Source organism: Anopheles marshallii, chromosome 2, assembly GCF_943734725.1.
Source record: "Anopheles marshallii chromosome 2, idAnoMarsDA_429_01, whole genome shotgun sequence".
NCBI lineage: Eukaryota > Metazoa > Arthropoda > Insecta > Diptera > Culicidae > Anopheles > Anopheles marshallii.
In genome coordinates this window covers 21,619,555-21,690,567 of record NC_071326.1, presented here as the reverse complement: position 1 = coordinate 21,690,567, position 71,013 = coordinate 21,619,555, and the positions used below count along the sequence as shown (strand labels likewise).

The following is a 71,013-nucleotide window of genomic DNA, read 5'->3' as shown; positions in this document are numbered from 1 at the left end:
ACGCACGCCAGCGGCACCGCCGGTCCCTTGAAACCCACGTGAAAAATTCATTCCCCCACGCTGGTTCGGAAAACCGTGGCCAAACAACAGCTGTTGTTGCTGTTGTTGTTTTTAGCCGGGAGGTCCCACAAACCCCCAACTTGCATGGTACTACCAAAAGGGAGGGATTGGGGCATTGTTTTAGACGTGTTTTGCCCGAAAGCTGGAATCCCTTTCTCGCGGTGGCTTTTTGAGGGAATGGGCTGCGAGAACCACCAAACAATTTGGAGCCCGAACCGCCACGAACCCTCAAAGTGGTCGGTTACACAGTAGCCATTTGGCATTAAATTTTAAGGCTCTTCTTTTTTTAACACGAGCCCCGATGGTTACAGTTACGGTGGTGAGCACGAACGAGTGTAAGTTTTTGTTTCTCTCTCTCTCTCTCTCTCTATCTCTCTCCCTTTTTTGTTATTTCTGACCCATAAACGTATATTTCTTTTCGACGTCGCCCTTCGCATCGCGTGGTCTGTAATTTTGACGCTTTTTTTTGGTGTTGGTTTATGTTGCCCACCATTGCCCACCATTGCCGTACGGTGAAAGTTTCAACCCGACAATCACAAGCTTCCTCCCGGTTCGTTTATACGCACGCCTTGCAGCGTTGTGGCCCTGTCCGTTTGCCGTTCTCCAAGCGCAACTCTCCAATACTCAACGTCGGAGATCCAAATCTGAAATGGTTCGATCCCTCACGTACACTGTCGGTGCGCCTGCGGCTATTCGCTTCACCGTCCGGACCACCGGGCCCCTCCGTTGGTGGCAAAAAGTTTACCGAACTCAGCCACCGATGGGAAGGATCAAGGCACGACGTTCTGATCCGTTCGCTAGCGAAACACACTACGTGTAGATAACATTTGAGCCATTCCGGGAAGCTTGTAATCCAACGAGGCTCAAACTGATTCCGCCACCATTCGTCGGCTCAAAACCGAGGGGCCACAAACCTACCCCAAGTGTATCCGTCGGATGAAAGTAAGGGGAACAATAAATTTGGCAACAGCTTCGCCTTTTATTTTTCACCCCGAGCTTTGGCTTCTTCACGGCAAACCAGATGGGGCTTGCATGGGACTGCTGTTAAAAAGATACTCCACCCATCGCTATGAAGAAGCAGATCGAAACTCGTTGGCGGAATGGAACGGTTGCCAAGGAAATGCACACCCGTTCACTAGCACAGGACTTCCCAACACACAGCGAGCGTGCGAGCGACACATTCTTCTTGTCATACAATTTGAGCCGAGTACTTAGTTGCCACCGACCTCCAAAAAGTTTCGAATAATCAATTTAATCCCACGCGATGGGGACTGCTTCCGTTCGCCCCCGTGGTGGAAAGCTTCGTGGAACAGCTTCCTGGACATGGAAGTTTCGAACGCGCGAGGAGCGAAAGGAACACAGGCTTCCACATCCAATACGGGAGTACGGCGGGTAATGGTGACGGGATACCGTAAGCATCCAAACATCAGCAAGTCACAATCGAGCGGAAAATCAGCTTACAAGCGCTGGCCGTGAGGCGCTCATGAAGTTCGCTCAGGCGTTACGGTGGGGATCAACGGTTGAAGGATCGCGCTAAAAGCAAAACCGTTTCAGTTTCTCAAGGCCTAACCAAGATGTCGTGCAAAGTTTGAGACGGGGTGGATTGCTTTAAGTGACGGTGGACGAAGTAGGCGATGCATGCAAAAGAATGTTGACCTAAAAGCTTTAACGATGGACGGTACCACGGTCACTGATTGTGTTTGAAGAGCATTTGTTGGGTAGCTTTAAAAATTTTTAGATAAGATTAAACATTAATCGCCGCTTAATTGAGTTGTCTCAGTTTGAAATATTATATGATGTGATAATACCTTTACACAATGGCAACATTTGATTAAAGCTGTCTGAACTATTTAAAAAATAAAATATTATCTTGTTTATCCAAGAGAATGGTTACCGATAGTTGGTATTCTCAGACTCAACCTACGATCACTTACCTTATAAGTTTAGCAGCTTAAACCAGTTTTGTTGCAGATTCAAACCATTAAAGTGGTGAACTTTACTTCTTTAGTGCACGATTGCTGCAACGAAATAACAAGATTTATGTTGTTTATTTATAAAAATATTCGTGTGCACATTGTTGCAAGTACTTCAAATTTAATATCTTCCATTTGTTCTCATCACAATCGACTAACATCAGCTCGTAGATAACAATGGGCCCTCTATTGAATAATTGAACGATACTTCCGACGGTCATAGCTTTCCCAAACCACAACATCGTCAATCACGAAACCTTTGGTTTCAAAAATGATGTGCACTCACACTTGACCCACATTGAATCAATCCATTCGTCAAGGCACGCTGTCCATTTGCCGTGTCCCATCCCATTGGGTCAAATCATCCATCATCCCGGGACGTATGAGAGTGGTTGGGAGTTGTGCGTGTAGGAAAAGCGCGGCTATTGTTGAAGCTTGATTAAAATTATTTACTCAACGCCGATCTCCCGTTCCGCTTCAAATCCGCATCCATGGCTGCGTGCCAGTATCGTCGTATCGTTCATCCGCTCCGAATTGGGGCGAAGCAGCTCGAATCGAATCGATATCGCATACCGCCACGTTCGGTCGCAACGCGACTGCCGACGCTCTCGAGCAATATGATGAATGTCGGCAAATCCTCCAGTCGGCAATTCGTTATCAATTGCACAAACAAGCTGTCTTAAGTCACCGCCCGGTATTGCTGGTATGCGTAGCGAGTGCCTCGACTTCTTTCCCACAGCCTAAGCCACAGGCGACTGGTGCAGCACCTTCAATATACACCGAGTATACCGACCGAGCAGCGAACGACTCATAATTTATGATGTCCTTTCATCGCATCGAACGCTGGATCCGGTTTGGAAACCGGAAACCAAGGCAGCCATTCACCGTCGTTGTCGTCATGGACGTCGTCTTCATCAGCGACCCAGGCTTAACGCAACGATCCGATGGGAAGTACTACCGATGGAGAAGGTAGAAAAAAAGCTCGTCAATCGTACGGAATGTCCGTTGGTCAGTGGTGAGCCGGCGGGAAATGAACATTAGCACTGAAGCAAGCGACGCAGTACAATCCTTCGAAGGTGGTGTGTGATAACTGCAAAGTATTTGACTGATGATTTATGAGCATACTTTTTCCCCCATGCCGTACTATGCCGATTGAAAGAGTGAGGCAGAAATGAGAGGACAAACAAAAACTAAATTGCAATCATCCAGCATCCAGATGCACCACGCCGTAATGAGCACAGTGGGTAAGCAATTCAGCCCAGCTGAACAAACTGCTAAGCGAAAAATAAACGTTAGTATTAAGCAGCAATTTGAAAAAAATATTTCTCTTTTACTATACGAAAAACTCATTGCGATGTGAGTAGCAAGCAAGAAAAATAATTTTGAAATTACAATTACTCGCAGCACTCAATTTTAATAATTTTGCATACTGCAAAATCGATAACGCTCTATTGGTTTGGAATGTTATTGGAATACGATCATTAAATACAAAGCATACATGAGGTGTTGAATGATTTTTTGACTGCGTTCTAATGCAAGTTTCGTAAATTGCTCTGAAATGCATTAATCAATCTAGATTTGATTGCGAGTGTTAAGATTCATGAAGAATAAACTAGTCGTATTTCTTAAGTATGTCTTATTGGAAATTACGGAACTACCTAATGAGAAAATACCTTCTAGGTTTGGAAACAATGAACAATGGTCGACAAGCTTCCCGGAACAATGATCTCAATATTATAAAAATTCACAAGAAATGGGTTTCATAGAGCCAAGATAGGAATGAAAACGGAAGCGTTATTCTGATGCTGGTAATAAGCTAAAGATGCGTAGGAATGGTCAGATTTGGCTAAAAATGTAATTCTTAAACGTCGATTATACGAAATACTTTACATTTGGGCAAAAGTTGCTGACGAATCAATCTCACCCCCTCTAACAGTAGAGGATTATTGATTCTACAAGAAATTGTTTACCTTCAGGCAGATACAGGCTCCTTGCTGGAATACGAAGAAAGCTTCTCAAATATAAAAAGCTAACCCAAACGAGTTTCTAATCATTCTCTTCGTGATGGTCGTCGTAACTGGCGTATACAGTGCAATAGATAAGCCATTCCTGTATGTCTGCAGTGTGAAAGAAACCTTCAGAAACTATCTCTAAAATTTTTGTTTCGAGTAGTTTATCGTACAGTAGGCATACTGATCATTAAATCATTCTGTGTCCATCATTTCAAACACTATCAGCAGCTTCAATTCTATTGAAATCTTTAATCAGTCTATCACTTTAAGAATATATCAAGTTGGGTTTTTACTCCTACGGTTATTATTGATTTAGTTTCATATTGTTTAGTACGTGGAATTGTTGAAAAAATTTTCATCATTGCTTCAAGCATAACTTGTGCAACTATCTTGAAATTTAATAAATAAAAAAAGCTCCAAAAGACTTCTATGTACCTGGAAAGCATAAGCATGAACCGAACTCAAAATAGAACGTTTTCGGTGCAACACTTGTTACTTTAAAACTTGGCCGCACGATTGGCCTCACTTAATACGCACTCGATATCTTTCTGCGCCATCATTATGGGGCTTGGCTTCCACTGCGCTTTGGGCGCGATCGCTCTCGATACTACAATGAAAATACCGATTAAAACGAAAAACCATACTCTACGACTTCATCGACCCGTACCCAAATAGCTTGTTGCATTTTTATTGCCAATTATGTTCCATCCCACCGCCCGATATTAATTCGAACGTGCCACGTACGAGCGTATTACACGTCCCCGGGCGTGTAGACTTTTGCTTCCATGTTCATAATAATGTCACCAAGTTCATCACCGAACGGGCAGCATCACCAAACGAAGCGCACGTTCTGTGTGTACTGCTATAAATACACCGTTGTCCCGGTAAGCACGATAGAGCGTAGTTGAACAATTCTGATCCAACCTCATTATCAGTCGCCGGCTGGCCATTATGAGGGCATGCTTTATTACTACGATTGGTAATGTTATTGTTATTGCGAGAACTTAACTATAGCCGCCTCCGAACAAACGATAGTCGATGGCGAAGCAATTAATTAGCTTGCGTGTCTGTTCGTGCCCAACTTTCACCCGCGGTAGTGCCCGCACCCAAGGGAACACAAACGTCACACTGACAGCCAGCCTGTCAGGTGGACCCGGCAAATCACGGGTTGAAACAGAAACGATCCAAAACCCACAATTGTCCGCATTTGGTCGCAACGAATCCTCAAACGTGGGCTGAAGTAGCTAGCACAGCCTGGCGGTCCTCAGCAGGTGGTAATGATTAATCAATGTCAGCGTGACAATAACCCGCAAGCGCCCGGAAGGTGACAGTGGAGCAAGGGGCCCAAGAAACTTGACGGATAGAAATTAAAATGGAAAAAGCAGGGAACAATCTTACCGTGCACCGTACAAACAAATCAGAGTTCTTCTGAGCTGCCATTCAAATAAGTCACCCATCCCGGCATGTCAACGTGACGAATGATTTTCAACGCGATGACGCCCGGTTCCGTTGCCGGCTATTGCCGGTGATCTGAAACTGACCAGCTGGCCGGGTATACACGGCCCCGGTGGGCTTTTCAAATCATTTGGCGTCATGATCTACATCCGCCAACGAATGGTTCTCGTCCAGTCGTTCGAAACGGTGCTCAGTAATAGTCTTGCTTTCGGTTTTTTTTTTTGCTCTCTTCATAGTCTCGGCCCCTGTTTCGCTTATAGTCGTACCTTCCGTTCAACAAGCTAATGTATCCCACACTGACAAGCCACACAGAAGGGATCAATCAACATTAGCACCTCAACCACAGCAATAGTACGACCGAGGGGCTTGGAACGATGAAGCCAGACGGGCATCCTTTTCTACGCGTTCGGGAACACGGCCAACACTCCATCAACGGACAGTGCTAGGTAGCGCCCGACAACATCATTAAGATAAACGTTGTAAAGCTATCGAGCTTTGGTTTATGTCGTGCCCGATTCTCGTCCCATGTTCCCCAAAAACCTAGAGCCTGTCTGGAGCGTTTGCCAATGAGCTGGCCACTGATTGAGCGTAAAAGTTTTGCTGCGGAAGATCAGCACGCACCGACAAAAGCGGACCGTAGCTGCTGCAAAATTTTCCAACCATCCTCAACTCTGAGTGGATTTCTTTGCCCTGATGGGCTGATGCTGATGGCCGACCAGGATAAGGCGGTACGTCCTATTCGTGTTCCCCACAGTCAAACACGGTTGATAAAACGGAACCAAATAAAAAGCGGAACCAGTAATCTTCTCGTCTTGCTGGACGAGTCTGGTTGCGGCAATGGAACGGCTAGGAACGGTGACGCTCCGTCTGACACACGGAAGATATTTCTTTTGTCCTATTTATCCTATCGATCCGCATCCGGTGTACGTGTCCTTCGGACGGACGTTCCAGTTTTCCGCACCCGCCGTGGGCCGTTGAGGTAGCGACGGAATAAAATCGATCCGCTCCAATGTCCTTAAAAAGATTATGGCCACTTGAGTCACTGTTGTTCCTGGTATATTTCCATTTCCAACCGTACATACACAAACACATCGAGGCACTACGCTGTGTTTCAACCGTCGGTCACCGGATCCGTTTTCTATTCACTCTTCTTCGCGTCGGAGTGGATGGACGATGCGTACCATGTGGTGCCGAGCACATGATAGCACCGAACGAGTTCGAGCTACTTGTGGATGGTTGTCGGGCCGGACGCCGAGTGTATCAATACCAGGCGGTGTACAACATTCGTCTCACAAACACACATTTGCAAGGCGGTCATACCCATCAGTTTCTCGAGGCATTCTCTGTTTGTCCTTTAATCAAGTGCAAATCGAATCGATCTACTGCGGCACTACCGTTAGTGGGTGACGAATTTCCGGCTGTGAATGCTGATTCAGCAATGCTGCCTCGGCACAAATTCGATTGATATGATTCAATATATCTTCAAATTTGAAACAACAATATTCGGATGGATGGCATTACAACTAAGTTGATAATGTGCCTCAATATAAACAACCGTAGACGGGCGCATTTCGTTGAGCAAAGTTATGAAAATACCGAGCGTAAAAATGGCACAACGAACCCATTTTTGCTCCATTGAGCTGTTTGAGCCAATAAATCTAAGTCATGACGTGCAGGAAAATTTATATGTATCCCTGAATTAGGTGACTAATTTTTTACAACTTTTGGTACGTTTCACCCCACGTTTCTTGCCTTCCCGACGGTCCCAAGCTGTCCCTACCCAGGCAGAATGGATAGTTTGATTTATGCAACCAAAGGTCTCGGTCAGATCCGTCTGTATATTGAGCGACTCCATTTACCGGACCAGAGGTCTCTCCGGACCATGCGCACCCCGAGTGATCTTCGTTTGCTTTGCCAGCAAAAAACATTCCTTTTTCTTTTTTTCTTTTTTTTTGTTGCAAAACATAACCCCCAACAACCGGCATCGCTCAGACAGACACAGAACACAAAAAACCCATCACAAATCATCAGCGCAGGGTGAAAGTAAAAGGTTGAGTACGTTTTGCGACAAACAGACCCGAAGTCGATAAAACATCCCCGCCACGGCCAAAAGCCAACGGAAAGCACAAAAAAGTGCACAAAACACAAACAAAATCCTAAATTTCTCCTTATCGCTACTCGTAACTCATAAATAACAGACGCCAGCAAAAGTGGAGGAAAAACAGAAGAATGTTGGTTTCAAACCGAAGAGAGGAGAAAAAAAACCGAAGAACCCTCAGTAGAGTCCTTCAGGATAAGCTGCTTCGCATCGTACTATCATTAACTCATTCCCGCCCGCGTCCCGCTGCGGTGTGCTTGCCCCGGGGTTGCTCACCATTTTCAGTTAGTATAATTTCACAACAAAAGCTTCGCACTTCGTGTGCCTTTATTTTAGCCATCGCTGCTCCGTAAGAGTTTGCTCATTGGAAGACGACAAGATTAACTGACAAGATTGCGTATCGTTGTTTCTATCGTTGCGCGGTAACTTCTTCGGACGCACCGAAAGGAAAGACACTCTCGCCTTTCTCTCTCTCTCTCTCTCTCTCTCTCTCTCTCTCTCTCTTTGGACTTGTTGGACTGTTTTTGTAAAGCAGCTTCCATAGCTTAACACTCTTTAATAGCACAACATACGAAACAGAACAATGGAAGCTGCAGGAGCCGTCGGTAACAATAACAAGCACCACACCGCGCTACTGCGAGGGGCTGTGTGTCGGACGCGCGGCAAAGAAGGAAGGCAAAGTCTTGATATCTTGAGTAATAAATTTCCGTTTACAGCGGGAAGCTCTAACTGTGTGGAGCGACCCCCTCTGTTCGATACTTCACCAAACCGGCCTGTGTCACCCTGCTGGGAATGAAGTCGTGAGAAATGGTTAAAGGTTTCGCCCATGGTTGATGAGCTCACACGGCGGTAGTACATCGCCATTAGAGGTGTTAGCAGAAGGATGCCACTGGGGGAACGGGGGACCGATTTCTTTGCAACATCTTCAAACCATCCATTGCTTTCACTCGAACACGCACCGACTGTTTAGAGAAGTGTGAGCTATTTGCTGTGCTCTGTTTCCATCCTGTTTTGTTGTTTCGGGAACAAAAGGTTGTAACAGTGAGCGATAGGAGGGAAGAAAACAGAGGGGGTGTGCCTCCGACAGGCAATGGCACTTTGTGCCTTTGGATGCCGTGCACTAGTTTCGCCTCGCCAAGCGAACATACTATCGGCGACAACGAACGAAGTGGACGTCGATTAGATTCGAGAGGATGTGTATGTGCCTCCATTCCAGTCCTTCCGCTGGCAGGGGCCACATCCGTACGGTGCTACTTGTCGCAGGCTACCAGTTTTTCACTGCAACCCCGTTTAGCGAGAAGGGCTGCTTCGAAAGATGGATCAGCTTAGTAGCACCGGACCGGAATGCTCATCCGCACGACGTCCTTCCCATTTCTACACAGCACCCACTCGGCTGTCGGTCTGTCGTCGTATCGCCAGTAACACTTTGTCACCCCGGTGATAATAGTCGGATATGACAAATATGCGAACGCGACGGCGTATGACAGTGGTGGTAGCAGCCCGAGCCAGAACGGACGCTGCACGGGAAGGAAGTGAACATCAACAACAGAGCGTCGCATGTTAAGCTCTTCCGAAATCCCAATCGACCTTCGTCCTTGAGTGAGCTACGCACTCACATACCGAGACATACTCGCTCCCAGTCGCCGATCAACTGGCTAGATACACATCACACACAAACACGTGGTGATACACACACAGCCAAATGGCAGCACCATCCATGTGAAAAGTGAATGTTAGGACTCGAGTGAAGTGGCTCCCGCGGGGGGGTGAGTTTCTTCGAAACGAAGCGCCAACCGAACGCCATAGACAAAGCCATTATGAGAGCCCACTTCCTTTTGGCTAAGGGCCGCGCGTTACAACAAAGGCAGCACCGTTGGGGAAGGAGTGGATAATTTTCCAATTCCCGTGAACTGTCGGGACGAAAAACGGTGCCCTCGGACCGTCATTTTACGCGACAAAACGAGGAAGCGTTTTGGCAAACAATCGCCTCTGCGGAGGCGATCCGGCGCATCCGTTGCTCTCTTTGCGGTCAGATCTTCGGTGGTTTTGAAGTGCGGGAACTACTATCGATACAGCGCTACGGTGGGCGCTACAAGTACTCCGTGGGCTTTTGTTTTCGTTTGATACATTCTGCTGAGTGGTTCGAAGATGGGAAGATGCTTTGTATTGGAAGTTAAAGATACGAAGCCATTGATGGACGCAGATCGTGTACGAAATAGCGACGGAAGACTCGGATGTGTTCTCACGGACCAAAACCGTCCGCTTCACGTATTGAGACGGGACACCAGGCGTCTCCATGTCTAGGATAGGTTTGTGTGTGTGTGTGTGGGGGGGGGGGAAGGGAAAATGTTTTTGCCGAGAATGTATTGTTCATCAATTTAGCGCTGATAAACCGGACCAGATTACACCGAAACCCATCATAATTCCATATCTCGTCCATTCAACTGAACATTGCTTGGCATTGCACTTGCTTGGTCGCCGAGCGAACAAAGCGTACACAGCGTACATTATGCACACATTGGCCGGAACGCTGGACCACTGTTTTGGGGGGGTTGAAGCGATCGAACGAATGTTGAAAAGTAAACAGCTCCCGGAGGTTGAACTCCAGCGCCCAGTTTATCAGTACTGGCCATCGGGATTTATCTGTGGTTTGCGAAAACTTGCGACGCTAACTCTATTAGCTGTTATGGTGTAGCGTTTCAGCAGCGTACGAAACGTACCGGATCGCTCTCGAGGGATTGGGAAAAATTGGTCAAACAACAAGACAATTCCATTGGCAGGCAAGCGACACCAATCCACCGCTGCTGGGTGGTTGATGTACAAGGCGCACCAACGTAATAACCGTCACCCACTGTGTCAAAGTGTGTCTCATCCGCCTGGGGGAGGTTTCCCTCTGTCTTCTTGTTCCCGTCACCCTCCCCGCGTGGAGAAAATCCTCACACCATGCCGCTGTTTTTTTTTGGTCAACAATTTTCCAATCGGAAAGAGGAAAAATTTATGGTTTCATAAAATATTATTGGTTCAGAGGATTTCCTCCGTTTTGGCTAAAGGCGTTCGGTTCCCGGGGCGCTATCGTCACGGATTCTATCATTTGATGTTGATGTTTTCTTTATTTTGCACTCATAAAAATACAATCCAATGATGAAGAAAATGTTCAAAATTGGATACACACAGCGAGTAGCGAGTCGGTGCGACCAGCTCGCGTATCAGTTACTGGTCGGGGTTCTCTTCTTCCTCTTGTGTTTATGCTTCCTCCTCTTCACTGCTATCAACCATCGGGATCGTACGTACTACAGCTGACAGTGTAGTGTGCCATAATTTCAAGCAAAATACGATTACGATTCGCCCTGCTTGCCGTTTGGCGCGACAGCAAACTGGCACAAATGCGGGGTGTTTTCTTCTCAAGACGCTGATAACATTACTGTCTATCAAGCGCTGGCCAAGCCCGGGCACGGTAGTTGATATTTTATTTTAACCATTACTTTAAACAACAACGCGGTTTGGGTTTGCCGTAAATTCAGCAAACGAATGGTTGCATCTCAACCAACGGCAAACAGTTGGTGTCTTGCTTTTGACAAAACGCTTCGTATATCTTTCAACGTTTGCCGCTTGGTTATCAAACTATTAGGGTGAAATCGTTCATCTGTCGCTATAAGGAACGAATTCGCCTTGATTTGGGTTTTATTTTCAGTAATACTTATGTAAGATTTGGAAAGTGGCAAAACTATCAAAGTTTTCACACAATTTTGTACCATTAAAGCGAAAGAAGTTATGACTTCAATTATACCAACATATAATTATTTACCAAGCATGACAGCACTCCAATAGACAACAAACTACAATAAAATCCATGATTTTTCATTTCACTCTTCTTTCGCGGTTGTTTCTTACCATGAAAATGAAGAAAAATCATACGTCCTGGTGTCTATTAGGATTTTAAGACTAAAGCACTTAGAGGCAACGGTCCATTGATGTGATTACTATTTTTTCACAATGAATTGGAATATATTTAAATTTATTCAATAATATAGTAAAACTGGGCAATTTGTGTAAAGTTAAGTCTCTTATAATCCCAATTTTGATGACTATGCCAAGTAAACTATGCCTGTTGAGATAGGCATCGAACGTAACTACAAACAAGGAGGAGATAATATGAGATTTAGATGGCCCCGAGATTCTTCAAATTCCCAGAAAACCAGTTGTCATTATGAAGCCTTACGATAGCTTAGTTGACTTACTTTTATTAATGATAATCAGAATCTTGCCTGTGTTTAATCTTAAAGTCACTAAACATTATTAATCAATTTAATTGCATAAAGTTACTGACAATGTAAAGGTTAGAATTGTATCACAAAAATAGCGTCAAATTATAAGGTCGTCAGCATTTTTAAAAGCTTTAGTCTATTTTATTCGTACGTTACATGTTTCCGTCCAAGTTAACCTGAAATATTATTTATCCACATGTGTTTTGTTCACAAACTCATGCAAAGTTAATGATGTGTGTCACATACAACCATGAATCCCCACTAACGAAGACTCCTTTTGCGACAGAGACGAGACAGAACTACAGTACCGGTACCTTTTGCCACCGTTTCAACCGCGGTAATGACACCCAACGCCGTAATCATTCATCCAGCGCTGGTGATGAGACCCGGGAGGGCAAAAACGAGGCACCACCCTAACACGGCCCCGGTAGGCATAAACACACACAAAACAACTACGAAAAAAAGAAACTGGCTCGCTTACGGAATAAAAGAAAATTGTCACAATAAAGAAACTACTCGAGCGGAGTCATCGTCATCGTCGGTCGCGAAATAAACGCATCCCACACCGAGGGCTCGTAAGACTCTGCTTTCAATTCCGGTGCTGAGCGTTTCGAGTACCACTTGTAACAAGTCCCTTGCGTGTCATTATCCAAACGCCACCATTGGCCGACCATCGGTACCGGGTCGGCACTGGCGTGTGACGATAGAAACCCATCGTCTTTTGAACAACCCCAATCAAATCTGGCGAATCGGAAACCTTACACTCGGTAAGGGAAGGCTCGCAAATATCCACTACATTCCGCGCTTCGCATGCCATGCTCAATAAACAACATGGTGCGGGTATTGAAGCATCCCGCACATCGACGGTTCCTAGCATCCTTACCGAGTTCCACCGCAGGGACGTACAGTCGTCCATCGTCGCGATAGTATAATATTAAAAACACGAGAAGTAAAAAAAACAATCATAATACAGGGGTGCACCAAGCAACTTAAGGATCAACTGGGAGTTGGTGGGTGGAAATTATTCTACCAAACCTCCCTCTCATCACCCGCACTTTTCAATTCGCATGTTGTCGTTGTGTTGTTTTTTTTTTTATTCACCCATGTGCATAAGAGAATTTCATCTTTTTATTACACAGAAACAAACTAGCGGAAACACCATTGTGACGATATGGAAATAACAGAACCAACGCAACATTAACGAAATGAATGGAAAAAGAACACGAATCGCTCAACGACAATTTTGACAGTCTGACGCCCTGGGAAGGGCCTCATGGAACTTGCGACTTGTTCTCAAGATGGAACACCGGTTGTCCTTTGTTGCGGGAGCCTCCTCACACTTGTGAGTCGTCGTTGCTCAAGCACACCGACAATCATTCGGTTTGCGATGACGTTGCTTTGATGACAGCAAAGCGCGCTAATGATGGTTGCCAAACGCACGAAAATCCATGACCATCACAAGGAGCTAAGCTACCGTTAGCATGATTATTATGGGACATTCGAATTGAGGCTGATTATACACTGATTTTAATATTACAAGAAGGTCATCACACTGTAATTACTTGGGAAAACCCAGTTTGACGAACTTTACACTTCACTTTGTATAATTGTTGAAGATTGAGCTGTTCTTTATTAAGATTTATTAAGATTGAATTTTTTACCAAATTGATCAAAATCTCTTACGAAAATAGGCAACTATTAATTGGTTTAATATATTTAAATTTTAAGTATATATTGTTGGGAAAATTTTCTTCCTCCAGAATCGCGCATGAAGCAATTCATATTTTGCCCATTACCACAATCCAAATTTCCCATAGTACCGTGTATCATTGTTGCTTTCCCACTTATGGGGATGATTTCACACACAACTTTGCTCTTTACCAACCGACGAAATTATGTCGGTTTCTCACTCCCCACGGCCCCTCATCATTCTTCTGCTAGAATCTAGCCCTTAATGGTGGGGCGGAAAAACCGTAGGGTGGAAAATTTTATATATGATCACCTTGTCAGTCTTTCCAGCCGCGCATACCATTATCCAGCGCAGTGCGGCTCGCGTACAGAGGGAGCGAGAATTCTGAATCCTTTTGGAGTCACTTGTTTACCAGTCGGTTCATTGGAATCCCACCGGTCGTTTCTGCTGACGCCGACGGGCACAGACAGGCATTATGCTTGCGCATAATTCCTTACAATCTTCATTACCCCAGGAGACAGCTTGCCAACAGTTTCTTTCCACCTCGCTGCTGGGATGCGGTATGAAAGCAGGGCGCGAAAAGGATGAGATATTCTTCACACCTTCACACCTGCCCACACACACCCACTCCAGGGTAGGGTTCCACTCTGTAGGCAAAATACACACAAACGAACTCGCAGCTCAAGACACAACGTCAGCCAGCCTAAGTGGCGCTACGGGACGGAGAATAAAATGTGCACAAACAAACAAAGCAGCAAAAAAATACACAACATCACTTACACCTACACATCACCCACAAGGCTACAAACAACAAAACCATGTCTTTCTTTGGAACTGATGCGGGATGTAATGACAAAAAAATGATGATGCCATTAAAAAAAGGAGGAAACTCCACTGGAAGTCCACGCACAATAGAGCAGTATAGAGGGAAGCGGAGAAAAAACACCGAGACAAATGAGGTTGTAGGGTTTTAAAATTTTGGTCCGTTTGGAAGGAGGAGGACGAATAATTATGCTCGCTATTATACCGCTATAGTCGATGACGTTCCCGTAGAGGGTTACTCCAGAAAATGATGGAATCAGTACGTTGTTAATACACGACGCAACGAAACAGACACGATAGAATCAGTCTACGGCCACCAGAAGGCCACGAAACACGGTGGAAAAATAAACACTCGTAACAGGAGCTTGTAAACACACTATCTGGGTGATGTTATCGTCCCGAAGTTACCGAATGGCCACCGAATGTCCGACAAACCGAGCCGAGATTCCCTCCATTAAAGACTATGGCGTCCCCGAACACTCAAAGCCGTTGGTCAACGCGAATGATAAACCGACGTGCTGCTGCGTGGGACGGGCGCACCGGGAACGGTGGAGTTCTCTAATTATGTCATGATTATTTTACCACATTTCCGAGCGTTATTTGTCGGTTTAGGTCCGGTTGTGGGTTTGCGCCTACGTGACAAACGTCCCAGCCCAGCGCGGTGTGTGTTTCCCGAGGGAGGACGGAATAAAAGAGAAAATACACGCACACAACCACACCGGCCGTAAAGTGGCCACTCGAGCTCGCAACATACACAAAGTGAGAGAGAGAGAGACAGACAGAGAAAGGAGCACACATTCCGGAAGTGGAAGTGGAGCATGTCATCCCCTGGAACGCTGGGCCAGCAATCGACCGGCACCGGGCTCTGATACGTTCGAATGATAACGAGCGTCGCGTTCAATGGTGGTGCAAAAATAAATGATGCGATAAAGTTGAATTAGATTCCGTTGTTCCGCCATGGGGTTGGGCCACAAACAGCAATGGGTGTCGGGACAAAATGAGTCCCTCGCAGAACGCGAACTACCTGTGCCATCCGCACCGTCCCACGGGAGCAAACAAATTTCGGACTCCGGCATTCCGTTCCTTCCGGTTCCACTTGAAGTGAGTTTGGTGCAGTGTAAAGCTTCCAGCTTGGGGGTGTGCGCCGATGCGGGAGGGGTTCAATTTTATAAATAATGCTGCTATCAACCATTTGAATTTTTGGTTTCCTGGCCCGAAAAGGTTCGCAACCGAAAACACGGACACCGTGCCGAGTGTGTTTGCTGTGTAATTGAATTCCGCTAATGCGGAGGAAAATTGGCATTGCGGTTAAGTGGATTGATAGCGCCGCGGGTTTTTGCACGTCGTGATGGAAAGTAATTTATTCGCTGGTTGTTTGTGGGAAAAGGCAAGCTACGGGAGTGGTTAGTTTGAAGAATGATTAAAATGATCACCAATATCCGATGCAATAAGTTTGCCAAGTGGGTTTAAAGCTATGGCAATTTGTTCACTATATGCAAAGAGATACCCATTAAGCTTGTGCCTGGAGCTGGGTATTAGTTTCTTAACTTGTTCATACAAAGCTTTGAGACAGTTGAACTCTGGAGTTTAGTTGAATTGCTCACGAATTGCTCAAGAAGAGATGCACCGCCTGCTTGTTTCCTTGAGTCTTAAAATATCACGAACACATATTAAAATTAAATAAAACACAAAGATCAGATTAATTCATCATTCATCGAAGATATTCATCTCACATCTTTCACGAATCAGTGTGTTGAAAACCAGTATTCTAGTTAAGTTCTATTCAGCCTAACAAAGCTTTGCTTGAAGATTGCAATATTGATTCAGCAGTTCTTAACATAGTTATGCTATTACTGTACGAGGAAACGTTTACTCCATTAATTTACATTAATTAATTTATTTTTAATTTAAAACACGAATAATTACATTTTATGGGTAAAAAACTATGAATCTCCGCCATGATAAAATGTCCGAAAATGTCCCCGAGGTTTTAATGTTTTTGATGTTCAACTATTCTCGAGGCTAGAAAGGACTTTGGGCAAATTTGGTTTTTCACAGCTTACCAAAGAAAAGAGTATTGACATTAAGTTTTGATATTTAATCCATAAATATAGTTTTCATAACCTGTGGTCAGAAAAGAAGCAAAAATGTGTTTTGTACAAAAATCTCAATTAAACGCTATTTTGAAGCTGCAAAGTGTATAGCTCGGCTTAAAACAATCAAGTTTAACAGAGAGTTCGCTTCCGTTCTCATTATCAGCTCAAAGAATATAATACAATTTCGTTAGCTGTTAGCTTTAATCTATTTGCAAAACGGCACAGTTCCAACTATTCAGACCAATAAGTTGGTATTTCAAAGTAAGGAATCTTCCTTCACGCTCCATTCGACATCAAACGAACGATTCACCGCTATTTAGCACCTTCGACGACAAACTGTGCCCAAATACAATCGAAGGAGTTAGATCACGCCGGGGAACTATCATTTTCCATGATACCTGAGGCGTTAACAAGATCGTGCTTAACACTGTGAGGCTCTGGCCCGGCGCTCGCCCATTCGGCTGATACGAGCGTAGTGAAAATGTTGCGCAATACCCCACGGATTGCTTCTTTCATGACACATTAATTAAATTCCGAATTCAATTTCATCGTAATTTGCAATGCCTGCAGGTGCCTAGGATAGCGAGTCCCTTTACGTATGAATCCGACATGAAGTTACCAAAATGTGCGAAAACCGTCACGTGCTTCAATAAATATTTAAAAGAAAACGGAAAGGAATATTGTGTTATAATTATTTAATCTGCATACATACAAATCAAGAGTCCAAATAATTAAGGATTAACGTTCCAAACATTGAAAGCCTTTGTGGCGCAACCTATCGAGGCATTCAATTGTGGTTTGCATCATGGATTGCAATGGAATATCATCGTGGTTTAAATAGGGAAAATCCCATCTATGGCCAATATTCCCACGTTAAGCTGCTCCGGCACATTGTGCAACGGTCTACAGTAGAGTTCCATCGATCAATTTACAGATCATTAGTGAGAGAGGTATTTTTATTTAATAAATTTAGCATGACCTACAAAACGGGCGCTTGGAGCCGATATACCTCATCGCGCTGCTTATAGTTCAAGGGGTGCGAGACCCGAACATAACCTCTCGAGCACACGACGAACGAACCGTATCGACCGGAAGCCCCTTCTGTCCTGGCCAGCATCGGAGCATAAAAACGGGGGGAGTAAAAATAATAAACCACCCAGAGAAACAAACAACCGTTGCTAAAGCTCTAGGAGGGCCGCTCAACCAACAGCGGGCTCCTAGTTCGAAGGCTAACGCGGCTGCCCGGCCAGTGGTGGGACGGGTTTGGGTTTCTTTTCATCCCGCCAAGCAATTTGAGGCGTTTTCGAGCACATTCGTCGACGACGACGACAACAACATCGACAACACAAGGGTGGCGAAGCGAACGTTCGCGCTAGAGCCCTTCTTACTTGGGTCGTACTGCCGAGGCGAGGAAATTAATTAACGATTCAATTTTCTTCTTACCCGCCCTGTATAAAACAACCGCCAGTCGATGAGGGTGGCCCTAGCGTTGCATGTGTACCGAGAACGCTATGCGCCCCACGATCGACGTGGGGGAACAATCCGAACGACGACAGGTTGATCAAGGATTACTGCAGCATTTTGCCAGAATTTCGCAAAAGCTTAGGCAAAGCGAGGTTTTGCAGCCACACACGCTCGCCTTTCTGTGGCGGCCTTAGCTAACTGGCAGTTATATGGAGTTATTCATTCGCTTTTTGTAATGCTTGTTGTCGTTGATTTCCTAACAACATCAATCAAGCGGTATTGTTCCTAACAACATGAAAAGGTGGGAAAAATACTTCTGAACCAGAAATACGGCATTTATTAATCTTACGGAACAATTATTGAATCACTCCATTTAACGGTGGGAATTTTGCACTCGAAATATACGCGTTACTAAACACGAATGCTCTTATAAATGGATGAAATTTAAATGGCGATAAAAAATCTCATTTGGGTAATTTAATTAATAGAATTCACTTCTAGTCCTATGAACAATAATTCTTCAAGACAATCAAATGCATTGGCTGGCTACTGCGCCACTTATCGCCAGTTAACCCGTATTTTAGCTGAAGCCCAAGAAATAATAAAGTTCAGTTTTTAGTGCTAAGTCTATGATAAATAAGTTCCGTTTTCTAGTATCTAAGTATTTCCTGAATATCTTCTATTTTCTTAGGGCTTTTGAGAGTCTCGTCAGAGCACATTTTGACGTCAATCATCAATATTAGTTTCTATTGCAGTTTGAGGACACATTTTCTCTACGGCGACTAGCATTAGTTTTCTTTTGAACACTCCGACCTTTTTTCGAAAGTGATAAGGAAATTATTAATGTAGGCGCAATGTGGAGCAAAAGTTTAATTTCAATACGAAAAAGCTTTAGGTTAGCTATGAAAGACAATGCACTCGTACGTAAATTCTCTAATATCATTCCATTAGTGTATGCATTTGGCATGTGTAAATCCAAATTTCAAAATTAAAATTCTTTATTGAAGCCTTTTTTTCTAATTTACCCAACAAAGAACCAAACACACTCCCATTGGTTTCACATCAATCGAACGCTCGAAAATGGCTGCGGACCGGACAGCGCCGGTTTTAAATTGCAAATGAACTAATTGCCATCGAACGACGCACATTCGTCCAGGTATCGTTTTTCTCCGCTTCGTAAATCGAGATTGAGTCAGCTTTCAGCGAGACAAAACGGCACCACGTCTACTGCAAAATTAAATTTTGTTGTAATGGCAGACAAATGGGCTGCGTAGCGTGAAACACAGCGCACAGCAGGCTCGCAAATAGACTCTCGAATTACACGCATTTTGCATTACGTTTTTTTTTTACTTGTATACTTAATGATTTTATCTCTGCACTGTTTATCCATACGATCGGGAGCAATTCAATTAAATGATCAAATTTCTTCCAAGGGTGGAATATTCAATTGGCTGGAAATCTTTATGTTTAATTAACACAAGTCTCATTACTTCGCCGCACCGGTCGACGGTAAATGAAACGATCTCGAAAGCTGTCCCGGATTCTGGGAAATATGAAAAACCTCCCTCGGAAAGGTGTGGAGATGAGCATCAAGCTTTCATTTAAATATTTTCTTTTGCATTAGAAAACCGTAATAATCAAACAGGAAATAAAGGTGAGATTATATGCAGATTTTACATTTTACATGCCACAATAATGAGGCCAACTTATCGCAGTGCATTTATTAATTACTAATTCTCCTTTTAGAACAACTGAACTTGATACTTAATGTTACACTACCGCGCATTACTTTATCTGCTTGTTAAACGATCAATTCTAATACCGTGCATGAAGCAACGATGGAGCAGCCTGGTACTTCACTTCCATCGGTCAGTTTGGTTGAACCATTTTTCCTTGTTCAAAATTCATGAAGTCCATCCACGTGCAATGGTGGAAATGGTAGTGGCCCTTCATTCGATAGCAAAATGCACACCGAACGGCTCAGCACGGCTAAAGCGAAGGTACCAAAACAGCTACCGGGCAGTCTCCCGAGCATCGCAAAGCCATTAATGGTGAAGTTTGTTGCCTCGACTAGCAGGAGTAGCGACTGCGGTAATGACCATCCTCGTCACCCTGTCACCCACCCTCGCACACCCCATGGAACCATTATGTACCGCGGTTTGCCGTCGGTGAAACGCAATCTCGCAAATGCGTATGCTTTATGCGGACTGGTTAATGGGCGGAATGTGTTTCTTATGTTTACATCCTCAAACGCGTGGGCGCTGGTTTTCGCTTGCGGTGCGGCTGGCAAGCGCTGAGATGCGTAACAAAATGCAATAAAAAAAAATAGTGGAAAAGTAAAGCACAACACGGGATCGAAAGCTTACCAAAGCTGGCAGGGGCTAGCGATGCTTCTGCACATGCGAAAGGCGTCGGCTAGAGGATACTGTCGCCGCCCTTTTGGGCCGGGTACACACACTTAGATCCGAGCGGAGGGCGTTTTTTTCCGTCGAAATTAGAAGGTTATTTCTTGCCCTCGCTCTCGCACACGGTTCACAGTTTGTGGCCCACTGTAGAAATTACCTTTTACAGCCACTTTTACACTGTTTGTTCAACATTTGTGTGTGTTTTTTTTTTGCTGCGCGATCAAAGCAAGGCTCGGCTGTAAAGTTGGGGAAGTAGATCTTTTTTTCTTCCCACCCAAAAGCCGACGCGACTAGGGCAGGAGCAAATTCCAGGAAGAATTTTTATTTCACACTCTCACCAAATCCCACCAGGTCTCGTGCAAACCTGCCGATTCGATATGTTTTGCACACACACGCACACACTGATAATCTGCTCTCTGTGTCACCTCCTTCACAAGTACTGCACACGCGGGCCAATCTTCACACGCGTCACACGATCACGGCCCCGGTATTTTACGCAAACACTCATACGCACACGAACAATTTCACTTTTGATTACCTTTGATGTCTTCATCTACACGGCAAACTTTCATCCAAGCTGAAGGATGACAAATCTTGCTCAACGCTTCACTGCTTCAGCCCTGGTTGCTGGTTTGGTGCCATTTTTGGCCACCCAAATTTGCCTGCGTAATGGAAGAGGAAAATCGGAAAACTTAAAGCTAGCACGAACAGATCACACTGCACAGCCGTCAGGCGTTTGGGTTGGGTACCGTATGTCATCGACCATGGCACACAACGATAGAATTCATGCCAACGCACATACACACGCACATGCACAAGGCTAGCAGTACCCGTGGCTGCCAAAGTAATTGCCATCAACGGAGGATTAAATCTTCCATCTGATCCATCACATCGGGCCCACGGTGCGATGAATCGTTCCGGTTGCACGTGTGCTTCCGCACATGTATGGGTGTGTGTGTGTTTATGCACGATGTTGACTTAAGCCCATCAACAAATTCATCAACCAGCACCATCGCTAAAAGGGATCAACCATTCTGCCGTAGTTCACTGTGCACGCTGTTTCGCTGCTGTTGATGTGCGTAAATTTCTTCCCATTTTGTTTTGTTTGTTTTTTTTCTGGTGCCGCTTTATCAATGTACTAAATAACCCAATCCATGGCAAAGGCCGTGGGAAAAAAGCGCTCTCGTTTCGTACACAGAATCCAGCAAATATCCTAGCGCGCATTCGTCTCGCAAATGGTATCCATTTGTAGTTATTTTTTTTGTGTGTCACCCGCCAAAGAAGCCTTTGGAGCTAACCCGTCCGATAAAATGTAACGCAGAGAGAGATATAGAGAGCGCGCGTTAAAAGAAACTCTTTTTTCTATCTGAACGTGCAGCTTTATAAGCCAAGTTTTATCCGGACAGCGGTACACCGACAGCGTTACAAACCCGGTGGGCCTTCGTCAGCAGGCCTCGTCAACGTGGATTAATTTTTCATTCCATCCATCACATCAAGCCGACGCGCGCCCGCGCACACGATTCGCCTTAACGCGTGTGACAATATAAAACCGCACAAACGATCCCGCACGGGCACACGATGAACAAACTGGGTGTTTTGGTTTTGTTTGGGTGCATTTTCACTGCAAACAACAAACAAAAAACCCCAACATCTGCAAAAACAAATCTGCTGCACAAAGTGATTTTGGTTAAGCCCAATGGATCTTCCCTCCGCACGGTGCGTGAACACCTTTTCGGCATCCAGATCCTTTTGCTGCTAAACTGTTTATTTATGAGTGAGGCTTAATCTTCTCCAGCAAAGTTATGCGAATAATTGAGAAAAACTTAATGCAGTACGCCGTTTTTGGGGCGAAAAGCAGGCCGGTGTGAAGATAATATCATTGCAAAGTTCTTCGGTGGTTCTGTGCCGTTTTTTTATTTTTTTGTTGCTGCCGTTGACGTGCCAAAGGGATCAGTTGTGGGAAAAAGGGCAGTAGAAGAACAACGGCAACAAAAAAAGTATTGCGCTAACCTCATTGTTGCCAATTATGGCCATGGTTTTTTTTTCTGCTTCTTCTACTTGCTTTGTTTTGTTTGGGTGTTATATTTCACCCATTGTTTTCTTTTCTACGTGACTGAATTGTTTTTAGATTTGCCGGTTTTTTTTCTACTCGCTCCATGTAATGCTGTCTGTTAAGGCCAGTTTTCCCACGCATCGACCCAGGCAGAGGATCAACAAAATTTCGACAAGAACACAATTAAGCCACGCACCATGCTGGCCAGGTTGATCTGTTTTGGATGTAGCGGGAATTAATGGATTCTTTTTGCTTCGCCAATTTTGCTGCTCTTCATTTGTTTCCGTTTGTCGTTCGCACCCTTCCCTTTTCGCTGTCGAACCATGTTTTTTTCTTCTTTTTTCATTTGCCTTATCTCTGGTGGCGGATGAAGAAAGTGTGTCCTAGCTTTTTCACAACCATGTCACAAACATGTCAAAGGCACCAGAGCCGTAATCTCTTGCCCGTGTTTATCAAGAAGCGGGAAAAAGAATTTGCTGACATGCAGAAGGAAAAAAAAACCCCGATACTTTCGGATGTCCCTTTTCTCCGGCGGGGAAAAAACCAGCCCAAAACAGATGAATTGAGTCTCCACGTTAAGGTGGCTTATGTTTGAGCATGAGTGGCCAAGAAAAAAAAGTTGCCCAAGTTGATGCTGATGATATCCTTTGCTTTGGCAGAGGGACACCGTAACGAAACACAGACTGTTGGGTTTGGTGTTTTTTTTATTCGTCACTTCTATCTTGTTTCCCCGTGAGTCGTTAGCGTTAACCCTGTTCCAACACCTGTTTTATGTTTTTTTTCCACCCGTAACTGTACACGTGGAGGATTATGAGCCACCCATCGTTATTCGGATCGATTATTCAATCAGTAAGTGTTTCGTATAATGGGAACATGGGAAAAAGCGTTGCTCATGTCCGGTGAGAGCAACGGAAAAACTTCCCACACGCTCAAACACAAACACACCAAAAAGGCATCAGACAGATTAAGAAAACTCATGTTTCAACAGCTAAACAAAACACTGTTTTTCATCTTTCACCCCGTGGCACACTGTCTCGAACGTTCGAGGTGCGCGTGCTGTGAGGGCTCCCTTCACCTTTGCAGTTCTAAATCTGCAAATTGAAATCAAACCCATTGGTGCCGTAGGCGTTTGCGAATGAAAATTGATGCACAAACAAGAGGAGAAGATATTTCAATTTCCACATCCAAGCCCCAACGGCTCACCGTTGTCGATAGAGAACTGCTTATCCGTTGGTCGTCCGTATGAAAATGGGTACGCAAGAAACAAAACTCACCAAAATGGGTCGACCAACTTTGACGCATCTCACTTACGCACGTGGACGTGCGCCCGCAAACCCACAACCAATCTTGACGGTGGGAAGGAAACATAACAACATCCTAACCGATGTCCTCAAAAAAAAGCCCACCCGACAGAACAGCGACACAAACACACACCGTGGATGCGTTTTGCATGGTTTTGTCGTTGTGTTTTGTTTTATACCCTGCCTAGGCCCTCGCTAGTCGCTAGTGGCATCTAGAATGTGGCTTGTGTCGGTTGTGGAAAGATGGTGACGAAATTTATTGTAATCTATTCAAAAGCATTTCCAGCATAATTGAATCACTTTTCGGGATCGCAGCTTCCATCGCCACGGTAGCTGTCTGTCGGTGTGGCGTGTTGGCGTCTTGCTGTTTCGTCCATGATCATTCTTGGGTTCTTTTTTCTTCACATTCTGCCTGCATCTTCAAACTGGGAAACCATCGAACCGAACCGGCTTGTTAAAAAATGGTTCAAGTGGCACGATTGTGAACTGTGCGTAGAAACGCATGCTGGCAAGTGGCAATAGTAACCTCATATTGGTACGGTTCACAGGCCAATTAAAAAAGGCTTTTCGGAAGATTTCCCTCATCAATAACGCTGCCCCATCCCAGCTATTGTGACGCCTCTCCAACAATCCATCCCCAGTGACATCCGATTTCCGAGTGGGCGAATTTCTGCATCGCATCACCTCATCCATTTCCACACATCAAAAAAAAAACCTGAAGGCCACCGGGACGAAATCAATGCACAGTTTGCTATTACGCGCTCGCAACCGACTCGCAACCCCAACATGCAACTCGAATTTTCAGTTGCACGCGCCCTGGCCCGCGCATAGGTTGGTGGCGAGTAAAATTCGCTTCGCTTTTGGGTCAACTCTCTGCACACCGCGGGTTTTGGCTGCTTCGCATCCTTTCGTACAGCGCGTATCGCTTTACCATCGCTCTGGCTCGGAACCGTTTCACCGTGCCACATGGTGGGCTTTGCTCGCCCGGACCCCATTTCTCAAGCTCTCACTAAGCCGCTCTCAAGCGGAGGTTGAGCAGGTGGGCCCAAATCTCACCGTGGCTCTTCTTGCGTACGGTTGAACTTGCCACAACACGGCACGGTACATTTTGGATGGCTCAACTTCTTACTGCCCACTGCCACTTGCGCTCTGTATTTGGATGCCTTCTCCACCACCGGTACACTACAGAGGTGAAAGGGAAAAAGTACGTGCACTGTTTCATTCCATCCACACCCCGGGCGAGCGTCTTGGTGGCGCTTGGCATCTACCAGCACGGTTGAACCGGAGTGAATAGTTAATTATTCATTAGCATCGATTTTTCAACAACACTCACTCACAACACTCCTCGGGCTGCGGAGCACAAGCCACACAGCACACATACGTTTACGTATTCATCGACACCTTTCACTATGTTCGCACGGGACGGAAGCGGCGCCGCTAGCGGGGCGAGTTGGGAACGGAATTAAGGACATCCACGTGGGAGCGTGAAAAGCCGTACACTCCATCGTTTCAGCACAATTCAATGAACCGTGTACCGTTGATTGAAAATAAACTAGTCCCCCGTGCTTTTGCGAGAAGCACCGGTGACGAACGTGTGTGTGTGTGTATCCTTTTCAAAGGAATCCTTTCACTGGGGGAGATCTTCACACCTATTGATAGACTGATTAGACACAGACAACCGAGCCCCAACCATGGCACCTACAGTACCCGTCCGGTACTCCCGGTGCGCTTTGGTTCGAGCAGCTCGAGAACGGTGGTCGAGGTCCTTGCAGTTTACTTCACATTTGTGTGGGTATGTGTTCGTGCTTGCATGTTAGTATGGGTGTGCTTCATTCTCCTCACACACACTCAATCTCGCACGAACATTTTGCGTGGAGGACTGCCACCAAGTGCCCGCCCAACACACAAACTCACTCACACGCATCATACACATTCACATACCAAATAGCATCGACATCACTTAACACTACCGTGAACAAAAAACAACCATTTTCTGCGCACGAAAATCACCTACATACGCACACAAACACTGCACTGGTACCGAGAATGGTGCCGAGATGCTACCCCAAGAGGATATTCGTTGGGAGGCGCCCAGGTGTCTTCCCGTTCCCGGATACTCTCGGTATGTTCGATTTTTCCTTCCGTTTTGTTTTGCTCCTTTCGTTCCGAACGCAAGCTGCCACTGCCGAAGGGAACGAGAGAGATTGAGATTCGAGAGAGGGAGCGAGAGAGAGAGAGGGCTCTCATCTTCACATCTTCACCACAGATTCACTAACAACAGTAGTAGTTCGTGTTCGATCTGTACGACGTACTCACTAATTTCTTTCGATAACTCCTTCCCGAAAGCTGGTCGGTGGTCAGAATTTGCATCCAAACATTCTACTATCGTTAAACTTAACCAACTAAACTGCTATACACATAAGCTTGGTGCCGCAGTGCAGCAGCCGTTTGTGGGGTGTCCACCGTTTCACCGGTGGAGCGGGTTGCAGAAACGGGTCAGCTCGAGGCACCAACAACGTCAAATGCTTACCACAGCACCACAGGACCCGTTACTACGTACGCACCAGCACGAACGAACGCGACGGTTGTCAATTTCCAACTGATTCCCCAACCGATTGGACCGGTGCCCCAAAACTTCACGATTACGGGAAAATTCCGACCCGAACCGTATGCTACCCGACCCGAACCTTACCAAAGCTGTTCGACCGGGAAAATGGGACCCATCGCGTACGGGCGGGGGCACTCACGGGCACTTTCCCGTTCGTGCTGGCGCGGGTTACGCTTCCAATGCGCAAGCGCTTTTCCATCGCACCAACTGTCATTTTCCGGCCGCTCTTGGGTGTACTCTCGGGTTGGCCACTCAAAACAGAGCGTGTGGTGAGGATTGATGCACAACCTTTGGTTCGGTCTAGCGGTGAGCGAAACTTCATATTTTGAAAGCAATTAAGGAGGGAATGCGTTCGCTGAGAATGTTCCGTCTTGGGGCAAGAACTGCTGCCAAATTCAATTGCAACATGATACGGGTTTTATGCACACTTTTGGCTGGTTAGTGATGCATGCGTGCATATAGGTGCAGCACAAGAGTATTATGCTGAGTGCACATTGATGCTCTCCTGCATATAAAACCCCACCCAAGCTTAACAAACTATTGAAAAGAATGCATAAAAACAACATCCACGCATGGTGAACTAGCCCTGCGAACTCGTGGGCATTTGGAGAAACTTTACAGCTCGAGTTCATCGTGTCCTGTGAGCTACCGCCGGCACTCAGCACCGCAAAGTGAGTGAAAGTCTCCACGGAGGAAATTGCACACAGCAAAACCCGACCGGGAGTTCATCGACGGACCAGCTGGAGCTGGAACTGACCATCGACCAACATGGATGCATTAATCCGGATCTGGGAGAATGTGTTATTCCACTCCTGTACAGTTCGCTTCTGTTCACCAATCTCACTCGCTCCCCGAAATGTCCCACATTTTCTTATCAGTTCCTCCGTTTTTCTCACACAACAACATCATCTCACCTGTCAGTAGCTGACGGCATATGAATCGGCTTTTCAGCCGGTCTCTTGCATTGCTACTCTTTTACCCGTGCGGCCCCCCGAAATCGAGCACCGGAGGAGAGATTATACGCGCGTGGAGAGTATAGTACTCACGCAACTAAACACCCCAAAAACAAACGCATGACGATGAGCTTCGCGCGATTTTTCACATTTTCACATGCATCGTTTTGGAGGGGTTGCGAAAGGTGAGGTCCAATTCCAAAACATGTTTTCTCGCTCTCTCTCTCTGCTCGAGTAAACGACTCGATGGGAGCGAATTGCGCTCGCAACATAACCGGACCATTGCTCCCGCAAAAGTTCTACGTATCGGACCGAATCAACCCTATGACGGTGTTAGACGGAATGCACGACACGCTCGGGATTTGTTTTGCACGTCCTTCGAAATCTCACGCCACACGGACAGATCTGGGATCCTCCCAGTGAGCATGAGGAGAGCATAAAAATCGATTGTTAGCCAGAGCAGCAGCAGCCTTTGCTTAGAACGTGGTTGGCGTTTGTAGAGATTTGCGAAACCGGACCGGACTGGAGAAAATGGGCCCCAGTTCTGGTGAATATTTTATGTCTAGGCTCGCACCGCTGTCCGGCTGGCACAGCATCGGCATTCTCCGTTCGTAGGTGGGCGATGACGCAAGCTGGCTTGTTTAGCTACCGAATATGTGATACGGTAACGGTAGAGTTATGAAATATATATAACAACATACTTTCATCCCTTTTCTCTATTTTTAACCAAAGAAGTAAAGGCAAAGCAGCTTTGCCCTAAATTTAATATAAGATTTCATCGGAAAACAACAACGACAGTAGAGAAAATGAAACATATGAACACAAATATGAATGAAAATTGGAAAGTTTTTGGCCAATTGTTTCTCCATGTGGTCGACAAACGTGAACGTCAAAGTTGATTATACCATTCAAAGGTCAAATGTTTGCATAAACTTTTGTATTACCATTTACCTCACTGTTCACCACCGAGTATGGCAACTCACGCAGCTTTGCCCATGGTATTACGGCGCGCACAAGCAGTATTGTGTGCGTTTGAGAACTCTTCCTGCCCGTAACGCCTCGGTAAGGCAAACAGTGACGTTTGTTGTGAAGTTCAAACCGAAAAGTGAATAAGAAATGCTTTCTTCGAAATTCCCATACCCGAAAAAGCTGCTAGCATCCATTTCAACTGCCATCTCCCGCGGCGACAGTCCACGAGATCCATCTTAGGCGAGCAAGTTATCGTACTCAATGCTCCATGCTGAAGGACGAAACGGGAACTCGAAGGACAAAAGCTTGACTTTTCACCGCGTTTGTGTCGCGTACAGTTTTCTTTCTCTGTTCGGATTTTCCGTTTTTGCTTTTGCTTTCCCCAACATCCTAAGTGGCCCTTAACTTGGGGTGCCGAATCACGGGGGCAAGTAAGCCAGCCAACGATGGAGAGACGCAGTGCCCACACCTTTGGTACCCACGACTTGGCAGGCTAAACTAAGTCCTAAATGCTGCTCGAATTGGATGGCGTTTAAAGTCTCGTTACGTCGAGTTGCCAGATGAACTTTTAATGGAAAAGCGTCACCAGAATTTTCCTCCCAGCCGTCGTCGGTAAGCCTTTCGGCGGGATGCCCGCGTAATGGTGTCACCCCACCGGACCATTTCGCTTTGGCCGTAGCCAATTTCTTTACTTCAGAAATCATAACCCACCGTCCGAAACCATCGAAAGATGGTGGTGACTTAAAGCGAAATCCACTGCTTGAAAGATGGCCAACGCAACCCGGGGAAACTTTTACATTCTGCTGTAACCCCAGCCCTTTGCTTCATCGTACCACGAGCAATGAGCTGATGCGAGTGTTAACACGCTTAATCGATCGGTTCCGATTGTTTGGCAAAACCATTTCAATTATGCCTCCTTGGGCAACAGCCGTTGTACGGCGTTACTGCGCTTTTCAAATAAAATATTGAACGCAAATCGAATCTGAGTATGAATGTTGTAATGATCGACACATTGGACAATCTTTTTCTGCAAATGCACAAATCTCAGTTCCAAAACTCCATTTTCCTCCATTTGGTAGTTAGGCTCCCAAATGTGTGTGTGTGTGTCTTCCATTGAAACCGTGTATGAATGCGTTAGCTAGAACGTGGCTGAATTTACGATCCATTACACAGCCACGCTGGGGAACGGCGAAGAAACCAAACGTTTATGTATGCTGGCTGCGTAGTCGTTCTTATGGCTTAGAACGTTCATTTGGCAATATTTAAGTAACTAAATTAGGACGTACAGCTGATTGGTATTGGCTGAATATTAATGTGCATCTCAATTGAATACGCCACTGAAAGCGACGGTACTTGCTCGTGCAGAACCAGAAAAATCTGCAGCGGTAAAGTGCGCCTCACATTAGCAGGAATTCCAGGGAGACTTACTGTATCCGATTTATGTATACTCACTTCCTTGTTATGAATTTACAGTACATTGATGGAGTGCAGATAAAAACGTATTCCCGAGTGTTCATATGAAAAAAATCCTTCAATAATGACAAATGGGCCTCTCCTATACGTTGATTTATACGTATAAATTCCAATATATTTACCGAGGTATTTTAACTGTTCCACATCGTAGTTTCCAGATAAGTCTAAGATAAAACAAGTCAAATATGACATTCCAACCACAGTTACAGTAAGGAAGTCTAGAATTATTCGGACATAACAATTAGACGTCGATGATTTGAGGAACCAAAATCTGTCTGGAACTCTGCCGAAAATAGTAGAAACTTGAAACTCTTACAGAAGACGGCACAAATAACACCCAGCAATAGAGGCTCTGTGCAATGATTACATCCTGCCAAACATTCCTGGCTAGGCATACTGCAGGACCTTCCTTTAAAATAAGGATAATAAAGCAAAGGATATAAAGAATAATAATTTATTATTGAGCTGATAACGAACGAGCTAGATACACCAGATTCCGGTGGGCTGGGCATGTCATTCCAATGACACCGGACTACCCAGCCCTTTAAATCTTTTTGAAATCTTTCATGTGGTCAACAAGGTCTAAGGACGCATGGTAGGCTTAAATAGAGATGGAGTGATGATGTTAATGTGTTCACCAGGTACCTCGGGATAATGGATTTGCTATTAGATATTAATACAGGTGAAATTGAGGTTTACAATAAAAAAACCCTACTTTGAGCGCTGAAGTATTCCAATTCCAAAATAAATAATCGGAAAGTAAACGAACGTAAGATTACATCATTGTCACACTTTAAAGTGGCAAATCATGAACTGTGATAATTGTTAATATAGAGTATATATATATTTATTTTAAATAAACTTAAACGTACTGCATATCTTTCTGAGTTTGTATCCTCTTCATTTTTAAAATAATCGCTTTTGCAGTTTAAAATTGATATTCAAAGACAAAATATACACAATGTACAGTTCTTAACATAGGCACTACAATATTTCTTCCAAAACCTGCACCTGCATATTCCAGCTGTGACAACACTAACAACGTTCAATACGTACGCCATGTACGTACACATCACACACGTAATTCGAATGCACGAAGCTCCACATGCCACAAAGTGGAAAATCCCCTAACATGGGCATTCATGCAAGTGGTTAGTGAAATGATTAAAACTAGTGATGGAAACCAGTTATTTTCCTTTCGTAATTCATTTCCATCCCGAAACATGGTACCCCCTCCCGAATACCTCCCATCCCCCTCCCGTTCACCTATTGACCCGGTCCATTGTGGACATTGTGTAAACCTGTGTTTTACGTGACCAAACATTTTACAGAGACTGCCAATTTTTCCGTCAAACTCCATCAAACCTTCCTCGTCCCTGTTTTGCATACGGCGCCAGTCGGTTCCCGGTTGCTTCATCTACCCTGGGCATGGTTACCTTTTGGCCGGTCTTTGCTTTCGTTTGGCCATCACGAAAACCCTTCGCTTTGGTACACTAGCAGAAGAAGAATCCGACTCCCACCGACAGCAACAGAACGGAGAGAAAGAGAGAGAGAGAGAAAAAACAACAAATCCTTCATCACGTTATGTTTTACCGGAGCCGGGTGCTTGTCGGTTTTCGGAAGCCAACAGAGCTTCCAACGTCCAACATCCTTACGCTGGCCTTTTGTTGACCAATCAGCAGTACCGTAGTGCCGGGCTGGAACAGGTGGTAGGGAGGATCCTCCCAATGGTCGGTTGCTTTCGGAGCGGAACTGAACCGAACCACCAAGAAAGGAACTGCTGCATGTGTCCGGTACTGGTTTCCTGACCGAGGGCAAGAAAATGTGTCCTGTTGAATATTCATGAGCCTCGCACTGGTTTTTATGTTTGAAGGTGGTGGAAAAACTCCTACCTACTACTATGGCCCACACACACGCTCACCCCAAAACACACCCACACACATACAAAGCCATGGACATTGTTGTCCTCGTCATCGTTGGGGTTGTGTAGTGAATTTCATGGTGCTTAGGTTTTCCGTTCTTGGTCCCGTAGTCCGTCCAAGGTTGGGTGAGTTCTTACGTTCCACGTCTCGGAGGTTTCGCTTCTCCAGCCTGCCTCGCCCATAAAGCAACAGGCACCTAATGGGGAGGGCGTGCTGGGTGCCCCCGATCCCACGCGCCGCGGTTAACATAACGGCAACCACTCCGGAAGCCGAACCACGAGTCCAGCGCATTCATCGACGACATCCCTCGGGGCGATGCAAAATGCGCCACTCTCTAATTAGATCGGCAAATGTTCACCAAAATAATTTCGTTCCCAGTCAAAATGCATGTACGTACGAAATCGTACCGATTCCGCGGGAGTGGTGCGAGGGTCCCAGTGCCAAACGGTGGTGGTCTGAACGGCAAGGTCAGTAATTAAGATGAATCGAAAATGCTCTAAATGGTGCTCCATTTCAGAAGGCAATTTAGATAGATGCATATAATTTGCGTTTTGCGTGAGCTATCGTCGAGCTGCCGCGGACGATGAACGAATGAGGAAGGGAAAAGGAAACAGGGGAGGGGAATGGTAGAAAATGTGAGACAAAATGACGTTGCTACCTGCTTACCCGCCCACCCCTGCCCAGTGCCATCAATATTCATCAATAACAGTCATCGGTCGAATGGAATGCAGTTAAATGTACGGTGCAGTACGCTACAAAACGGGCGGTGCATTTCGATGATTTTCCGTTCGAATCGATTGCCCCGGCAAAGTTTAACGTTGCACGTTGCGAGGTATATTAATGGTAGTTGTTTGTCGATTATTTGGTCCCGAAATTGATGACCTGTCCACCTTCTCCTTCATCCATCCGGCCTGCCATCGTCTCGTCCTTGCTTCGAACCTCGTAAATGTGGAACACATTTTCAAGTACCGTTCGTTTGCAGTGCCGGTGTGTTTTTGATAAGTGATCCAAAATCCAGCTCAATATTTTAAGTACGATGTAGTGTGCGTAGTTTATTCACAGTTAATACTTAGAAAAACGCAAAAACTCATGCCACTTATGTTCTGAACATCCGTGACTTTTACACTGGATAGCCGAAATTGATAGTGAAATCGGCGAACTAACTAGCAAACGGGATTTACTAGCGGACTCCACGCACATACGACCCGACTTCCAGGTTAAATCACACCCGATGGTTTCTGCTGTAAGTCCAGCCAATGAAATTGTGACTTCGAGAACTCAGTTCTTGTTTGTGACAGGTTTAACTTATGCATCAGCACATAACCAGCTCATCGGTTTAACTGAAGTTTTAACATGATGAACTTATGAAAATATGTATCAATCCGCTGTTCGTGAGTATTGAAGTAAGTATCCCATGGTCTAATTCCCGTAAGGATTCGAAGCCTGATTCATCAATATAATCGAATAAATCAGATGATGCTTTTTAGTCAAACAAATGATTGATGCTTCTTCTTTATGCGCACAACTACCTCTAGAGGTCTAAGCTTATCATTTCTGGCCTACTTTGACTTTATTTACCCGTAGCTGGATAGTCAGTCCTACGTAAGGGGCATCGGTCCGGATGGGATTTTGGAGTGGTGATTAAAATTGAATAAATTTAATAAATACATCAGCATTACTAGTAAGTCATTATTTTGTAATCTAATACAATTATACTTTGACTTATATGGAATTTCTGTCTCAATGTCTCATTCCATTTTTCTAATCTAATTGTACTATGATGAACATAAAGATTTAACTCATGTATAATATTACAATTCAGCTAGATGATTCTTTGCCATCTTTAATTTGTAATTCTTCAGCATTTGAAGTTTGTCCGATTGTCATCTCAATCTCACTACCGTAAGCTTCAATTGCAAACTACGTAATGCAACTCTGCGCCGTCTAAACTCTTACCAACAAAGAGGTTCACCTATGATTCATTTCCTCCAAATTAAGTTCCATTATCCTCCAGCTGGTTGCTACGGTGAAGTACAAAACATTTGGCTCAACCCTACGATCAAATGTAAACTTTAAGTAATTAAATCCACGAAATGGATGGTACAGCTGCACGTGCCAGGCGTACATAACGTAGCATCGGATTGTAAAGTTTGCCTCCCAACCATCGCGATGGTACGCTAATTAATGAATCTATGAAAATCCTTCATTATGCAGTGCAACCATTGCATGTGTGGTGACGATCAGTCAGTGTTGCATTCTGCACATGCACCATATGCAGTACGTGAGCGTGTGATCTAGCATACAAGGCGTATTGTAGGGATGCGGTTCCATCGCTCAATATTCAACTCTTCGAACATATGCTATTAGCAAAAGCGAAGCAGCTTTACCGAGACGAAACCCATCTACGATAGTTGGTATTTTCTACATTACCAGCAACAGATAGATCTTGTAACAAGAGAACTTTCGTGAGGTTTACGTAGGGGTTAAATAATGTTATTACTAAAATGCATTACTCGTTCCGTTTTCAATCTGATACGACTTTTTCCCCCATCAAGACCATTCGATCTCCCACAACGCTTTTGGCTTCAGCTTTTTCATCGGCCTTTCGGTTTCGGTCAGACGGATGTGTTTTCACTTTACCCGACCGTTGGTTTGGCGCAACTCGTCAGACGTAGCATAATTGGCTCTGTTTGGCTAGCACATTTAATTTCCTCTCAGCGCCTTCGTACCGGCTCACGCTTCCAATTCGACTGCTTCGAGCAAACCCAACTCGGATGACTTTCGGATTTCCCGTACACCCCCTGAAATGCATCGAGCCTAGCTGCCCGAACGACGAACTATGCATGCAGCCACCGTTACGAAAGGAGCGCAGAAATTGGCAAGCACGAGTTTTGCGAAATGGTCACTCCCCGGCATTTCATCCTCGTTCGCGTGTCCCTGTTGCTTTGATTTCGATTGGCGAAAGGGCGAAACATTTCCACCCGCCCAAAACATGCCTGAAACAGGCCGCGAGCACACACACGTGGATAGACAGACAGAACGCAACTGCTGGACGTCTGACGCCCGCGGGTCAGTACGCTAGTCGTGGTGGAATTAAATTATTCTTTGATTTCAAAACTGGCACTGGTACAGGAAGGTGCAGAAGGGCAGTCCGGCGGAGGCGGATGAAAACCCCGAAGAGAAGCTGACACAAGCATGGCGAAACAAGAAACTCGTGCTCGGAACATTCCCATCTCATTACGCTTGCACCGCGTGGTACCATTTCCACCGAGCACCACCAGCACAATTTTATCCTCATCGTCTCTCGCTATCATTAAGCCCGATGCGTACGGGCATTGGGTGGCCGTGTTAGTCACCACCGCTGGCCATCGTTTGCCACCAGCTGTAGTGGAAAATAACCATTGGGTTTTAGCAAATGTATGCTACGGTTCCCCGTTACGGGCACGATCGTTTCGCCCCGTTCGTTCAGGCGCTAAGCTTTCGGTAGGCGTCAACGTATGGGCTACACTGTGGACACCGAATTGGGCTCCGTCAACATTCAAGCCGGTCCATTTGGTTGCTACTGAGGGAGAGAGCGAGCGACCGAAAAATACTCGGTAAATCGCTTCTCGAAATTTACCCCCACGGTTTGTTCCCACGTTTGGCTTTATGTTTGGCCGGATTACACCAAACAGTGCTGTGGGTTATAAAGTTTGTACCCGTGTGTATCAATATGGAGTGACTGTGTTTGGACGACCGCTTTCAATTTAGTGTGGGTGCCTACATACCTTCACCGAAACGATCGTATTTCGCTTGGGATGACAGTAAGGATACAAATTCTACCAAAGTATTGATTATGGGTTTAACCAAAGCATTATTTACAAACCATCCTAATCATCAGGTAGCTTTACGTATGCATTATTTGCAGATGTAGTATCGCATGCAGTTTGGGGAAAAGATATCCATTATTTTTACGGGAAATTCATGGCTTTATTTAAAATAGCTTCAGTTTTTGGGGTATAGGGGTAAAACATACACGTGTTTGTTGTATATGTTTCAGTCATTTTAAAGATAGTTTTATTGTTTATTTCTTATCTTCTTGGAAGCCTTGCTTTTGGTTGGCGAAAATCTCAAATAATTGCATGGGTCAATCTTCTCTTCATCTCTATTTTTTGCCACTAAGCAAGGTTTTGAATGACAGAAAAAGATGCTGTCAAAGATGTTTGACAACCCTTAACGTTAGGGAGGTGGCGGTTAATTCCGGTAGAGGGCGATAGCGATCGCGTATATGTACTAGTAATTCCGAGCTGTAGGACCTGTTTGAATCGGATTCATCAAAGTAAGCGGCAATAAATTTGAACTGTGTCACTCGAAAATCGTAGCGAGTTAAAGTTGTGGCCAAACATTATCCGAAAATCCGACAGATGATAATCGCTTGATGCAAGGGAGTCCTACTTTCTGGATATTGGTGATGGAGACAGACTTGCCCATCCAAGGTCTCGAAGTTTTTAACCAACTTCTCAACACGTGTGTGGTCAGCCCTTGTCATAGTAGAACACAATACCTCTTCTGGTTTTCAATTCTAACCATTTATGGTTGCTAGCTGCAAACGGTAAATCACTAGAAATTCACACACTAAATACTAAGTGAAACCTTCCTGTACGTCAGTTCTAGTTTGACCGGTTTATTTATGGAGTTTTATGGCTATGACAAAAAATGAACCTCTTTTTCACCATCCTAATGTTAAGATAAATAAGCTCTCCCTCTTTAACGCAAAAATACTGCAAGGAATACTTTTATTTTAGTTCATAGTACATATTGTATCTTAAACATATAGTAAAGCCACTATAATAAATGTAACCAAAAGTACAGAGCACATAGCAGAAGCTTAAATTGCTAATGCATCTACCGCTAAACATCTATTTTTAATTACAGCAGAAACATTTCCCTGTTTGCATCAACGTACTAACCTGCTAAAAATTTCGAACAACTGGAAATAATTGCCAATCCATTGAATGGTTTTCCATCTAACGAAAAACTTTAATTTCAGCACATCAGATGAACGGGCAAACGGGGGAAGAAAAGCTGCCGCTTCCATATTTTCTTCTCAGGAATTATACCAACTAATCCTGCTGCAGAAGCAAAACTAGCAAGTAAATCATAACTTCCAGTATCGAACTTTTCCAATTAATTATTGCAAAATAATAAATACCATGTCTGCGCTGTCCAGCCATCCTGGCGTCGATGTCCGAATGTGTGTGAAGTTTTCCGTTTTCTTTTCTACCGAGAAATATCGCATTCGTTCTTCGATACAGTCAAACGGTAATATTTTTTAAGCCTTTTACATTAACTAAGCATAATTACAGTTTAACAACATTATCCTTTACTCAACGTTGCCTGCCAAATGCGTTTATAATGTTCATAAATTGTATTATCTTGGTGAACGAACGACCCCATTTTCTCTCTTCGTACACTTTGCTCCACATTGATGCTCAACATCACATGTCGAACACCGAAAACTCGCACTCACCAGCGCGACTCACCCACGTAAACGTTGGCTGATCGCACCTGTCGGAGAATAATTACTGCATAAAAGGAGTCAAACAGTCGACGGCAACACAAACATGCACACGGCGTGATTATGGAAGCTGTAGCTCATCCGGTGTGGCCAGAGGATACCTTACCCTCTCGGTAGCGCCCACCCCTTGCAGCAGCTCCCGAGCTCAACATCAATGAAGGCAGACGAATAATGAAGAAAGCGAGAAGAGCAAACCGAACAGCAGCAGCAGATGCAACCGGTCGAAAGGAAGGCATAATGGGGAACGATGGTTTCCTCGCGTAGAAAATCGTTCGGTACGCTTGAAGGCAACAAGAGCATCCGCTTTTCCGGATATTTTCCGGCCCACTCGGTCGCCGTTTCGCATTCGTGGCGCTGCTAGCGTGCGTTGCGTGTGCGAGACGGAAACGCACCTACAGCGGAAAGGTTAAACTTCGCACTGGCTTACGGGTGGCCATTATGAGCAGCGCCGTACACCATTTTGCCGTACACAAGCGATGCATTCAATGACCGGGAGATAGAAAACCCCGGCCAACTTTCGAAGTTGTGATACGGAGTGGCGGGAATGTAGCAAATGGCAAAGAGAAGCGCACGTTGAACTGCGTCTGGTTTTTTTTTGCTGCACTCGCCGGAATGCATTTCACTCTCTTTGCTAGCGAAAGCATCGAAGGGGCTGGAAGAACAGCAGGAAACATGGTGCACGGAACGCTCCCCGGGCAGAAACTTTGCTCACTTGTACATTGTACGCGAGCGGACATTTACCGACACCGGCAGCACTACATGAAGTCATTAGAACTTTCGTCGGACGACATCAAGTTGCGACGGTTCGTGGCACCAGAGACGGACCACATTGCAAAGGGCGGACAACGCGCGACGCGAAGCCGTTAGAAAAACTATCAAAGAGTGCGAACACAAATGAATGTGAGATGCAAAACGGACAAGGGAGCGCTCGTGCAAGCGCAACACGGTGGTAAGGTGGCCCAAAGTGCAACAGTTCACATCCTGCAAGGTACGGCCACCTAACGGCCAAGCACCACACGACGCTTTGAAACGACCATTTTCCTGCGACTGGGACGTTTTTCCTGCCTTCGCTTTGACTCTCGCATTTGAATCGCCCCGGGCCGGACTGGCAGGATGTTTCGTCCACGTGCAGTACACTGGGAAACGGAAAACGTCACAAAATTGTATCGCTTTGCCACGTCCGCTCTTCAGGCGCAAACATGCACGGAAACATCAAGTGAGATTACAGGAAGCGCACACAGTGCCGGGTTGACAATAAGGCGAACGGATAAGCATTAACTGGGGAAGAGGAAAATGTTTTTTTGAATTGATGCTGCGGAACCCCCGTTGCAATGTGGTGCCTTGTGACGACATCCAACCCGAAACATGCAATTGATTTGATTTGAAGTATTAATCTACCTGTTGCAATAAAGTATTTGATTTTCCAACAAGCAGCATACTTTTTGGGGCGCGAAAAAAGATATGTTTACACGTAGCAAGGAAATTGCGTTTGCTAATGATTATGAGGCGCATATTTGTACGATGCATAACAAACGTAACATGACGTTTGAATCGTAGTAGTAGTAAAGTAGTAAAGAAGGGTTCCGCTCGAGATATTTGCATGGGAACCCTTTTTCCACAGCAGCATATTGTGATATCATTTGCTCTTAAAATTTCATGTCAAGATGGAGCCCAGTATCTAATATATCAAGCGCAATTCAAATAGACTTCAAAATTTCTAACGCTTACAGCAGAAATTGATCTTTAAATAATTTTGCAGGGATGTTCTTTTTTTCCTATCGCTCATTTGTCCATCGCTAAGCACAGCAAATCTGGCTGGAATCAGTTTCTTTTATTGACTTCACAGGGGTGCACTTCATCCTATTTGACCAGCTTTGCAGAGTAGAGCTTTGCTAAGTAGACTCTACAGATAGTTCAAGTGCTTCTAGTCTTCTCAAAAAAAAAAAAAACATATATGGAAAGGACGAATATCAATAAATGAAGTTAGTCTAATGGCAAACTCTAATAACATGGATATGTTAAGACCCATCGCACACCCTAACGTTGGTTTGACGGAAACGCGGAATTGCCTTTGAGTTTTCATCGAAGTACATTTCGTTTCATCACAAAATGGCAGTGGAATTCCCAAGAATAAATCAACAACTTTCACATTCTCCACTTACTTATCCGGTTTTAGCCTGCTGCAGGAGCCCTTTAAATTATCCCGACCTCTCTGGCGAACTCCTCTACGCCATCACTCGAACTCAACTTGGGCCTACCATGCCTTCTCTGTCCATGCGGACGACCTAAAAGGACTTTACGGGATGGGTCGTCCGGTGTCATTCTCATGACATGATCGATAGTAAGTTCGTCAAACAGCTCATAGAGCTCATGGTTGTAGCGGCTACTTCATTGTCCTTCCACACATACAAAGGCCAAAAATTCTTCTGAGCATCACACACGCAGTGTCGTAGGACTTATTTAGGTTAGCTCCAGATCATTAATGACACAATATCAGGCAAAAATTCAAGATGCAAAATGGTAACTATATAATACTATCGGTAGAATATGTAACTTAAAAGGGCTTACTATGTAATATCATAATGGAAAGCATAAAGCTTGGTTCAAATGTAAAAAAAACTCCCCTACTTAACATAGCTGTTGGTGTTCAATTACTCAGCCAACATTATAATTTTACTGAATAATTTTTAAAACTCGTAATAACAATTGTTCGCGAGTCGCTTATCCTGTTTTACTTGATATTGTACTTGATTGTTTAGCCATTTTTTATATCTGTACATGACTCAACTGTACATGACCTTTCTAATTCCCAGTTTTGGTAAGTCATCTTGTAATCTTTGTCTCGTGAATGTCTGCTTTCGTTCTATTCTTTTTTATCTAATTCCCTAAAGTAACTAAAACTTAATTGACTCTAGAAGTAGTGCAATTGAACGTAAGAATGCATTTTTACCCTTTAAAACTTGTTTTTTTTCCAAAAGGTCCGTAACAAGAGATAGAACAACAAAGAAGCAAGCATACGTAGCAATCACGAAGAGAACAATAGTCTCAAGCACATTTGATGAAATTTATGATTGCACAAAGAAAATCTAAACGTTCATCTCAACTACCGATAGAATCGCAATCAAATCCCCATTCTTGCAACATAATCCCCAGCTCGTGATGCTTAAATTGAAAAGTTATCACAAAGTTTAGTTCTCTAATCAGTGATTTACCGGTGCAACTTCGGCGTGTGCTCTAAACCTTGTCCCCTCAAACTGCTGCGCCATGCGTATACAACCTATTCGCTCACCTTTTTCACCTAATAAACTTTGCAGTATACGATTATGGCCGTGGTGACATGTTTTGTACAACAGAGCACTTCTAAACCGGCCCACCACCGACAGTGTCTACAGTGCAACAATGTGCTGAACAGCTCTACGAATAGAAAAGACAAAATGAAAACAAAGAGCAGCGAACGATACCGAACCACACCGGTGTGTCAATTTCCCCGTTAACAACTATCGACAGCCCGTGCCATCTTGGCAGGGGTTTTCCCTCCTTATATGGGAAGCAAAACTTAGAACACCTCCGCCCCTTTTGCGCGAGACAATACAAATAAAAAAACGCGTCGTACCTGTTCACGGTCATGGTCCCTTCCGTCTGAGTGCACCATCAGCCAGCTCAAGATGAAGCCGTTACCGAGAACTGACTGGTTTTGCTGTTGGTTGGAGGATGTTTTGTTTTTGCTCCATAATTTCACGACCGCCACCGTTTCGCTTCCACCACACAGTGGGCCGGTCCGTGTTCTAATGATTAAAATGCAGCAGTCTTTTCCGCAATGACACAATGAAACCGGGTACGGGTCGGGACGGTCAACACGGTTCCAAGGTCCGGGACGGGGTGGTAAACGGGCTGCGGAAAACAAAGCGCCAAACGAAACGCCATCCTTCATCCGCCCAGTATTCCCGCCGTTGCGTACAGGTTCCGCCGTACGCAGGAGCGGCCACGAACAGCACCATTGGGGCAAGTAATTTATTTCTTATTTATTCCACGCTTTCCGAAGTAGCTTGCCGTTTTTTTTTGTTGTTGTTTTACGTCCATTCGACCATTCGGCAATCGTTTTTCGGCCGTATTTCTTCCCATCCCTAGCTTACTGTTAGCCCTAATCGCCCTAACGCAGCAGGGCACTAAACCCCTGTCTCAATATATTTCTTTCACCAGATTCCTCCTTGCCCAACGGGAGGGGGAAAAGCGGCTCGCAAATATCTTCGGAACTAGCCTGTCGAAATCGAGACTAACACGCGCCGTGGTCGGGGCCGGTGTCGTTGTTGTGAGTCAGGCAAAATGTAGCCAACAACAACAACAATAAAAAAAACGCACAATTTCTGCGTAGAATTCCCCAAATTTTTGCAACTACAAGCGGCACTGGACGGATCCACTACTGGCCCTGCGCTAATTTATCGAGCAGGGACACAGTTAAAGCTCTTATTATCATGTTAATTAAATTGTCCGCTTCGCGTGATCGACGGCACCGGGCTTGGGTTGGAATCGGTCCAGAAATGAATCATTCCGAAATCGGTTGTTTCGGAGGGCCGATTAAAGATAAAGAGTTTTGTCTGGTGGCGTTGTCCAATTAGTGTGGGGCAAAGCGGATGGAAGCAAGCGCCCAGACATCGAACACACGCACATACTACCGAAGAACACTTTTTGAATGGGACCGAACCTGGACAAACCCCGTCCCCCGTAACTTGGGCTGCATTCTGGGCACGCTCTGGAAACGCGGCTTCCCGCTTGAAGGATTGTCCCGTGGCTCGTGAGCGCAACCTCAAAACTCGTACTTCATCTCGCTGCTCCACAACGCGACCAAAGCACACTTCGACACGCCCAGACAACCCAAAACATGACCACCAAAGTACTCTGCTCTGGGTGGCTCTTGTGCACAGCAACTTTTCCCGAAGTTGCAACGCCACCCCGACCCAAGATGCACGGGATGGCTGGTAAAGAAAAATTCCCCCACGTCACCAATCTGCTTGCGGGATTTATTGTGCTCTCCTGCTGGTGTGTTGGGATAATCCTTGCCTGCCACCTTCAATACGGCAATCGAATAAAGCAAAAAAAGGAAAGGCGAAAAGAAAGCAACCAAAATAGATCATCCTTCGCACGTGACCAATGGACGACGGCGTTAGGAACTCGCCAGGTGTGATGGAGGGATTTATGTGTACGTGTATCATACCGGCCGCTGGCACAGTGAGCAGTTCGTACCGAATGTCTCTGCCGGCCTGCCGCTGTTGGCGTAGAACTCCTGCTAGAGATTCCCAGTTGATCATGTGCTTTTGGGGGATATATCGAGTTTCGGTAGATAGAGTTTTCCTCCCCGAAAACCCAAACTGTACCCCTGTTTCCTCATCTTGCGCGATCGATTGCATCGGAAACTAAAGACAAACAGAATTGGGACCCAACTTTTACACACGCTGAAGGATAGTTTGCGTTGAGAGAGAGAGAAAAAAAAACGCTTATGCAATACGTCCGGCGAATGCACTTTAGCAGTAAATAATTTCATATTTCAACACGTGTTCGGACGAAACTTTCGTACCATCCATCCGGACATCGTAACATGCTTCACCACACACGCACACAGACACAAAAAGTTTCGAAATTATTTTCTCCGTGGCTTTTTCTTCACTTTGCTTTCGAAGATTATCGTTGCAAGAGATAATTTTCGGACCCGCTTGTGTTCTTCTGACAGAGCTTAGAATATATTTCCAATTCTGTACAACTTAAAGTTGCATCAACGCTGTTAGATGTTAAAGTTAACCATGTGGAATTTAAGTCAGATAAAGAACATTATGGTGTTCTTAGACATTAGATCATTCAGGCTTCGGAGACCTGGACATGTTTGGTTAGAATAACACCCAACGGTATACGGACTTAGTAATGCCTGTTTAGGTCATCCACATGGACAGAGAACGTGTGATATGCCTAAGCTAAGATGAAGCGATATGTCCGGCCAAAAGCCAAAGACAATTGATTACTCAATGACAGTGCTTGACAGTGAGTGGTTCAAAGGATTCCGTGCAGTAAATCTATGTCGTGTATTACGGGTAAATTTAATTAGGTTAGAACTATGCACGGCGATTGAAATTTAAAACTTGATCAAGGACGTATGATGGACCGATGGACTGGTTTTACTGTTGATAAATCAATTCGTTTTATTTATTTCCCTATGCAAAACGTACTAAATATAACGTCTAGAATTTCCTCCGTTTCGACCGTACCAGTTATTTTCCCAATACAGCGCACGGCATTGCGCAGGTGATGCGTAACGATGGCGAGATCTCGATCCGTTTCTGCAGTTTCTTTGAAATAGTCCCGAAACCGCTCGAGATACGTTAAACACTGCTTTAGATGCGAGCGATGACGCTCTTGGCTGATGGTAGGACTTTCCACTGCAGGATTTCCGCACAGTTGCTCTAGCCGTGTTTTGATACGTTCCATAAGTTCCACCAATCCGGCCTTACTCTCGCAGGACAAACAACTGAAAGTGGAATTGTTTTTCAACCGATCTAGCGTGTCATTGTCCACTAAATCACATTTGTTGAGAATAATCAACGTATGAGAAATCATACGCTTGTCTATGCCGAGCGATTGTGTGTATTCTTCGATAAAAGCATCCAATCTATTGACCCGATCGATGCGAGAAGCATCCACCACGAGCAACAGTAAATCGGCACAATCTACATACGTTCTAGCGCGGGCAATGCCTTCGCACTCTACCACGTCGTCAGTGTTTGCCCGCAACCCGGCAGTATCGGCTAGAATGACTGGATAACCACCAATATCGTAGTGCGATTCCACTATATCCCTTGTGGTGCCAGCTATACTCGTAACGATCGAAACGTTTCGCTGGCTTAGCAGATTGATTAAGCTACTTTTGCCCACATTTGGCGCCCCAACGATGGCCGTTCGGACACCGTTTCGTAGTCGTTCGCCCCGTCTGTTGTCGTTAAGATGCCCCTTCAATTCCTCGATGACGGCTTCAATCCTCTGCACGGTTACGTTCAGTACTTCGTCGTCGACATCTTGATCCTCGGAAAAATCTATGTAAGCTTCAATGCTGGCAATAGCATTCACCAGTCGAGTACGCATATCGTTGTAGAAGCATGAAAGTTGACCATTGGCTTGTCGCAGTGCCTGCTTTCGTTGTGCTTCCGTTTCGGCGTGTATTAAATCCGCCAAGCCTTCCACCTCCGTCAGGTCCATTTTGCCGGCGAAGAATGCGCGTTTTGTGAATTCTCCCGGTTCCGCTACTCTAGTATCGGGGAACGTAGCTAAGCTGTCGTACATGGCGGAAACTATTGCCGAACCGCCGTGCACATGGAACTCGACCGTATCCTCACCAGTAAAGCTGTGCGGACCTAAACGAAAAGAAATGTTTCTTATCAGTTTAGAATGATGCATACGAAATTTCTGATAACGATAAAAATTACCAGGAAACCAAAGCAAAAGCCCTCGGTCTATCATTTCATTCGTATGACCATGGAAAATTTTTGTTAACAAAGCCCGTCGAGGTTCTGGACACTTTTTAAGCCGGGTCTTCTTATGAACGATGGCTTTTGACGCTGAGCCAGACACCCGTATTACTGCCACTCCACATTTTCCAAATCCTAAAAAGATGCACAAGCGAATAATCGGAAGTTAAAAATATGTTATATACGTTGCGTAACTGCTTCTATTGCCTAATAAACGGCATCCTCGGTTTAGCGAAATTCAAATTTAAATTTGACAGCACAAAAAACAATTGTCAAAAATACAACTCTCATTTGTTAACTGGGGAACAGCTGATTAGCGAGTAAACAAATACAAAGCAACACCGGCAAGCATCGCAGACTTGATTTGCAGCATTTTTTACACTAATAGAACAATTGTTTCATGGTTCCGTACATATTTGCTCACTGAAAGATGCTTACCAGACGATAATCCAAAGATAGTAGAATTGCTTCTGCATGCCTGTTTCATCGCAACATCGCACAGTTGTTTAGTTAACAATACGGAACAGAGCTGGGCACGCAACATAACGCGTACTAAAACAAACTACAAGCACTTTAAGATTAATTTAAACTACACTGTGGTAAAATGTTACTGTATCGTACTATCCCGCACAGTTTACACTTTCGTACGAAATACAAAAAGGAACATTGAACGTAGAAGAGGTTTGTTCAACATGTTGACATGCGCTTTGCCATTGGGTTGTAAATATGACAGTTGTAACAAGTTGGGCATTATTTAGCAATTTGTGCAATTTTGTGATTTTGTTTCTCGTTAAATCCATTCCCAAACTTACCAAACTCACATAACTATTGTCGTTCAACATACAAGCAAAAATATGCTGAAAGTGACGAGCCTTGTCGGAACTACCTACTTGCCGACACATGTTAGTGCAGAGCCTGACGTATAGAGGACGCTAGCGTTCTATTTCAATTGTCGGCATTTCATCGCGACAGGCCTTCGATGTTTTAACGGTTTCTGGGGGCACATTGCTTTCAAAGCAGGGTGTCGTTAAAATAATTCACAAATTGAATAAATGTTACCTATTAAAAGCTAATTAAAAATTCAATTACTTTGTAATGTTCAATCTATGCAAAAGAATAGATTTTTTTTTTTACTTTAAATTTAAACGTAATTATGTTTACACACCAATGGCGTTGATGTACCTTTCATCTTCGCGCATAAAACTCCCTTATTGAGTTGTTCACATTAAGATGATAGATTTCGTTTTAATTTTCATCTCAAACTGCTGCCCGAATCATGAACCTGGTTGAATCAATTGCTCTATTTGCTTCTTCCCGCTTGTCACCATATTGTCCGCTTCACAATAAATGGGGACTTTGGTCCAATCAAACAACTGCTAATTTCCACACGTTTCCGGGCGAGTGCTTGAATGGTTTGTACGTGACAGCACGGACGACGCATTCGCCTTTCCCCGCGAGTCTCGCGAGCAGGGAATGTCTTTGGCACACTTTCGTCGAATATGGCCCAGTAGTGTTCGTTCCGCGATCTGGAACCACCGAAACCCGAAATGCGTTTGCCATCGATTCTGTGTGTTTGTCTCCTGCTAGCGGTGTGTGTGGCGCACGATCGTACCGATTGGTCAGCAAGCAATAGTTCCCTGAGGACACTTTCAAGACAGGAACGGAAAGTGCTTCTTTTCCCGATCTTAACCACATTACAGGTACGTTCGCCCACAGAGCACTCGTGCGGTGCGTTACTGATAAAGCTTTTCTCCACCAGGTCAGCATGTTAACCGCCACCGATGGACGCCTGTTTGCGCCAAAGAAGAAATACCCAGCCCGTAAACTGGGCATCAATCTTGGATTTCAGCAAAACTTTAACCTGCCGTTTCGGTTGCTCGAGTTCTACAAACCACCCACGTGGGCCCGTGCAATCGCCGGTATCTTCCGCGGACAGTTCCCGTCCACGTCCGTGGTGACGGCCCGTAGCTGGAAGCGTTCCATCGATCATCAATCACCGATTGGTCTCAGCGCCGGACAGCTGTACTCGTTCGTGGAAGACTTCCTGCATGTGTTTGGATACGAAAAGGACTGTCTGTTGAAGAGTGTCTGTGAGCTGGCGCACAGCCCGTTTGAACGTACCGAGCAGCAGGATCAGCAGGATTTCATGACCGAGGTGGTACACTTGCTGCTGAGGTGAGTTGATGAGTTGGGTTGAGGTGGTTCGCCGAGCTAATGATCGATCTGTGGTTCCCTTTCTTCAGCCCGTCGGTACACGAATCGTTTGCCGCAGACGAAACGGAACAGAAACGCGCGTACGAAATGGCCGAACGACTCGGCGCCAGTGGCGCTAACTGTGATCTAATCTACGATCGATGCCATCGGTCGGTTTTGAGCGACTTTTCGAATCTGCTTGACGTTTCTTAAGGTGGATCGTGTCGGTTCACTTAGGAGCTAGTTTAACGATAAGCATTTTTCTGTACTATTTGTAAAGCCCGAAGCTCGCCGTGGGCTTCTGTTGAACTGTAAATAAATATTTATTCCATTGTTTGCGCATAAAACACACCGCACCATTTGTCTCACTCTGCGCGAATTCCAAATAAGACGAACAAATCCAAAGTTTTGGTTAGTTTTGGCGCTAAAGAACAATGTAAATAATGTTCAAACGGTGGTCATTCTGCTTTCTACGATCACTGTCGACATTGATTTGCTAGTGTCCCGAAGAAGCTCGTTCTGGCAAGAATTAAATCGAACAGAAATCAATCCCAACTCCAAGCATGTATCGCAACAGGCCGATTTACTTTGGCGCTCCCTCCCACCTTTGTGCAGCAGCGTTCATTTGTGCTCTAGTGCTGCTAGTTAGTGGCACCGTTAATGCATCCCAATGCACACAACCCACCGCCGAATGGTCCAACAGAACTACCCCATTAGCGGTGCATCATAACCGCGATCGACGGTACGTGCTCAGCTTCCCGGTGAACGGTGGTGTGGCGAAAGTGATTTTCGGTTTCGTCGCACCCGTCCGCTTTCATCACATGCTCAAGCGCAGCATCAACTTGGGCCTTAACCTGCAGGCCAACTATCGCATCCTGCCAAACATTATCTTCCCGCATCCGGAGTCGGTGTGGAAGAACCGCTACAGCGTAGATACGTACGTCGATACGGGACGTAAGCAGCTGTACGCGCTACTGGAACAATTTCTCGGCACAACCGGTAACCGGAGCAGCCGCAGCGAAAGTGCACGTGCCTGTCTGCTGCGAACGATATGCGAGGTGGCCGACACACCGCTGACCCACAACGGGATGGTCGGCGAAATACTGGACGTTGTTTTCACGTAAGCACCGAACGACCACCGGCTCCGAGCGGGTCATGAATGGGAGCTAAGCTGTCCTAACCGTTTGCTGACTTGGGGTTTTCTTTTGCTTTCTTGCTTGCAGACCCGCCGATACGGATGACCTATCGGATGAGTACAAAATGGCACGAAAGTACGGTGCTAACGGGGTTGATTGTGCCCGCCTGTATGAGCAGTGTCCCTATGGGCATGGGCTTTTGGACACTGTTACGGCAATGCATTGGTGAATTACAATTATGCCATTAAAATGAAAGATAAAATATGTTTTGTAAGCCTTATTGTATTTACATTTTATTTTTTATTAATTGGGAGCGTTTTGGTAGCACTTAACAGAGTGGAATGTTTGGTGTAATTCTTGTGATGTGAGCCGTATTGTTGTAGTTGCAGAGCATCAATCCAAACGAGAGTTCTCAATTGTTGAAGAATATTTCCGATATTACATAGAATTCCTTTCAAAGTATCATTCCTAGTTCCATTTGTAAGTTCTGGATTTTTAAATGTTAAAATTAATTATGGCAATCGAAATGTAGAATGGTAGAATATATCGAAAGAATGTTAGCAACCCGCAATGTTATTAAATATCTGACTTACTAGCTAAGCTCTGTCTTACTTGTCTGGATGGGATTTTTTACAGGTTCTTCTTGAGCGAAGATCGACCGCCAAAAACCGGGCCACCCAATTGGTGACTATGGACTAACTGTCCAAAGATCAATTGTTAGTAAGTCGTTTTTTTCAGGATCTCCGAGATAAATCAGAAGCGAATCTTGGAATTATAGAATACTGATATACTTAATGAATTATATCGCGTAGGACATGTATATTATATTGTAGATATTGCATTATCTCGTATATGGTTTAATTATTATGCAATTATTTACCAGGTTGAGGTTGTGGAACTATTGAAATATCAATACCAACATAATCACACCACAAGTTATGCTATAGTATAAAAATAAAAATGCATAAAAAAACGCAATGATAAATTGATGCATTAACTAAATTTAATTTTGCTATTAAAACTTTGGTACTTTCGTTACTAAAAGAATTGCGCGATGGGTTTCATCAACGTTGGTGTATGGAAAGAATGTCCAACGTGCAAACGAAAACGAAAGAAAAAAAGCTACAACAAATTACAACCAGAACCGTTTCTGAGCCCATTTCGATCAAGATCGATCACGACCCGTCCGTTGACACAGATCTGCCTAACACGTTAATCACGTCCACAAACAAACAGACGTAAGTGAAAGCTAGAACAGTGCCGTCGAGCTGTGGCACGACCAGCCAGACTGTGGATGGAAAGTTGATCGAGACCGATCAAGACGTTCAGTTTTAAACGTTTACTTATGCTTAACATCTTCACTAGTTTGGTGGCAAAGTTAGCACGTGGACAATTGCGCACCGGTAGAGATCGGGTCGACGCATTGATTGACCACAGTAACAGAGCAACCGTATACGGAGAGGATGGATTCGTTTCGGTGGTTTTCCATGGTGACACTGGTGACGTTGGTAGTGTTTGGAGTCTTTGTTGAATGTGATAACAGTTTCTATACGAACTCCACACAAACGCTTGCCCGACGGAAAAGGACACTGATTTTTCATCCCATTTCGAGAGGGATTGTAAGTGAAGGTTGCTGTGCTACGTCAGCCCCATGGAAATAGTAACCGTTTGTATCGTTTTAGTTTCGTGTTAACATTAAGGATGGGGTGGCAGACAACTCCACGATCTGGGCACACGGTATCGGGTTTCGTATGAACATTGAGTTCTTCAATCCACCTGGCCTGAAGATCACGCGCCGAGATGTGCATCAATCGCTGGAGAGCATGATAATGGCGTAAGCGCATCATAGCCTTAGCGTGGTATTGAGTAACTCCTTCACGAGCATGCCCATTCCTCGTTACAGCCATGGATTCGATGGCCGTGCCTGTATTCTGCGCACGTTCTGCGAGGTCTCGAGGGTGATGACACCGAAGAGTGGCATTCTGTTCAAGCTGTTCAAGCTAGTCTTCCGGTAAGGGACGAAAACAGAACGAGCGCATCGTACCATACCGTACCAACCGTACAGTCTCTTACATGCTAATTGTGTTGGGAAAACTTCGGCCCCTTTCCCTCCATCTCGTTCGTTTTCCATTCCAACTTCCGACCGCAGATCCAATGGCTCCGGCTCTGATGACAGTTCCATCGGTTCTTCAAACAGTTTACCGGAGGGTGACGATGAGTACTTCCCGTACCTGACTGCCAACGATTGCAAGGAGCTCGATCGCCACTGTCCTATCACACAGCTCGACATGGATGGTGTGACTACAGCAGCAACGGAGGAGGTCAATGAAGCGGGTCGGACGAATTACTATTAAGGTATGTGGTCCTGCAAGGAAACCAACCAGGAGAGGTGATCGCGAATAACATTCGTCAATTTTAAGTTATATAATAAAGCTATGTTTTAAATTGTTGTATATTTGCGATTATGGTATGGTATTAAACAAGTGGATCGATTTCGTCGAGTTTTTAACTTAACAAATTACTAAAGAATCCACGGAATGTTGTGCAATAGACCGAAACTATCTTCTTTCCTCTTTATGCGCACAACAATCTCAAAAGGTCTAGGTCTGGATTGTTTGACTTTATTTACCCGTTGCTGGACAGTCAGTCACCTGCGCACAGAGGATTGGTTCGGATGGGATTTTGACCCGATGTTGTCGTGTGAAGAACGATGCCGCTAGCAATACAACACCGTTCCAGACCGAAGTGGGAGCATAGCATATTATTATTGTTGCTAATTACTCGCCCATTGAAGCAAATAGTCAGTTCTTCAGGTTGTAATTTGAGTGTCCTGATCACTCGATCAAGTCCTCCATCCACAATTACAGCTAAGTTCTAGCAGTCTCAGCGTCACAAAAGCGAATGCTGGATGTGGTGCTTTCAAAATTTGTGACGATTCGTGATGAGACATAAGTATGGCAAGAGTTATCTTTTGCACATTGATCATAAAGCTCTTCTACTCGACAATTCTGCAACCTCGTATCTCACCAGCTTCACACATCTTCACAAGTTCACAAAGAGAATTTGATCACATCGGATATCTCATATTTACTGGCATTCCAATTGCGGAGTGCACTTGAAATCCCAATGCAAATATACGTCTAGTGACGAAAATGTCGTTCGTCAAATGACACAGTTTTTAAAGTTTTTAGAAAACCCACCACATTACAAACAGACAAAGATATCCAAACTTCAGGCAATGATTTTTTTTAAAAACGTTTAAAACTACGTCGAATCATTTTTCCATTTCCTCCTTGGCTGCCTGATATTACACAAATATACTGCCGGACAGGTTTCTTGAAAGCTCAGCTTATTTTGTAACACCAACTTGTAACATTAGTCCCCCTAAATATGTTGGCACAAGAGTATTTGCTAATGTAATTTAATCTAATAAATTAAACATGTATCAATACTGACGGAATGTCCTCTTATTTGCAATATTTTTAATCCATTTAAGGCAACTAAAATGAATTACAACAAACCCTTGCATCATTTGGTCTAAATCTAATCTCGTCTCATGTTAAAAGATCATTGCACTTACCTTTATTTGTGATATAAATATATACTAACGCACACCAAAGGCAACAAAACCCCGGTTATCATACATTGATTTACGACATGTTTAACTTGCTAAATTGTCATTTTAGCTGTTTACAGGCTGGTACGGTGATGGTGTGTTACAGATAGCTACTTATTCTTATTAGAAGAGAGCACGATAGTACAGCACGGATGGAACGATTCTTGCGACGTTGATATCGTTGCTTCTATACAGTGCTCCCACCGTTACGCGCTACGCTAGGATCATTTTTCTTTACATCGATACCACTGCAAAAGGTTCACCTGTGCTTACGATACAGAGGAAACCACTTCGTCACATCGTTACGTTCATTTACGCCATTGAGCCCTACAGTACATCATGTGTAGATGCTTGTGCTTGAGATGGAAACTGGAAACTGGATTGGATTTAAATTCCCTTTGCTGTAGTTCATCGCTAACGAAACGAAAACAAGCGACAAGGGCTCTTTCAATTATGACGCACCATCGACACACACTCGGCAACGGTTAATTTACCCATTGCGTATGGTTTCACATTCACAAATAGAAATCTTTCCATCAATAATGTTCCTCGTCTACGCTTTACAAATCCACTTGGCGCTCAATGGTTTAACTGATCAATGGAATATTTTAAATACTAACGTGCCTATTTGTGTCGGAGCAACAACGACTACAAAAATCCCTCGAAACCATCATCAACTAAACGGGAAGTTGCTGCACCAATTATCTCGCCACGAGTTTCATCAGAACGGCTTCGTTATGTTAGAACACAAAATTCGACGACCAAATGCTATCCTCACAGTACGAATAGGTTTCCGTGCAGTTTCCGGCATGGGCGTGAGCTTCATCGTAGATTCGATGCTTATGGTGAGTTGGTGTTTCATGCGTGGATGGCAGACTGAAGACCGAATGGAAACATGCAATATAAAGGGAGCAGTGCTTAATTAGTGCATAAATTGGAAAAGCTTCCTAATGATGATCGTACCTAAATATGGCACGAAGAATTTCCTTTAAAAATGTGTCCGGTTCACTGTCATTGTTTCGCTGTCCACTTTCACACAGAGCCCGCAGCACGCAGTGATGTCCATGCTTTCCCTTTCTGTGGAAATTTAAGCACGTTAACGAGGTGAAAATACTTGGGTTTTGGTAATTAATTTGGACCTCCAATAACTTACGCCGTTAGGAACTGTTCTATCCGCTCGTACAGTGCGTGGCGCGTTGCACGATGTTGATTGAGAAAGTGCCGATCCAGCGGTGCTGTGTCTTCGCGTATACTGCGCTTACCAAACACCGGGTAGAAGCGCTTTTTGCCCATCGGATAATTCGGTGGATGGCGACGTATCCAACCTTGGAGGTATCTGCAAGCACAACAGATGAGTATCGAGTTTAGCAATTGTTTGAAGCTCACAAAAGCATGCTCGGATATCGCTGTCCACGGGGAAATTGGGAAATTGCTATGCTAAAACCATGCTCATCAATCTCATGTAGTTGCAACTTCTTAAATTAGTATGGTTAAAAAGGTATACAATACCATAATAAACCTGTTTTGCAAGCTTTTGATCCGATGATGTCATCCAACCACCGCTAGGGAATAATTAAAAATGGAGTCGTTCCGTGGCGGTTTGGTGAAAACTACTCATCAGCAATTCATGCGAAAACACATAAGGCTTCTCACATCAAAACAAGTCCAGTGTGCAACCACAATTGTATCATGCATGTTACGAGATTAATTTGATTCATGTTACCACCGCCGCGCTGCTTCATTGTGGTTACCGTCGCGGACAGATGCAACCGGTGGTGGATACACATCGCATGCAGCGGCACTGCTCACCTGTTAACAATGCTGCCAAAATCATTACGCGACGGATCGGCGTACGGTGGCCGGGGCAACCGGTTCGCCAGGTACTGATTCCACAGGGGAAGACGTTGCCCGTATCGATCAAACTTATCGTAACGCCGATCGGGTGCAGTGTAGTAATTGATGCGGCTAGCCCCATTACCCACACCGCCGCCGCCCGGTTGTGCCGGTCCGGGTGTTTGGTAGTAATAGCTGAAAATGTTTTTCCTTGCCGGTGTGACGGAGTTCTTGCTATCGACGAGGATGGTATTGTTGGCGTTTTCATCCATCTTGGGAAAGATGTAACCTTCGGCCGCATTTTCTTGCAGCATCTGCTCGATCTGGTTAATGGTGATGCTGGGTAGCTCGTAAGCAAGCGCCACCGTAATACCGATCGTAAAGAGCCGCTCGACACCAATCATCGGGATGGTTTGATCGTAAACTGTGAGCAACGAAAGCAGGGAAAGGAAGTTTAATTAATTTAGTTTTTACAGCGATAAAACAAAACAATAATCACAGAACGGAACATGCCAGTAACAAAGGGATAAGACAAACGTCAAGAAGAATATACCTTGTGATTATTGTTAACTCGTTAGCCCACATACAACTGGCAATACGATGAAGAGAAGTAATTGTCAAAAAAATACATATAATGAAAAAAATAAGTATTTTCAAATGAAGTGAATAAGGCTCAGGCAAAATAAAACATGCGATACAAATTGTATAAATTTAAATAACTTCTTAGGAATAAGTCAACCGTTACCGAAAACTGGTGTAAAAAGTAGCAAAATAAATATCCAAAACAAAACAAACAAAAACAACAGCAAGAATCGAATGACATATTTTAGCAAGACAAAATACAAGCGAGATCATATCAAAGTTTGAGGAGAAAAGAACATTGAAAATTTCAAACAAAAATAAATGGAAAATAAATATAAAACTAAAACAGCAAAAAGTCGCAAAACATGATAAACGTGATAAAATACACTGATAAAAGAAAATTGAGCTCTGCAATACTGTAAAACTATAACATTCAGAATAATCGAAAGAAGGATCATAACATTTTTAAAATGATGTGTGTTAGATTAACTGTAATAAAACGAAACGAACAGGTGTATGGATGAAATACTCAGCGAAGATGTTTTCAAGTCACTGAGGGTACGTTTCAACCTGCTTCAACACTGCACTGTAACATTTAACTACACAATTCCACAATTAAAGAGATGGTTACAGCATTTGATTTATTACGTACAATGAAGCTTACGTTTAAATTGCAGGTTAAACATTTTAAACAACTATTCTTCACCCCGATCTCTATAAAGAATTGTTTAACGCAACAGTATCCAACTATTTGTCGCTATAACTCATAGGGACATTTACATCACATTACATTTCACATTCATTTACCACTTACAACGAGACACTTACCGACTTGAAAGGAACTTCCCTCAGGAAACGTCAAGAACCGTCTCTTTCTCGACAGCACCTTCTGCGGCGTGGAGGCGTATTCCCCATCCGCCTGCTCCTGCTGTTGCACTAATCCACCCTCCGTGTAAATCGTTGCAATGGAAGATTTAAAACACAGCAGCGCACATAAACTCCAGAGCAATAGTGCGGGTAGATCTGTTCGCTGCTGGCAGCACCATTTCTTAGAACCGGTTGTGAGTAGCATCTTGGGATGCGCAATGTTAATGTTAAATTGGTTTGTCTTAGCCCGTGCCGAAATCACATCATCATCCACCTGCCACCCGGGGGGAAATAAACTTTAACAACCGCTTTGAAGTGTATGTGTTTGTGTTGTGTCTCGGTCGGGAAACTTTTGGTCCGATATATGCGATACACGTGTAGCACCTCAAATGCAGCACTGATTAAGCGTCACAACGCGTTTTGGTAGTATGCACTGGATTAAGGAAAGGTTTTAGTTGCACCACGACCACGGTGAGGGAGCTTTCTGCGGGAAACGTTTCGCACCATCTGACGCGACCATCCTTCTGGGACGGTAGGCGAACCGTTCATCATCTTCCCGATGTTCTTGTGACGTTTGGCAACATCGCAGCAGGCTGCCAGACAGCTCCACTTTCCCACCAGCTAGTAACGATACATAACTCCAGTTGAATAACATCAAGCCGACCGTCGGTGTAACGGTTGTATGCAAAAGAGGTCACATTCATTAGTAATAGTATGTTACTTTTAGAAAATTCCCCTGGCGACCGTTGCTTCATCGTATTCGTCGGTTCCTGTTCCATTTCCGATACGTTCGGCATACGGGGAAAATCTCGGGATCTGCCCCAGTGGCCCCGATTTTTCGTCACATTAGTGCACGGAACGGGGTGTCCCAGGTCGATTGCATTATTTACGACATAAGCTGCCGGTAGTGGTGGGGTAGGGGAGGGGAAATCATAAATTTCTTCCCAATCAGCAAGCGAGATGCCGGCCGAGATCGACACCGACCGTGTCCCCCGGTCAGCGCACCAAATTCCCAGCGCACCACAAAACAATCCTGAAGGTGCTTCGCAATCTTGCGCCGAAGTGAAGAAGCTGTGACGCGTTGTCCCCGTTTCCCCGGACGCACCCGGGATCGATGCTGTCACTTCTTTCTCGCAACTTAACTCAATTAGGACACGGCTCAACTTTGGGGACTTTGCGTTTTCGGCACGGGATAAAAGTTTTTCTCCTGCCGGGTTTTTTTTTTGTTCACTTCACTCGCTTTTCTCTTCATGCTACCTTGCTGGAACAACCGCCCCACCACGGGGAGGAGTTCTCCTTTGTGCGTTGTCCGCTTTGATGTGGGGACGGTAGGGTCGGAACGATTTTTGATGGCAGAATGGTGATTCTGGGTAGAAACTTGGTTCTCTAGGGGCAAGCGTTTCATGTCTTGCTTTTGTTCTTCGCACTGTGTTGCCGCTGTCACACGCACGCTACGGCACGACCCGTGGCCGCAAAACGGCGAGGCAATGCGTGTGGGCTCGAAGCAAACGGAGAATGCTTTCTAACCTACGCAAAAACAAAACCGTTGCGTGCACCGTGCTGTTGCGGTTTGTTGTTTTTTGCCCCACGTTCGTCGAGTAATTTTGACAAAGCTAAGCAAGATTTAACCTCTCATGCTTTCAGATTCCTTCGGGCAGGCTAGAAAATTGCCCCAAAAATTGATTCACAAAGCACAGGTAAAGCAGACTTAAACTTTGCTGCGGAACGAAGCACCGCACGACCGTTCGATTCCGGAGCGCGTGGAAGGGAATTGTATCAAAACGCCCTACCAGAAACCACAGACTGATTCGAGAAAGCGGGTGAACGATGTGGTGAGACCTTATCATTCGTGCATCGGGAAGATAAAAAGTAAACCGAAAGTCCCTTTTGAATGTATAATTGATTGAAAAACGCAACGAATAGTCTGCCTTTTGTTTGATGAGTCGGTCGACTTTTTTCCTCTCCTTTTTCTTGCTGCCTGCAGCGCCTAGAGCGCACACGGACCGGTATGTTAATTGGATCCATCCCCGTACCCAGCACGGTGAGAAACGAATCGGAACTCTCCACTTAAAAAAAAATTGAATCGCCGGACAGCTGTTAAAATAAATCGACATTTTACTAATGGAAAATGGAAATAATCCAATGATGTGTCCACTTACGAACACACAGTTGCGTGCGTGTGTGTGTCGATTCGTTCAATCACTGGTTGGTGGTGAAAGATGTTGATTTTACTAATGAAATTGACATATTTCTAATGTGGCAGCAGTAGAACCTTAATTGACGGCAGTTGGCGTACTGTTTCTATAGGTGTACAGGTTGATTGGGAATGAGCACTGCAGAAAGAGTGCCCGGGAGGGTAGTACATTTAATTGATCAATATACAAATGCATGTCCTTCTCGTGTACGTTGAATCAACTAAAATACACGCTGAAATATATGTACAAGAAGAGAAGTAAACAAAACGAACCTTTCTATAGTTTATAACCGTAAATTAATTTATACTATCTATAAAAAAGGCGGACTGGTCTTCACAAGACAGGACCGGTCCAAAATCCCAACCGGACAAATCCTCCGTATGCAGAAATGACTATCCAACTACGGATAAATAACGGAGTCACAGAAAGCCAGAAATAGTAAGCTTAGACCTCCTGAGGTAGTTGTCCCGTAGATATATCTGTCAAAAATCATATAAAACCATTATTTTTAATTCAACATTAGCACTATTTAAAACATTTTTGCACAAAATTTATTCCAAAATGTCAAATAGTATCCATAATATATCTGAAATATAGCAGCAATGGGCTGTCAAGGTTTAAGCTGTTTGATTTTTTGTTCCCTTTAAAATCAGTCAGCCTGCAATGGTCCAACCATCTGGGAATTTAAAATGAGTGACCGTGCCTCTTATTTGCAATCAGATCTTTACCGACTAATCACACATCCCCAACCCTTCTCAAAAACCAATGGCACACTTCTAACACCCAAAGGCAACAAATTGAGAACGCGACGCATAGAGACGCACGACCAAACAACTTTATGGACCACTTCACCTGAATGCACTGTTAGCACCTGTCCGTTAATCTGTCCATTCTCACGACAACTGGACCACGCATGGAATAAGACTTTGCTTCCACGCTGCAGAAGTGATTGTATTTCAACGTGCTAGATTGGGTCACCGGCACTCATCAGCTGGTCGCTAGCTGGAGACGTTGATGACCGGCATTGGATGCTTTTGCTGATTGATCCTGCTAGCATAGTTGGTACCGATCGGGATTGTGATAATGGAGCTGAAAACGCTTTTACTCGTGGTAACCCTTAGCAGTGGTGTGCTGTGTGCGGTGTACAATCAATCCGAGAGTGGCGAGTTGAAACATCTCACCAGAAAGAAGCGGTTCCTTCTATTTCCACCCGGTGCTAATATTCTGGTAGGTGTGGTCGGGGTGCTACAAGGAGCAATTAAAATATGGTTTTTTTCCTTCTAAATAAAATAACTCCTTCCCAGTTAACATCCTCATTCGGCAAAGGAATGGTATTTCGTGGTCCTGCCGGCTATGTTGCGATTGGTGAGCTTGATTTGTACTACCCACTGCCCGACTACAAATACCACGCGAGTGCCCTTAAGCTGGGAGGTATTGCGATGTATCCTCCGGAACCGAAAAAACCAGCGCCTCCCCCACCACCGCCACCACCACCTCCAAAAATGCCAGCACCCGAGAAGGACGAAGATCATCACCATAACGGGGGTGAATTGTCACCTGCTGAAGTGGAACAGTATCTCAAAGATCATCCAGGCACCTGGGTACCACCGGGTTGGGGCAAGGAACGGGCAGATTGGAACACGAACAACCTCCAATACCAGTCAGGGTATTGGGCTCAGGACCGTACACAGAATCAGTACCAATATTCGTACCCATCAAACACGCTGGATCGGTATCTGGGCGGTAATCCGGACGGTTCCGCCGGTTACTACGGATGGAACGAAAGACCTTACGATCGCTACCGAAGGTCTCTGCTTAAGCAGACGTTTGACGAGGAGCAGTCGGAAGAAGACGAACGTAGCAAGTGGTTGAGTGGAGAAACGTTCAACATAAGCCATCACAGTAGCTGGGAACACTTTCATCACTATCGGGATCGAAGGGCACTGTTCAGCCATCTGGAGGAAACCATTGGCTCAATGTAAGTAACAGAATCACACGATGTTTATTTTTATAATTTAATGTTTCCCTTTCATCGTTTCAGCACCGGTTTTCACATGAAGGAGTGCATTCTTAGGAGCATATGTGAGGCAAAGAACATGCTGCCACCACCGGGCCGGTCGATGGCGATGGACATCTTCCGTGTGCTGTTTAGCTTCCCGCTGAACGAAGCACTAAGCGATGACTACAGCAATGCGATGCGCGATGATAACATCGATTGCCGGGGAAGATATGGCAAAGCTTGCCCGATGAGTCTGCTGGAATTAGTTCTGTTCGGCAAGTTTAAAACATAGAGCCTAGAGTATTGGGTTGGTTTTATTTTTGTATGAAATAAATATACTTTATTCGAGATGGCCATCAATCGTTTCTGCCTATCACATAAACCCGTACGGTGTTGAATATTTACCAAGCGCGAGCTCCAGTAACGAGAACCGACAGTTACCGTACAGCGATTGGCATGGTGCCATGTTTCTGCCCTTGCGATGGGCCTTGTCGTACAACTTGTGATCGGCGTGCTCGAACGAAAGTACCTTCTGCTTGGGATAGCTGAAAAGCGTCCGTAACATCTCCGCCACCATGTTGCTTCCTTTGCCGCCGAAGTACTGCGAGCTTTCGCAGAGCGCCCTTAGAATACAGTCCCGCCCATCGTACCCCATGCTGTCCATGATCACTTCCAGCTTCTGGTAGAGATCACGCCGAAAGCGCCGTTGCACCATCGGTTTCGGTTCGGTCATTTCCTTCTGGAAGCTGACGGTTTGATTGGGCAGATTGTACGCAATGCCCCAGTTGAGGGCCCAGCTGACGAACTGGTAGTTGGGGTTACCGTACAAACCGATCGTCATGCAAACAGCCACCTGTTGGTTATATGGATGTGTGAACTCCGGGCACGATTTAGCCGTCGAACGTCTGTAGGGGTTGTAATACGTACGGAAAAACTGGAACCTTCCGGAAATACGATAAATCGCTTCCTTCTAGACAGCACCTTGCCATGCTCGGTGTCCCTCCACTGGTCGCTCGGTGGTTTCTGTAGTGCGTCCTGCTGATCTATCGCGCTGCTCTGGTTAAAGCCATCGGATGCGCTGAGTGTCGTCTCGCCGACGGTCACCATCATAAAAATGCCAACAAACTGTTCCAACCTCATCTGTCACGGTAAAAGTAAACGCACAAACTCACACATATACACACAAACGCCACCACGAGTGGTAATCATAAGACACAGCCCCCTGCCAGCCAGACGGTGGGACAAATGGGCACGTTTACCATGCAAATATTATTACCCTCTTCGCACTGATCGGCCACGGATAGTGCCCGTGTGTACGATGATATAATTCACGACCGCAAACAACCGAATGCAAACCGACCGTCCGGCCAAACCGAGAAATTAACCAAGATGAACCGTGGCCGCTCGAAGCGTAACTTTGATCCCACTCCGTACCGCGTACACGCGTCCCTCGGCAGTACACCGTTGAACGACGAACCGGGCCACTTAGTCGGCTAATGAAATATTCAACAAAGACCCGGGTCCGTTCCAACTGTGGCAACGGCGAGCTGCGAATATGCTTTGACTGACCCGAACACCAGACAGCATAAGCGTTCGGCCACAACAACCCCGCGTAAACGGATAGCCTAATCTAAAACAATTTTACGGTTTTCTCTACCGTCTTTCTTTTCTTTTTCGTGTGGTCGATAGCAAGATGCCCGACGTCCAACGGCAACGGTACACGCCTAAAGGTGCTAATTGTGGTTTATTTGTACAACTTCGATTGTTACAGTCCGCCACACGGCCGCCAACTCCGAGCGGTGAAAAGTGACAAACGTGCGTTATTCTATAACGGTTCCCGGGTGCCTCCGTTTGGCGCAATGCTTTCGTTCTTTCTGGAGCAATTAACATGTCGCGTGTGATGCAAGAAGTGTTGGACAAAAAAAAAGAATCCTATTTTTCACAGCCATGTTATATATTTTTTTATTTTCGGTTGTTTTGCAAAACGGTCCGAACGGTTTATGGTAGATGGTACGAGCCATTCCCCAAAACTATTACACCTAATAGCAGCACCGGACTGGGCTGGATGAAATATGCAAACGTTAACAATGAAAAATGGTAGAAATAAAATGCGAGGGATACGAAACTGCGGACGTGTGGCTGGTAATGGCGTTAATTTGTATGATCGTTATACATGCGTAGATGGAATCTAATTCAATGTAGTCAGAACTGCAGTTCGAGTGATCTGTGTTATTTACACATAATTAAATAGTAATAGTACAGCTATTACAGAACTTTGTTAATAGAGTTAAACTACATCTTCCAGTTATTGTTATTTATTTGTTATTTCTTATTGTTGATTATTACCAAGCTACCAAATTAAACAAGACATAGCAAGTTATAGTCTGGATGATTATTTAATAGAGTTCAAATATATAGATCCATTGTCCAGGATGAGCATAGTCTATCAGGTTCTAGACGTAACTGCCATGCATTCTTCCAGAAGCACTTGGAGGTTGAATCACAGAACTATTCACTCTACTTCATGGTTCATGGTGCTGTGTTGGTAGCGGCGGCGGTCTTCCAACGACAAGAATGGTCCAAAATCCCATCCGGACTAATCTCCAATACGCAGGACTTGACTATCCTAAGACTAAGTTAAAAAAAAAATACTCGAAATGATATGCCCTTGACCTCTTGTGGTGGTTGTGCCGATACAGAAGAATTTCTTATGTTACCAAGATTTATACTTAATACTGTTGCAAATTCAATATGAAAACAATTTTATCTTCATATCGAGTCTGTGGGAGATGTTTGAACAAAGTGTCCTGTTGCCTATACAATACTTGCTACAATATAAGGGGCATTTGAGTAGACTTGGCTGATAACTTAATATCTATCTATGTGTGTGTGGTGCGATGGAAGAAGCAATAGACCAAAAAGGGGCATTTATTTTAACAAATATAATCACTACTTATTGCGGAGTTTTAGGATTCTTCCATGACTTTGCCTCATTCAAGTATACTTTGAGGTTCTCCGGTTCCCACTTAACCTCCGTTTATCCTCCGGTTCCAGTCTGCGTGTAAAGAGTAGAGTCAAAAATAAATGATGTTTCCATCGTCAGCATGCGTCTAGTTACGCAAAATTCATAACTGAGTAAAGGTAGGCCCCCACTTATAGAATGTAGAACAAAAAGCAGTCGACTAAATCTCCCAATAACAGTTCCGAGATCTGAATAGATTTCCATCCTTCTTAGTCTGCCTGATGTGATTCGGATATTATTTCCCATATTTTAACGGAGCCTATTGAATTGCTTGCAGCTTATGAATCTGTTTGTTGGGGGGTAAAAATAACGACGTATCTCGTCGTCATGAACATCGACGTATCGCCTAGCAGAATTCGTCAAGTGGATGTAAACAATACTATTAGGTGTATATCTCCCGTTTTATTAATAAAACAAAGTAAGCTCAGATAAAAATGGGAAATCCAGCAAACACAAATTCATTGGAAGGATTGCTTCAAGGATCCATTGCTTCAAGATTTGAAGTTGCCTACTGTATAATAGATAAGACAAGCTTTAGTAAAAATGGCAAACCACTTCTAAAATAATAAACTTACGACGAAGTATCACTGTAACTACTTACCTGCATGAAGAACAAATACCAACAATACCAACACCAAGTTTCCTTCACATACCAAAACCATGCAATGTACAACAAACCCAAACAACGATGAGATATATTTTTTTATAATTTATTAATAACGCGTAACATTTATTTATATATGTATATATTAATAAATTTCTATAATATACAATCTAATACTTTCTTATCATGTGTTTTTTTTGCTTCGTTTTTTCTCGTAAGACTGCATTTTTTTCCATTAATTCTTTCACGCCTGGTTTCTCCACTCCGGGTAAATTTTACATCCTACTCTCTGTTCGCTTCATTTTTAACCCCACACACTCACACACACACATACACTCCTTTCTGCTTTCTGGTTTCCCTTCCCGCATCATCCAGCCTTTTCTGTGTTTTTTTGTTTTTCTTGGCGAGAATTTGCGTTTTGGCTGGGTTTATTTCTGTTGGCTTGCGTTTGCCCTATTTGGAACTCCCCATCAAATGACCGATTCTTGGCGCCCACACACACACACACTCACGCGCACGCACCCACTCGTCCGCTGCATAGCGACCGCTAGATGGCGTGACCGGATGGGCGTGAAAGTTTTATAACAAGTGAGAAAGAGTGTCACACCCCACCCCGTTTGCTGCCAGCAATCGCACTCACACGGCAAGCAACACACACCTGATTGAGCATATATCCTGATGCGGTGTTGCTGCAAGAGTATTATTATCCTACCGCGACCATTACCAGCTTCCCATTTCCTTCCCTTTTCACTGCCCCATCCGCCATGCTTCCAGCGCAAACGTTTCCCATTTGCTGCGAAGTAATTACTTCCGCGCGCATTTCGCGCGTAGCTCTCTATCATTTATGTATTCCCCGGTACGTTAATTGTATGTGTTTGCGATGGGCCGCGTTGCGATGCTACGTGTTGCTCTTATGGGTGTGCATGTGTGTGTGTGTGTGTGCTTTTTTTAAACAAAACTCGTGTCGAATGACATATACCTCGGTCTCGCGTAGGTTGTTCAGTGCAGCATGGAGACTAACGCATTCAAGTCATTTGGGATTTTTTTTGGCGCCCTGGATTTTCTTTGCTTCGCTTTATCTCGCACTACCGAATTTGCTCGATTCCCGTCCACCGGGTCTCATACCCTCCCTTCAAAACCATGGCTCTGGTGTTGCTGGTGTCACTCTTGTAATTATGTGCGATGCACCACCGCCGCCATTTTTTGCGCTATTCTTTTTTACCGTGACAGTAACATTAAGTATGAGTATTTTGATCACAACGTGTTTTCCATCCAATTGGGTGCGAACATCTGCGTGAGTTTGTGTGGGATGTGTGGGGGGAGCCTGTTTGCATGCATATCTTACATTGTTTGCAAGAATTTTCCTCACCCGCACTCACGGTCACGCATTCCCGCCACAATCGGACACGGATGCTCGTGTCAGCAGCGTGAGCATCGCCGTGTTTTCGTTGGGAGTGCACTTATACGTTATCAATTGCAATACGAGAGTGAGATTATTTTAGCCCCGTGTTGGCTATGTTGGCATCCCTCACCCGGCCACCAGTCTGTTTCCCTACTAGTCGGTCTGGGGTGTAACTTGGGTCTAGATTGTATTTGATTTCGTGTCCATACATTCGCCCCTATCATTGTTTGGTATTTTATCTTGTTAAATTCCTTTTGGCAGCACATTGAGAACACATCCGAAGACGTCCGTGTGTTTGAATGCAAAATTCCATCACCCTCCCGCCTATTGCTCTCCTCCCAATCCCGCTCCGTTTCGCCCCCGTTCGCCCAGTGGCAGTAGCGCCACCGTGTTTGCAGTATTTGCTTATATACTAAAATCAATTTCATCCAACACTGGGGGAGGGGGAGTAGCGTAATTGTCGGGGTTACGTTTACGAATTTGCCAATGCTGTGCGTAGTTATAAATTAGTGGCATTTCATGTTAATGTTATCTGTTGTTTAGTTGTTTGTTTGTTTTTTTTTCGTTTTCGTTTTCCTCCTTTCCGTACATCATCGTTTGGCAATCCGTCCATCTGCTTACATCTTTCAGCTCATTTTCTGTCCAGTTTTTAGTAAAAATTGTGTATTTTGTTTTGCTTACTGTTAAATATATCTATATATATATATATATATATCTATATTTATATATATATATGCTAGCTTCTTCTCTTTTCTTCCTTTTCTCTCCTCCTCTTCTAGCACTTTTGCTGTTACCGTCATTAGTTTATTTTTGTCTATAAATAATTAACTGTTATCCGCTGCCTGTACACACCATCATGCGCCTCCATCAGTACGCGCACCTTCTTGACCGAATCGTGTTAGTGTGGTTATCAAATCCGACTCCATCCATTGTATGCTCGCTACGCTTTTGCATTAGCTCTACGCTACTACGCCACGTACGCACGAATGTGTTCGCGTGTCTCCGTGTGTTGGTGTGTGTGTGTGTATGTATTTCACCTGCATCAAATTATTAACTAAACGGCCCGGCTACGCGCGGAACGGTTCACACCCACCTCACCACTACCGCGCCAGTCCCTTTGACTGGTTTTGCGGTTTGGGTGCCGTTTGGATTAAGTATTAGTTTCTTTTGTTCTCTTACCACGCTATAAATAATGTTATGTTGTTGTTTTGTTTTGGGAAACAATTATAAAAATTCATTTACCTTGCATTTTTTTTTGTTTCTCGTTAAAAAATATATTTACATTACTCTCTATGTTCAAGAATCCAATGAGATGTTTCGTGAACCCGTCGCACACACTGCTCCCAGCTCCTCGCCGAATCGTCAACGCCAATCACCCGGCCTGTCCTGGTCCCGATGGTTCCCGGCCGGCCGGGAACATGGCATAACATGTGGGGCGTCTCACTGGGGACAGGGCGCTTGGGTGGTTTTTCTTCAAAACCATCAACATCATCGATTAAGATTCACAGCTCTGGTTTATGTTTTGTTTCCATTTTCAATTAATTTCGTTTGATCAATTTAATTGAAAAGTACGAAATGGTTTTTTTTCACAAAACAAAATTATTACAATAAAACGAAAAGTTTTTTTTTTGTTGTTGTTTGCCTTACACATTAGTTGATGAGTGGATGAGATGCGTCGATTAGCGATTGTTGTTATTAGCGTTGTTAGGTAGTGAGGGAGAAGATTGTATTGTTTCTCTCTTTCACCCGATCCGATGGATGCGAATGAGACCGAAACAATGGAGTCCCGCCCCCTGGGGTGGTGGGTTTTGCGGTAGACGGTATGGGCATGAAAGGATTACAGTGGGTAGGTGGTAAGCGTTATGGTTTTGTTATGCTATGAATGCATTCGGATGCATGCAGTGGATGCGCCATGAGTAATTTACATGCAATGTTAATGAACTAGTTTTGCAATGGGTAGCGGCGAAACAGGGTGTTTCGTTTGTTATTTGTTTAAGGTTTACCATCATATAACTACACTTCGAGTATCACTAAGGTTAGGTTTTGTATTTGTTTGTTGTGTTCTTCGTTCTTGTGGGGTTTTTTGTTGTTGTTGCTGCTTATGTTTCTTTTGTTTTCGCACTCGGTTCTGCATCGGTAAGTGTATTGCACCCATCCCATTAGTTAGGTTGGCTGTTGTAGTATCTATGTTTTATGTTTTGGTTTTCCGTTGGTTGGTTTGGTTGTCGCATGTGGTGGTTAGGTTGTGTTTCGTTTTCTACAATTTGATCGCTTTAGCAAACTATTTTCCAACTCTTTCCGCACGTGCTTAGTAGTTTTGTATATTTTTTGGTAGTTTTACTTAGTTTTTATACTTTTCTTACAAAAAAGATTTAGCTATACGTATAAAAAACCCCCGATCATGAGTACAGTGCATCGCTTTGCACATATTTTTGCCACCGAATATTTTTTGCTCTCTCTCTCTGTCTCTCTCTCTCTCTCTCTCTCTCTCTCTCTCTGTCTCTCTCTCTTTCTTTCTCTATCTCTTTCTCTTGCTGTTGCTGGCTGACGGTATGTACTATGAAGGTGATTATTTGGGAGAAGTATTGAATTGAACTTATTACTAGCAGCACACGCTCGCATTGTTGGCACTGAAGAAGAATACCATCAATCATGTTCATGCTTACTTTATCAATTTCAATTGGCATTCGGCTGCAGATGGTGGGCCGACCACACCTGTTCGAACCAGTTGCTGCATGAACCAGCAGGTTTTATCCATCTAAGCCCGGCTGTTTGAATTTTCGGTAATAAAATTAGCATTCTGTGCTGCCGATCCGACGGTGACGATTGAGGCGCGTTACACACGCTCGTCTTATTTCTGCGTTGCTCAGGAATAACGGACTCATTTCTCTTAAGTTTTGTGTCAGCTTTGTGCAAAATTGTTTCGCTTTAAGTGACCATTTTTTCTTCCACAGACATTTTTTTTTTTGTACAACGTTTCTGCTACGTAATGTTCATCCTTCGGCAGCTTTTCGAAGTGGAGCAAGCAAGATCGGAACAGCGCGTAACACAAGAACGGTGTGCGTGAGAGTGTGTATGTGTGTGGAGGGTGTTTCGGGGTGTTAGTGGTGGCTTGTACTTCCTTTTTCCCGCAGTGACCGCATCGTGACGGGAACCCGAGATGGCAGGTTTACTTTCTAAGCGATTGTCTAATCAACAGGCAGGCCAAGAAGTGTGCTTTGCTGCGTGCGTTGGCAACGTGTAGTGAAGTATGAACGTAACAAAACCCTTGTAAGCCAACCCAGACGCCTAAATAGGGTGGTCACTAAGGAAAACAAAGTCAGCCACCTGTCTGTGTGTGCGTGTGCGGTGGTGGTGCAAACGTAAAATTCGCATTCCTAATGATTATTTGTCATGAGTTGATTGTTGATGCAGTAAACGATTTGTTGTTGTTTTTTTTTTTGTTTTGGTTTGTTTCGAGTTTTTCCTTCCAAACTATCACGAAAGGACGTTTCTTTGTGCAGAAGAATGAATTTCGCTTTTTCCCTACGCTTCGCCACTCTAAAACACCGGCTAGAGATATTCAATATGTACAACTGTGTTTGCTTCTTACACTGGCTCTTCTTCGTTCATTTTTTTCTGGGAATTCCTGTCTTTCGATGAGAAATTTACACACATTTCTGAATACGGTGCACACGCTATAATGGACATTAACATTCGTCTATAGACTCTTAGCTCGTACTCCTTATTGGCATGCCTTGTAAGCTGCATCTTTTGTTTGTTACACGGTACTAGTTGAAACAACCTTCGAATTTCAGAATTATTATTTGCTTTTGTTTCGTTAGTGTATGCCTTATGCTGACGTTCAGCGCAACGCGCAACTCACCCTGAATGCGCAATCAAAACTCATGGAGGCTGAGATGGGTGCTGTGCGGTGGAAAGTTGCTTGTGGCCCTGCCGACTTTCGAACGGGTTGACACGGAGAAGATGCAGTTTTGATAGCTAAGTTATGGTACGCTTTCTATGGTGGAATGGATCGAATGACGGCTGTGGCTTTCGCCTGGTTCGATAGCCTCTTCAGTAGTCACGAGTGCATGCAAATGCAGTTGTTCAACAATCATTCCGTACATGAGCTAACAAGATTGCGATGCATTGAAATCATTGAAACTCCCAAAATGGCAGATACTACCAGCCTACAGTAAACATAGACGACATTTTATAACATCTATAAAAATAAACCAAAAATAGACCAACATATTTTTGAGTAAACAAAACCTTACTCAAAATAAATAATGCCTCAGAAAAAAAAATTCTAAATAATTATCGAAGAATCATCCAGCACAAAAAAGGGATTATGAAATCATAATTGTAACGCAAAGTACACGAATGACTAAAAGATCTGAATTTATATTTTGCAAATCATATCTCCAACCATGCATCGATTCATCATAATCTGAGTCCTTCTCAACGCACTGTAAATGATGAATGCCAGCATTTAAAAACGCTTTCACTCTTTGAAGTGAGTTGTTCATTTCCGTGTTTTGCAATGAAAAAAAAACAGCCTCAAACCTGCGACCGTTGAAACGTAGTTGAGCAAGGAAAACCTTCCGTCCCGGTTAATTAACCTCAATTTTGACACGGTACACTGAACCGGGCCCGCCTCCCGCCCGCTCGTCCCTGTGCTATTGCTATACGGATGAATATTCCATTCAATTGACGAAGTGCCCATTTTCCGGGTCCGAGAATATGAACGAAATCGTTCGGAAAACGTTACCGAACGCTGGGCATGGGAAGGTTTTTGGATTGTTTGAGCATAAAATTGCATGCCGCACCAACCACCAACCACCGCCAATCGGTCAATGGGTTTCGATGGGTCAGAATGTCTGAAGAGCAATGAGGGCGGATACGAGTGTCGGAAATCCAACGTCCGGTGGTACAACGGTTAAGCGTGGTGTGCTACAGTGGGGCAGCAAATTGGATTGCAAAGATTGAAGTGACCACCGGCAGTAGTAAGCAAATAAATACGATCGTACAAATAGGAATCTTTTTCCCCCAAACGGGTAGCCCATCCACCCGAGAAAGATAAAAGAGGCCGAACGTAGAACCGTAGGCCGAATGAGCAGTAAAGATAAAAATCGGACAACTTATCGCGATGCTTTAATCTATATCGTATGTCTTGATGTACGCTTTGGTCATCCTATTTTTTTTTTTTTGGGTTTCGTTTCATTAAGCAATGCGAATAGCGAGGACAATCACAATGGTTCGGTTTTGTGATAACATTAGCCCGTGTCAGAAGTTTGCTATGCAGTAGTAGCTTCAGGTTTTACGAGTATGGCACACGTCCATGCTCGTCGTAAGTGGCAGTAAGCGAAAGGAACGCGGAACACGACGGAACTCCGCAAGCTTCAAGTACCCGTCCATTTCATTTCCAGTCGACCAGAAGTATCCGCTGGATGTACGAACTCGTACGATTTTTACTATGTGTGATTGAATTTGGATCACTTTCGTGGTTCAGATGTATCCAACGATGGATGTGGCGATGAATTCGAACATCACACCTCCTGTACTGGTTTCCCAGCCACCCATCAACGTGGCAGCATCACGTCACCGAACCACAGAAGAAACGCTCGGCTGTGTCAGTAAACATCATTGTCGAACATACAACCCACCGCCACCGGAAATGGATGTTATACAGCATCGGAGCGTGAACTGTGCCTGACAGCGGGTGAAAACTTCCAATCCCGGACGTCGATAGTGCATTGGCGTTTTTTGTTCGCCCTCCTTTTACGGGCTCGTCGCACAACGGTACAATGGTATTGGGAATGGTGGGTATTCGGAATTGTTGATGATTTGAGCGATCGGGTGCTCGGATCGGGTGCTCGCGGGAGCCAGCACGTAACGGGCACAAGTTGCGTTCGTGTGTTTGCTGCCACAGCCTGTTGGTCGGCTTGTCACGTTTCACTTCCAAGATGGAAAAGCAATAAATTCGGTGGAAAATACTTCCGGGCTTTCTTGCTACCTCCATGGGGAAGAATTTGTCCGTTCCTATTCCGGGTCTTTCAAATGGATGGGAATGCAGTAACAGCAACAAAAATGGCTGCACCAAGCCACAGCCAGTAAGCCTCTATTGTGTGATTTGGAGCAGATTTTTGGGATGCTACTTGACGTTTTCCTCCCCCCAACTGAAGGTTTGTTGTTGCAATTGTTCTGCTGTGTTTCGGCACACGGGCTTGAAGTGAATGATTAGTCTCAATTTTGTGGCTGAATGACCAGAGATAATGTAACTGCTGCAAGTTAATGTAGCTCCAAACGAAATAAACGTTAGGAAACTGCTGTCTTCATAAGAAAATAGGTTCATATTACCTCCAGAGATAAATATCTACCTTATAAAAATCTTCCATACAGTGTAACTGGAAGATTATTTCAATACCGAAAGGATAATCGGCTACATCCTGTAAGCTGTACCGGATGCAGCCTTCTCGTTTGCAAACGTCCATTCAGATGCTGATGAAAACCACTGTCGACCGAAACGTTGACCACACACACACAGGCACCAAACCATCGAATCAGATTATGCTGATTCTGCATGGACAAATGGGTGATAGTACAGCGAAGAGTAGAGACAGCGTCGAAAAAAAAACCCACCAGGTATTTATCCAGGAAGTATCTTTCCGGTTTCCGGACAAGCTCGGCACCCGGAACCCCATGGGTTTACCAGATCGGGGGGGGGGGGGGGGCGGGTGTCGGAAATTAAAATCGACGACGATTCGCTTCGTTTTCCAATTTCCCTTACACGCTGTTTTCCGCTAAATTCGTCCCACTCACGCTGGATCTGCGGGAAAAATCTCATTTTGGGGAAAAAGGTTTGGTGCTGATCGAATTTCATTTCGTTTCTTTTAAA

The 71,013-nt window shown here is 44.5% G+C and overlaps 7 protein-coding genes across 7 annotated transcripts; 4 read left to right on the top strand and 3 right to left on the bottom strand.

Moving 5' to 3' along the window:
• Positions 1-43,368: 43,368 nt before the first annotated feature.
• LOC128708211 (tRNA modification GTPase GTPBP3, mitochondrial) lies at positions 43,369-45,228 on the bottom strand. Its single transcript, XM_053803171.1, has 3 exons — positions 45,123-45,228; positions 44,643-44,819; positions 43,369-44,570 (listed from the first exon to the last, which is right to left on the bottom strand). The coding sequence occupies exons 1-3, from the start codon at positions 45,226-45,228 to the stop codon at positions 43,369-43,371; spliced, it is 1,485 nt and encodes a 494-aa protein (XP_053659146.1).
• An 894-nt stretch (positions 45,229-46,122) lies between these two features.
• Positions 46,123-47,090, top strand: LOC128709023 (uncharacterized). Its single transcript, XM_053804006.1, has 3 exons — positions 46,123-46,384; positions 46,444-46,859; positions 46,928-47,090. Exons 1-3 carry the CDS (start codon positions 46,232-46,234, stop codon positions 47,088-47,090), a joined length of 732 nt encoding a protein of 243 aa, XP_053659981.1. The 5' UTR covers positions 46,123-46,231.
• A 350-nt stretch (positions 47,091-47,440) lies between these two features.
• LOC128716773 (uncharacterized) lies at positions 47,441-48,242 on the top strand. Its single transcript, XM_053811381.1, has 2 exons — positions 47,441-47,997; positions 48,101-48,242. Exons 1-2 carry the CDS (start codon positions 47,441-47,443, stop codon positions 48,240-48,242), a joined length of 699 nt encoding a protein of 232 aa, XP_053667356.1.
• A 1,234-nt stretch (positions 48,243-49,476) lies between these two features.
• On the top strand, positions 49,477-50,367 carry LOC128716764 (uncharacterized). Its single transcript, XM_053811375.1, has 4 exons — positions 49,477-49,632; positions 49,696-49,847; positions 49,917-50,024; positions 50,163-50,367. Exons 1-4 carry the CDS (start codon positions 49,477-49,479, stop codon positions 50,365-50,367), a joined length of 621 nt encoding a protein of 206 aa, XP_053667350.1.
• A 2,002-nt stretch (positions 50,368-52,369) lies between these two features.
• On the bottom strand, positions 52,370-55,116 carry LOC128716762 (uncharacterized). Its single transcript, XM_053811372.1, has 5 exons — positions 54,873-55,116; positions 53,439-53,886; positions 52,783-52,965; positions 52,593-52,706; positions 52,370-52,505 (listed from the first exon to the last, which is right to left on the bottom strand). Exons 1-5 carry the CDS (start codon positions 55,114-55,116, stop codon positions 52,370-52,372), a joined length of 1,125 nt encoding a protein of 374 aa, XP_053667347.1.
• Positions 55,117-58,189: 3,073 nt separating this feature from the next.
• LOC128707029 (uncharacterized) lies at positions 58,190-59,397 on the top strand. The gene is made up of 3 exons (XM_053801973.1): positions 58,190-58,333; positions 58,411-59,084; positions 59,148-59,397. Exons 1-3 carry the CDS (start codon positions 58,190-58,192, stop codon positions 59,395-59,397), a joined length of 1,068 nt encoding a protein of 355 aa, XP_053657948.1.
• An 81-nt stretch (positions 59,398-59,478) lies between these two features.
• Positions 59,479-60,245, bottom strand: LOC128707388 (uncharacterized). The gene is made up of 2 exons (XM_053802341.1): positions 60,033-60,245; positions 59,479-59,958 (listed from the first exon to the last, which is right to left on the bottom strand). Exons 1-2 carry the CDS (start codon positions 60,243-60,245, stop codon positions 59,479-59,481), a joined length of 693 nt encoding a protein of 230 aa, XP_053658316.1.
• Positions 60,246-71,013: the final 10,768 nt, after the last annotated feature.

Coding starts and splice junctions, on each gene's coding strand:
- LOC128708211 (XM_053803171.1), bottom strand. CDS start 45,228: ATGTTGCGTGCCCAGCTCTGTTCCGTATTGTTAACTAAACAACTGTGC. Junction 44,820..45,122: donor TATCTTTGGATTATCGTCTG/GTAAGCATCTTT, acceptor GCATCTTTTTAG/GATTTGGAAAATGTGGAGTG. Junction 44,571..44,642: donor GCTTTTGCTTTGGTTTCCTG/GTAATTTTTATC, acceptor CTTTTCGTTTAG/GTCCGCACAGCTTTACTGGT.
- LOC128709023 (XM_053804006.1), top strand. CDS start 46,232: ATGCGTTTGCCATCGATTCTGTGTGTTTGTCTCCTGCTAGCGGTGTGT. Junction 46,385..46,443: donor CGATCTTAACCACATTACAG/GTACGTTCGCCC, acceptor TTTCTCCACCAG/GTCAGCATGTTAACCGCCAC. Junction 46,860..46,927: donor GTGGTACACTTGCTGCTGAG/GTGAGTTGATGA, acceptor CCCTTTCTTCAG/CCCGTCGGTACACGAATCGT.
- LOC128716773 (XM_053811381.1), top strand. CDS start 47,441: ATGTATCGCAACAGGCCGATTTACTTTGGCGCTCCCTCCCACCTTTGT. Junction 47,998..48,100: donor ATACTGGACGTTGTTTTCAC/GTAAGCACCGAA, acceptor TCTTGCTTGCAG/ACCCGCCGATACGGATGACC.
- LOC128716764 (XM_053811375.1), top strand. CDS start 49,477: ATGGATTCGTTTCGGTGGTTTTCCATGGTGACACTGGTGACGTTGGTA. Junction 49,633..49,695: donor ATCCCATTTCGAGAGGGATT/GTAAGTGAAGGT, acceptor GTATCGTTTTAG/TTTCGTGTTAACATTAAGGA. Junction 50,025..50,162: donor CTGTTCAAGCTAGTCTTCCG/GTAAGGGACGAA, acceptor TTCCGACCGCAG/ATCCAATGGCTCCGGCTCTG.
- LOC128716762 (XM_053811372.1), bottom strand. CDS start 55,116: ATGCTACTCACAACCGGTTCTAAGAAATGGTGCTGCCAGCAGCGAACA. Junction 52,707..52,782: donor ATAGAACAGTTCCTAACGGC/GTAAGTTATTGG, acceptor AAATTTCCACAG/AAAGGGAAAGCATGGACATC. Junction 52,506..52,592: donor ATTCTTCGTGCCATATTTAG/GTACGATCATCA, acceptor TTCGGTCTTCAG/TCTGCCATCCACGCATGAAA.
- LOC128707029 (XM_053801973.1), top strand. CDS start 58,190: ATGGAGCTGAAAACGCTTTTACTCGTGGTAACCCTTAGCAGTGGTGTG. Junction 58,334..58,410: donor CACCCGGTGCTAATATTCTG/GTAGGTGTGGTC, acceptor ACTCCTTCCCAG/TTAACATCCTCATTCGGCAA. Junction 59,085..59,147: donor GAGGAAACCATTGGCTCAAT/GTAAGTAACAGA, acceptor TCATCGTTTCAG/CACCGGTTTTCACATGAAGG.
- LOC128707388 (XM_053802341.1), bottom strand. CDS start 60,245: ATGAGGTTGGAACAGTTTGTTGGCATTTTTATGATGGTGACCGTCGGC. Junction 59,959..60,032: donor CGGAAGGTTCCAGTTTTTCC/GTACGTATTACA, acceptor TATAACCAACAG/GTGGCTGTTTGCATGACGAT.